General features: G+C 35.7%; 1 protein-coding gene across 2 annotated transcripts; it reads left to right on the top strand.

Moving 5' to 3' along the window:
- Positions 1-23,425: 23,425 nt before the first annotated feature.
- LOC136203738 (putative B3 domain-containing protein REM15) lies at positions 23,426-36,097 on the top strand. Of its 2 annotated transcripts, none has more exons than XM_065994958.1 (19): positions 23,426-23,633; positions 23,720-24,020; positions 25,347-25,453; positions 26,015-26,249; positions 26,683-26,807; positions 26,883-26,919; positions 27,228-27,352; positions 27,438-27,678; positions 28,943-29,067; positions 29,144-29,177; positions 29,496-29,620; positions 29,706-29,946; positions 32,469-32,575; positions 32,648-32,684; positions 32,766-32,887; positions 32,977-33,196; positions 34,424-34,533; positions 34,617-34,857; positions 35,740-36,097. In XM_065994958.1, exons 1-19 carry the CDS (start codon positions 23,565-23,567, stop codon positions 35,847-35,849), a joined length of 2,712 nt encoding a protein of 903 aa, XP_065851030.1. In that variant the 5' UTR covers positions 23,426-23,564; the 3' UTR covers positions 35,850-36,097. The 2 variants fall into 2 exon arrangements, with proteins under 2 accessions (XP_065851030.1, XP_065851031.1); XM_065994959.1 differs by having other exon boundaries at positions 23,427-23,633; positions 32,505-32,575.
- Positions 36,098-72,089: the final 35,992 nt, after the last annotated feature.

Consider the following 72,089-nt stretch of genomic DNA (forward strand, 5'->3'; position numbering starts at 1 on the left):
GAGTTGATCCATACCATGGGTGAAAACAGCACTCGGTTTCTCCCTGGAAACCAGACAACTCAGATATTACCTGAGGGGCTGTCCATTACTAGGCCTCCCCTATTCTTCGGGTCAAACTATACCTTTTGGAAGAATAGGATGAAGAACTTCATTCAAGCTACAAACATGAGTGCCTGGCTATCTATAGTCCAAGGCCCGTTTGTACCTGTGAAAGTTGTTGCTGGCCAGTCAGTTGTTAAAGCTGAGGTTGAATGGACAGAGGATGCTCTCAAGAAGCTTCAAAACCCTGCTTCGGCTATCAATATGCTTCACTGTGCGCTCGATGTTGCAGAATATAACAAAATCTCAGGTTGTGAGTCGGCACAAGAGATCTGGAAGAAGCTGGAAGTCACCTACGAGGGAACAAACAAAGTAAAAGAATCCAAGGTGAATCAGCAGATGAGACTGTACGAGCTGTTCGAGATGAACAATGATGAGGGCATTTCAGACATGAACGCAAGGTTCACCAACATCATTAATGAGCTCAAGAGACTTGGGAAAATCTTCACTGAGGAAGAACAAGTCAAAAAGATACTCAGGAGTCTTCCAAAAGACTGGCAAGCAAAGAAGACAACAGTTGAGGAAGCTCAGGATTTAACCACCTACAAATATGACGAACTCATCGGTTCATTGCTGACCCATGAGATATCCATGAAAAACTTTGAGGTGAAGGAAAAATCTGATGACAAGAAGCAGAAGTCACTTGTTATGAAGGCTGACTCCACTGACGGGAGTTCAACTGATGATGAGGAGATGGCCATGTTCACAAGAAAGATGAAGAGGCTGTTCAGGAAGAACGACAAATATTCTAAAAAGCCTTACAAAAAGTTTGATAAGTATAAGGCTGACTCAAGCGACAGCAAACACAGAAAGGACAGCTCAAAGCCCATTACATGCTTTGAGTGCCATCAAGATGGCCATATTAAGTCAAACTGCCCCACACTGAGGAAAGACAAGAAAAGTGGGAAGAAGGCAATGGTGGCTACTTGGAGTGACAGTGATGAATCTTCATCAACAGAAACTGAGGCCACCGAGTCAACGAAGATATGCTTTATGGCTGACGAACTTGCTGAGCCATGCATTTCTGAGCATGCTGACCAATCTGATGAGTCAGATAATGAAGAGCAATCTAATGAGGTAATCTCACTCTCTCAACTCAGAAATGAAATGGGTAACGCCCTGAGTGATCTCTATACACTTGTTAAAAAGTGTAACAGGAAGATTAAAGCACTCAGCCGGCGCTGTGATGAAGTAGAAGAGGTCAAACTGAGTGACCTCAGATATCTTCTTCAGGACAACTCAGTTTTGCATGAAAATATGAAAACCATTCATGAGTCTGTCTCTGAAGTCCAGTCAGTTTCAAAGAAACTGAGGAAGGATGTCACAACCATTCAGACCCAATTAAAGGTTCCAAACAAAAACAATTTTCCGCTGAGAACTCAGTATCAAGGTACACAGTACCAAGGTACTCAGCAGAGACGAAATCCCCAGCGAAGAGTCCAATGTGACTTTTGTGGAAAGTTAGGACACACTACTAAAGTGTGTTGGCACGCTCAGCACTGGGGTGCTGACAAGTCAGTAAAAAATCCTAAACAGAAGGTCAGTTGTGACTTCTGTGGAAAGAATGGCCATACTGTCCATGTATATCGCCATAAAATAAAATATGATGCTATACCTGTTGCACCTAACAAGTCAGGACCCAAAAAGAATTGGGTACCTAAAAGTAACTAGATACAATGCAGGTAAGCCTGAGATGTGCCGAGAAGTCAAAGATGTGGTATATTGACAGCGCATGCTCAAGGCATATGACGGGTGATGAAACTCAGTTCATCACGTTTGAACGTAAATGAGGAGGGAGTGTAAGTTTTGGAGATAACAAGAAGGGTAAGATAGTAGGCTCAGGAATCATCGGAGGTAACCCTACTATTGAATCTGTCTTCCTAGTCAGCGGACTCAAATATAACTTACTCAGCGTAGCTCAGCTATGTGACAATGGGAGAAAAGTTATATTTGATGCTACTGGATGTAAAATATACGAGGGTAAAACTAATGAGTTAATTTTAACTGCCCCTCGGATAGATAATGTCTTTATGCTAGACTTAGAGAAAAAGTTTTCAAAAACTGTGTGCTTAGTAACAAAGGAAGAAAATTCCTGGCTATGGCACAGGAGACTTGGTCATGTAAGCATGGACCTCCTGGCCAAATTAGCAAGAAAGCAATTGGTTGAGGGACTACCTGAACTTAAATTTCAAAAAGACCAACTATGCCACGCTTGCCAAGCTGGAAAACAAACCAAACAATCTTTTCATAGTAAAAACATTGTCTCAACTAAACGTCCGTTAGAGTTACTACACTTGGATCTCTTTGGTCCAGTCCAGCCGCTGAGTTTGGGTGGAAGAAGATTTTCCTTGGTCATTGTAGATGATTTCTCTCGGTATACGTGGGTTATCTTGCTGACCAGCAAGGATGAGACCTTTGAGACATTTTCAAATTTGGTTAGAAAAATTGAAAATGAAAAAGACCTAAAATTAGCTCATATCCGTAGTGATAACGGTGGAGAATTCAAAAATCAAAAGTTTGTTGAATTCTGTGAAGCCAGCGGCATTGACCACAATTTTTCTGCTCCTAGAACACCTCAGCAAAATGGGGTTGTAGAAAGGAAGAACAGAACAGTGGTTGAAATAGCCAGGACAATGCTGGATGAGCATAGGCTTCCAAAGTATTTTTGGGGAGAAGCTGTTAACACAGCATGCTATATTCTAAATAGGGCTCTAGTCAGACCTATACTTAAGAAAACCCCTTATGAACTTTGGAAAGGACGAAAGCCCAACATTGGATACTTTCGCGCCTTTGGCTGTAGATGTTTTATTTTAAATACCAAAGATAGCTTAGCCAAATTTGATTCAGAAGCTGATGAGGCTATCTTTCTAGGCTACTCAACAAACAGCAAAGCATACAGAGTTTTTAATAAGAGAACCCAAGTATTAGAAGAATCTATACATGTGCAATTCGATGAAACTGACCCTGCAGGAAGATACCAGCCGCTGATAGAAGATGAACCAAACTCAGCAACTGCTGATCAAGGACCAGCTACTGAGTCCTTCACAAAATGGCTGACCAAGAGTAAGAGTGAACCTAAAATTACTTTCACTGACCAATCTACTTCTGCGGAGAATGTTGAAACACGAGTAGAACAAGACATGAATCTACCCAAGGAGATAAGTGTCCCAAGAGGGCATTCAGAAAATGCAATTCTTGACTCAGCTGGAAATACGCTGATGATAAGGAATCAACTAAGGAAGTATCTCGGCAACGTAGCTTTCGTCTCAGTTCAGGAGCCGAAGAACTTTGCCGAAGCTGAGCATGACGAATTCTGGATGAATGCCATGCAAGAGGAACTCGACCAATTCAGGAGGAATAATGTATGGGAGCTAGTGCCACATCCAAGAAGCCAAAAGACCATTGGAACAAGATGGGTCTTCAGGAACAAGCTGGATGAACAAGGAAACGTAGTCAGAAACAAGGCAAGACTTGTAGCTCAGGGCTACAGTCAGCAAGAAGGTATTGACTATGGTGAGACCTTTGCCCCAGTGGCAAGACTAGAAGCAATTAGGATTTTATGTGCATATGCATCTTATATGAATTTTAAACTGTTTCAAATGGATGTTAAAAGTGCATTTCTTAATGGAGTAATAAACGAGGAGGTCTATGTCAATCAGCCTCCAGGGTTTGAGGATTCTAAGTTCCCAAACCACGTTTACAAACTCAAAAAGGCTCTGTATGGTCTCAAGCAAGCACCACGTGCTTGGTATGAGAGGCTGACCAACTTCTTACTGACTAGAAATTATATCAGAGCTCAAGCTGATACAACCTTATTCATTAAGAGAAAGGGTAAAGATACCCTGCTGGCACAAATATATGTAGATGACATCATATTTGGTGCTACTAATGAATCTATGTGCAAGGAATTTAGCAAGAAAATGCAGACTGAATTCGAAATGTCAATGATGGGAGAACTCAACTTCTTCCTTGGACTTCAAATTAAACAAGGAAAGAATTGCATATTCATCAGTCAAGCTTAATATGCCAAGGAGATATTGAAGAAATATGAACTAGAACATTGTAAGCCAATATCCACTCCTATGGGCACTGACACTGTCCTCTGTGCTGATGAGAATGGTAAGTCAGTAGACAGCAAGTTGTACCGAGGTATGATTGGCTCTTTACTTTACTTAACAGCAAGTAGGCCGGACATTCAGTTCTCAGTATGTTATTGTGCTAGATATCAGGCTAACCCTAAGGAATCCCATTACATAGCTGTAAAAAGGATCCTTAGATATTTGCAAAGCTCAGTAAATGCAGGTTTGTGGTATCCAAATACTCATGACTTTACACTCATTGGATACACTGACGCTGACTATGGACGGGACAAGCTCGAAAGAAAAAGCACCTCTGGAGGATGCCATTTCCTAAGAAGCTGTCTTGTATCTTGGTTCAGCAAGAAGCAGGCGTCAGTAGCCCTGTCCACAACTGAAGCTGAGTACATTGCTGCTGGAAGCTGTGTTGCTCAAGTGCTATGGATTAAGCAACAGCTTGAAGATTATGGTGTTCAAACAAAGACAATTGAAGTTAAATGCGACAACAAAAGTGCAATTGACCTCTCAAAGAACCCAATCCAGCACAGCAGGATGAAGCATGTCAGCATAAGACATCACTTCATCAGAGATCATGTACTCAAGGAAGAAATCAAGCTGACTTATGTACCAACCGATGAGCAGCTCGCTGATATCTTTACAAAGCCTCTAGCACGGGAGCAATTCAGCATACTGAGAGAAGCCATTGGTATGTTTAATCCACTGTCTTAAATTCCTAAGTAAAAATGTGATATGATGCATGCTGAATGAATGTTAACATGCTGAGTGTTTTAAAGAGTATCTGTCAAAATCACATGCCCAGAAATAAATGCACACTCTGTGAGTTATCTCATGCCGAGTAACTAACCTCTATAACTATCCGTTGAACAAAACTGACTACTCAGAATATGAAACGTTTATAACAACAAACGCTGAGTAAAAGTAATCATTAGCATTTAATGCCACCACACGCGTAATGACACCTGTACTGCGCATGCGCCGAATACGTCTTAAAGTGTCATAAATGTTAGATTTTCTGCCGATTGGACAACCCAAGGGCAAAACCGACCAAAATTCAAATGGAAATCCAAGTTAAAAATCTATAAATAGTGGATATTAACCCACTACCTTCTCTTCATGCGCACTGAACTTTAGAAAGCTTCAGAATTTTCCTTAAGCACTTAAGAGCTTCAGAACTTCAAAAATGTCCTTAAACAAAAGTACCTTCTCTCCAACCCTCAAATCCACCGATCAGGCTGGTCCTTCAACTAGCATGGTAAGAAGGATGATCAAGGTACATTCTTGGGCCAAGAATCAAGAAGTACTAAGGAGTCGATACTTTCACTCTGGTTTCATCTCTTCTGAGAAACCATTCTGTGAATGGATCAAAAAGAACAAATGGAAAGGTCTCTTCTCTCTTTCCGGACAAACCTATCCCACGATAGTGAGAGAGTTCTACTCCAACCTGCACGTTGATGCAGATGACTCTGACTACTTAGAGACCACAGTTAAAGGTCAAAAGATAGTGATAACTCCTGAATATCTAGCAACACTGCTAGATATACCAAATACAGGGATCCAGTTCAGGACAACAAAGGAGCCAATACCAAAAGCCATCATAGAAAAGATGAAGGGGTTCTGTAAACCCAGAGACTACAAAGGAGAAGTACCCAGCACCTGCATGGGCAAAAATCAGAAGATGGTCCACTTCATGCTGACCAACTTCATCTTTCCTAAACTCAGCTCAACCTCATCCGCCTCCAACTTTGAACAATGCTTCATCTGGCACATGCTGACCAGCACTCCATTCAATCTTCCTGTCTTTTTGGTCGGAGCTTTTCAACGAAGTGGACGGCAGCTCCGTTTGGGTTCTCTCATCACAAAGATAATACAGGACAAGAATATAGAGACTGTAGGTGAAATAAGTTCATCAGGAAATGTTATCACTGCAGGTCTGCTGAATGGACTATCACATAGTCAACCCCTGAAAGGATATGACGGAAATGGAAGCATTGAGAAGGAGGATATTATGGCTGAGATTGAGCAACCCATTGGAGAAATGGAAAATCTAACAGATCTGGATGATGCTATAGCTAATGTTATGGCTGAAACTGCTCAATCTGATGAGGGTACAGAACCAACATATGAACCTCAAACTGAGTATATTTCTACTGTGCCATCTGAGATTGCTCAAACTGAGAAGAAGAAGAAAAAGGGAACCTGCTCGAAGGATATTCGTACTGTCCTAAGAAAGGTAAGGCTAATGGAAAGAAACAAGAAGAAAGCTGATCAGGACCTAGCTGAGTCAGCTCAGAAGAAAATGAGAACAGAAGAAGAAACTGTTCTTGAGCCCCACATTACACAAGAGGGTTCTCCACAAAAACAAGCCTCTGTTCCTCAAAGTGAGAAACAAGCCAAAACCCCTACTAGTCCAAAAGAGGCTCAAATCCCACCTCCAACTCAATACCAGAGCAACTCAGCACCTGAAGTCAACACACCCCATAGTCCTGATGCTACTCAAGGCACTCAGTGCGAGCCCACTCCTACCAAATTTGCACACCTAGGTGCTACTGAATCAGGACGGCGTGTCATTGCCTCAGTTAACACTATGCTTCAAGAACAAATTCATTCTCCACCAAACTATAACCAGTCCACTCACGATCAGTCCTCTCATCCATCTGTAACTCACCAAATTCTGCGTGAAATTCATGACTTGATCAACCACTTCTCTTCGATTCAGACGCAGCAACCAACCCAAGCTCAAATGACCAAAATGACCGAACTCATGTTGACTATGGTCAATCACATGAACTCTTTGGAGGGTCAAATTCGTATGCTGCAAGAACTCACCAAGTCCACTGCCCCATCCGTCAATTTGCCTACTGCTGCTGGCAAAACGGGGGAGAAAAGTGGCAATTCAGGAGAAGGAACTCAACGTTAGACGTTAGAAGTTAGGGAAGAAGTTAGGAAGGTATTTAGAAGTAGTTAAGAATTCCTTATGTGTCTGTTCTTATTTTTCTTTGAAAGCAATTAAATATGCCTAACTTCTTTTGGTTACTTATCCTGGTTATATATCCTACATGCTAAGTATTATCTGAATGCATGCTGCGTATAAAAATTAATGTTTGAACTTGTCTAATATAAACCATTGAACAAATAAATTACTCAGCGCTATGCTCTGTCACTATACATTACTTCCGCTGAATACTCAGTAAAATAGAATATGACCCATAAGCTGACCTATACCTGAAAACTGATCTTAGACTTATTCAATTAAACCTTAGAATGTTTAGAATAAAACTAAGTCAGTAGCTCAGCCCTGACGGGGGAGTTCACTTAATCAAAAAGGTCAACTATCATGGGGGAGCTCAATACTGAGTTCCTTGCCGATTAGTTTTGCCAACATCAAAATGGGGGAGTTTGTTGAAACACCATTCCACAGGATTTTGATTTGACAAAATTAATTAAGTGAAATTAAATATTCTACAACACACTAAGTTTAAATGCTTTGATTTATTGTTACTAATGTGTTTGTTCAATGTTGAGTTTATAATTGTTATAAGACATAAAGATCATAAGGCCCAAGCCCTATATGGAAGTCAAAGCCCAAGTCAAACAAGCCCAAGATCACTCAGCCCACGTATTTCAAAACGCTGACGTTGAGTATTGAAACGGAGCTCACCAATGATGGATCGAGAAGATCCACGTAGACAACTTCGGTATGAAGCTGCTGAGCTGTCTCGACAAAACGTACAAGACAGCCGCTGACCACAAAGCAACTTCCAGACCAAGTATTTCCTCTGTTGGTAAAGAACAGAAGACGCAGGAAGCTGTCTGTTTGACATTACCCGATTTGGAGGAACATACTGCCACACTGACCGAAGAACAGAAGATGCTGGAATCTGATTGGCTAAGAGAACTGCTGAACAGACTGAGTGAAAGCGACATGAAGCCGTTTCCCTCCAACAGTTATTTCGAAATTCGAAATAACCAGAAGCTCTCACAGCTCTCTATAAATAGAGCATTCAGAATCCACATTCAACAGAGAACTTTGAGCAAAAGCCGTTACGCTGACCAAACGTGTACAAAAAGTTCTCCATCAAAAGCAAAGCAAATTCTTACACCACAAGCTTATTCATTTGTGTAAAAGTCTAGAGTGATTGATCCTCAATCATCTAAGGTGTTCTAGCAATTGTTGTTTAGGACAAATCTTAATCATTTCTAGGAATAGAAAGGAGAGGCTGAGTACTCAGTTTTAAGTACTCAGCGGAGAGATTAGGATTGAGTAGAAGTATAGAGGAAGGTACTCTTGTCATACTCAATTGCTGATATTGTAAAAGGTTTGAGGCTCTACCTTTAAAGAGCTCAGTAGAGGATTTGAAATCTCGGAAGTGTTCCAGGGACAGGACGTAGGCTTGGAAGAAGCCGAACCTGGATAAATCTGCTGAGTGAAGTATTTCTAAACCTTAACTCCTTATTTATATTGCTTGCTTAAAACAAACTAAAACTGACCAAGTAAAAGAGGTCAAGCTGAGTTGTGCGCTGTCAACGAATTAGTTCAGGAATAGACTCCAAGTGCTATTTCCTGACCTAAGCAACGAAACTGACCTAGTCACTAGTTGACTAAGCCAGTGTCTTGTCGATTGATCAGCGCCGCTATCATATAATCTTTTCTTAAGAAAAAGAAATTTGCCCGAATTTATTAAAAAGGTCAAATAGTTCCTAACCCCCCCCCCCCCCTTGGAACTATATTTGCAACCTTACAAGGGACCAACAATTTTACCCATTCACAACTCATCGAATGTTCTATTTACCTCCTTAACTCCATAAAAGTGGTATTTCTCACCCCTTATGATCCTATTTACGCCATTAACTCCATACAAGTGGTATTTCTTACCCCTTTATAGTGCAAAATTAATAGGACTTATTTAAATGAGTTTGAAAATATATTTTTTTAATATCAACTTTTTATTTTGTTAAACAAGTTAAAGACATTATATGTAGGGATAAGGTACCAAAATAGGTATATGGTTTTTGGGGAAGTATCAATTTAGGTTCCACGTACAAAATAACACCAATATAGGTTTAACGTTTAAAAAACGTATCAATTTAGGCATCGATAGCGGATTGTAAGGGGTGAGAAATACCACTTTTATGGAGTTAAGAGGGTAAATAGGACATTCTATAAGTTGGGGGGCTAAATGGACAAGTTGAGGGGGTGAGAAATACCACTTTTATGGAATTAAAGGGGTAAATAGGACATTCGATGAGTTGAGGGAGTAAAATGATCAATTTGAACAAGTTAAAGGGGCTGTGGAAACATTAGGGCTTAAAAAAAAAAGAAAAAGGTCACACTTCATTTTTATCCATGAATGTTTGAATATGTTCATCACTAAACTTCAAACATAAAGGGGATTCAATTTTACATTTTTTTAATATTATGATAATTAAATTTTAAATAACGTCTCAAAATGACCGTTAACGGTATTAAAATAAAAAAAATCTGATAACTAATGATATTTTAAGAAACTTTAATTCTTAAAAAATTATATTTTAAAATCATTTAGGTGTGGTTTGGTTAAGAGAGAATTATTAGAGAGAGAAAGCTCTATAAAATGTCATTTTGGAAAATAAAAAATATAGTTTCATGGTAAATATCGTTCTAAACAACTTTAATTTTGTACATTTTCGGATGTTGACTGTTATTTTTAGACATTCAATGTTTACATTTTAAAGTTTAGTGGCAATATAAAAAACTAAGTAAAGTTCAGTGGTCATGGGTGTAATTTACCCAAATTATACAAATAGGCAAATTTAAACCTTATATCATTTTTATATATTATACTCACAGAATTTGAATTAATATGTATTACTTTATTATAGGGTAATTTACATCAAGGACCAATGAACTTTGTCCATTTTCATGGTATGACTCAATACGTAATATAAAAAACATTGAACTCTATATTTTGTTATATGTGTGACTACTATTACCGTTGACCTACATTTTTTTTTATTTGACTTTTTCTTCAATAAGTTAACTATTGAGAGAGAAAGAGATGAAGATGTGAAAGAAGAAGGGATGGAGAGGTAGACCTGTCCATGGGTTGGGCTGGAGCGGGTTCGGGTCGGGCCTATCGAGTTTTTAGGTAAAATGCTCAGTCCAAATCCAGCCCGGTCCACTATTACTTTAGGCGGGTTCAGACTTAAAAATCAAATCAAAAGCTCAACCTATATAAACCCACCTAAATATATAAATAAAAAATATTAATTATAAAAAATAAATATTAAATATATAAATATATACATTTATTAATTAATATTAATATGAGGGCAGGTCTGGACCGACCCGTGTTATTTTTATTAATCCCAAGCCCGCCCAAAAAATAGGCGGGCTTTAGAGGGCCTAGGCCGGGCCGGACTGGACCTATGAACATTTTTTATTATCTAAACCCGGTCCAAAAGACACAAGCCTGGACGGATACTCGGGCCCGTGAACAGGTCTATAGAGGTAAAATAGAGAGAGATAAACATGTGGAATGACATATATGTATAACATGTGGAATGCATTTGTGAATGACATATATGACATGTGGAATGCATGATAAGATATGTATGTCTAAGGCTTAATACATTATTTTCCCCTAAACTTGTTCAAAAAGCTTGATTGGATCCCTGGACTTTCAAAGTGTTTCGATAGTTCCCTCAATTTGTATAAAATGTTCAGTTAGCCCCATGAACTTGCGTAAAATGTAATCAATTGATCACTCGATCATAAAAAAGTAAGTTAAATGCGGAAGATGTATTCCACGCATAATGTTATTACATAATTCAAAAATAGATTAAAAATAAAGTTATTGCTTACTCACCTATACAACTTGTCTTCTCTCATATTAGCACCGTATATCCCGATTTTGGTCGTTTTACTTTTTTTAAAACTCATGTAATGCATCTTCCGCATTTAACTTAACTTTTTGCAACCGAGTGATCAATTGATTACATTTTGCGCAAGTTCAATGGGCTAACTGAATATTTTATGCAAATTGAAGGGGCTATCAGGATATTTTGAAAATTCAGTGTGTATTAAGCCTATGTCTAATGATATAAGGTGAAATAAGATGATATAATGCATCTAGTATATGCCATACTGTATGTATATATGGTACACACGTGTGCATGAAATGATATAGTGTTATATACGTATTTTTGGGATTTTCAATAACTTTAATCTGAATTAAATGAGTGTTTTAAATGTGGAAAAAATATAAAATATAGAAAACCAATTTTTCCAAGATCACCCTGGTAGATTTAAGGTTAAAAATATATTTTCCGCTCTTCACGGGATGAGATACAATTTTATTGATAGCTTGAACTTTATAGGCACGAGATCAGGAGGTGGAAGTCGAGCTCCCTCTACTTTCACACTTACAGAATGAGGATTGCGTTAAACTTGTTAAGAGCGAAACAATATCATCCGTAACTAATTAATCTACTCCAAGACGAAATTGCAAAGGGTGGCGGCTCCAATTCTAGTCTTCAGTGTTCTCGATGTGTTCCTGATTGAGTATGTAAGCTTAAGAGAAAATAGAATGCATAGTCGTTTTATATCCGTAACCTAGTTTATTTTCTCTTAACCTTATATACTAACCTAGTTAGTTAACATTTAATTAATTAAAAAAAAGGGAAAAGTACAAAAATAAACCTTGTGGTTACACCCATTTTCGAACAACACCCATGTGTTTTAAAAGTTTGCAAAGTGGTATCATGTACTTCATTCCGTTAGCAAACGCATACCAAATTGACTAACGGTGTTAAAAGTCAAAGGAAAAAGAGTTAATTTGGTCCTTATATTTATTTATTTTGTAAATTAATCCCCTTTATTATCTAATTATCACAAATAAACCCCAAAATAAAAAATAAAAACCAAAAATACCATTTTCTCCATCTCTATTTATTTTTTTATTTTTCTCATTCTTTCTCTCTCTTCTCTCTCCTCATTGTTAATTACTCCCTCCAAATCAATTGAATTAGACTTTACACACAAATTACTCCATTAAACTAATCTTATTCCCGGTTTAATCAAAATTAAGTTAAGTTCACTCAAACCTGCACTATAATCAATTAAAATCAACTAATTCCTCTCTAATCACACTAATTAACAACTAATTACTAATTACCTTCATCTTTGGCGAAGCATAGACGAGAAAAAGAGCCACATAAACATATTCAACAAGGATTCCAAAACCATTAACAGTAGCAACAAGATAAGTTCCAGGTTTAATTATTCCATAATATGTCCATAAAGCTGCATTTAGCAATGTGCAAACATATGGAAGACTTTCAAATTCTTCCGTCGATCTGTTTTCTACTATTCTCCAAAATGTATTTCTACAATTAATTAGTGTAAATCAATCGAAATTAGTGTTAATTAAACAAATTAAACTGAGAGATTTCGATTAGATTATATTAGATTAGATGAGATTAGAGAGGCTTATACAGGAGCGAGAAACATGAGAACTGAGATTACATTTCCTGCAAGTTCGATAAAAATGGAAATTAATAAGAAATATTGAATCAGTGTTAGTGTATAAATAGGAAAAACAAAGAGGAGATTATGTTATGGGTCCCGCCTATATTTAAAGTCCATTTATTATTAATTTTGGCTTCTTTGAGAAGCTATATTAATGTGTATTTATTGGAATGAGTTGTATTCATTTAATATAAGTGAAGGAAGAAGAAAAGACACACACAAAAGAGATTTTCGGATTTGGCATTTCTCTCTTTAGGTCAGTTCACGTTTTTATCGATTTCCGGAGATTGAACCGTCGGATCGTCACGATTTTTGGACAGGAGCTTCTAGACATATTGTTCCTTGTTCTCACCGTTGGGATTATCGTTCGGAGGTCGGGAAGGTCTGTTCGGAGTTGGGGCAGATTGTAGATTGATTTCTTCTCTTTCTTGGTATTTGTCCACTTCTTGAAATCTCTTATTGTTTCATGATTGTTGGTGGGTTATAAACCTTTTTGTAAGACTTTGTTGGGTTTGTTTTGTCCTCAATTTTATCATAATAAGAGAAGTAGGGTGGACTCCTCAAAGGTCCCGTGGTTTTTACTCTTCACACCAAAGAGGTTTTCCACGTATAAATCTTGTGTGTTGATTGTGGTTTTGGATTTCCATTCTTGTGGTTATAGTTGCTATTTTGATTTGGACTTGGGATGTGTTTTGGTTGATTGTTTGTTAGATTGATCCTTGTGGTGTTGTTATTGGTATTCCGCGTATTTGATTGTTGTTATTGGTAACCCGTCTTTTGGGTCCTTCAATTGGTATCAGAGCAAGGTTAATTTTGAAGTTAGCTATGGAGTCTAATAGCAGTAATAGTTCCATAGTTAAATTGACATCAACCAATTATTCTATATGGAGACCTATGATGGAAGATTTGTTATTTTGCAAAGATTTGTATGACCCAATTGATGCAGAAACCAAATAGGATGGTAGTTTGTCCAAACCAGTCAAACCAGAAACATTGGAAAATAGAGAATGGGAAAAGTTGAAAAGAAAGACTTTGGGGACTATCAGACAATGGGTTGATATTAGCATTTTCAACTATGTTTCTCAAGAGTCTGACCCATATGATTTGTGGAAGAAATTAGAAGGTCTTTATGAAAGAAAGACTGCTCATAATAAGGCTTCTTTGATTAAGAGGCTTGCTAATTTGAAGTTGAAAAGTGGGAAGTCAGTTTCTGAGCATCTTAGTGATTTTCAAGATATAATCAACAAACTTACCATTATGAAGATTATTCTTGATGATGAGTTACAGGCTTTATTTCTATTGAGTTCATTGCCAGATAGTTGGGAAACTCTTGTTGTGACTATTAGTAACTCTGCTCCGGATGGTGTACTTTCTTTGGATGTGATTAAAGAGAGTATGTTTAATGAAGAGATAAGAAGAAAGGAGATGGGAGTTGATAATTCACAAGCTCTTGTTGTTGAGAACAGAGGTAGAGGCAAGAGTAGAGGTCCAAAGAGGCGTGGTAACTCAAGAGGTATGTCTAAGTCCAGAGATGGGAAAGAGCCTATGGTATGTCATCACTGCAACAAACCGGGTCACATAAAGAAATATTGCTACCGTTGGAAAAGAGAACAAGGCAAGAAGCAAGATTCTCAGAAGGAGGGAGATGATAAAAATACTGCAGCTGTCACTTCTAAAAGTGATGATGGTGTTTCTTTGATTTGTGCAACTAGTGAGTGTCATCATGTTGATGGTTCAGGCACAGAGTGGCTTGTTGATACAGGAGCTTCCTATCATTGTGTTCCTAGAAGGGAATACTTCTTGAACTACAAAGCAGGAGATTTTGGTAGTGTCAAGATGGGAAATCAGAGTTCGGCAAGCATTGTTGGCATGGGTGATATTCGGGTGAAGACAAGTGTTGGATGCATGCTTATATTGAAGAATGTGCGTCATATTCCCGATCTACGCCTTAACTTATTGTCTGCAAATGTTCTTGATCAAGAAGGATTCAGACATACCTTTGGAGATGGCAAATGGAGATTGTCCAAGGGTTCATTGACAGTTGCTCGAGGTGATTTGTGTTGTTCTTTGTATAAAACATACTTGAATGTATGTTCTGGTGAGCTAAATGCAGTTGAAAAAAGAACTCTCCTAATTTGTGGCATAGAAGATTGGGACACATGACAGATAAAGGGTTAAAACTTTTGGCAGGTAAATCTCTTATTCCTGTTGATAAATCTGTTTCTTTTGACCCTTGTGATTATTGCTTAGCAGGAAAGCAACATAGAGCTTCCTTTTCTAAGAAGTCTACAAAGAAGGAAGGAAAGTTGGAGTTGATACACTCCGATGTCTGTGGTCCTTTAGAGGTGGAGTCTCTTGGTGGCAGTAAATATTTTCTCACTTTTATTGATGATGCTACTCGGAGAACTTGGGTTTACATGTTGAAGACAAAGAGTGAAGTGTTTGAAAAACTTTCAAGAAGTTTCACGTCATGGTAGAAAGGGAGACAGAAAGAAAATTGAAGTGTCTTCGATCTGACAATGGTGGTGAGTACACTTCTAAAGAATTTGAGAATTATTGCTCACACCATGGAATTAGACATGTAAAAACTGTGCCTGGCACCCCTCAACACAATGGTGTAGCAGAGAGAATGAACAGAACAATTGTGGAGAAAGTGAGATGTATGCTTAGAATGTCCAATCTTCCAAAGACATTTTGGGCTGAAGCTGTTAATACTTCAATGTACTTGATCAATCGTTCACCATCAATTCCTCTTGGCCTTGAGATACCCGAGAGAGTATGGAAGGGTAGAGATCCTACTTATTCACATTTGAGAGTCTTTGGATGCAAGACATACATGCATGTGCCGAAAGAACAGAGATCAAAGCTTGATTCCAAGACTAATCCTTGTGTATTTGTTGGCTATGGTGATGAGGAGTATGGTTTTAGACTCTATGATCCAGAGAAGAAGAAGGTAGTGAGAAGCAGAGATGTAGTATTCTTTGAGCACGAGATGGGCTCAGAACTTCTAAGTACAATGTACAATTCTACTCCTACGTTGTCTTTTGATACTACTGATGTGTCTTCTGTTTCTATTCCTATATCTGTTGAGCAGCCAACAAATGAGAATGTTGAAGCAACACTTGATGGTGTTGATGAGGTACAACCAAATGAAGATGGTGATGCATCAGAATTTGATAATGATGGTGGTGGTGTAGCAGAATTTGATGATGTTCCACATGATGATCAGAATGATATAGAGGATGTTCATGAGCAGGGGGAGCAGCCAGCTCCTTTGGTGGAAGAAGCACCGGTTCGAAGGTCAACTAGAGAAAGAAAACCTTCTACAAAATATCCAAGCTCAGAGTTTGTTCTTGTCACTGATGAGGGGGAGCCAGAGAACTTTGAAGAAGTGTTGTCTAGTAAAGACAAAAATCTTTGGCTTGATGCTATGAAGGAAGAGATGGATTCCTTGAAAAAGAATGAGACATATGTGCTTGTGAAGCCTCCTAAAGGTAAGAAGGTCTTGAAAAACAGATGGGTTTTCAAGAACAAGAAAGATGGTGACAAGATAGTGAAGCGCAAAGCCAGATTGGTGGTAAAGGGTTGCAATCAGAAGAAAGGCATTGATTTTGATGAGATCTTCTCTCCTGTTGTCAAGATGACATCTATAAGAACTATTTTAGGTTTAACTGCAAGTCTTCATTTGGAGTTGGAGCAGCTTGATGTGAAAACTGCTTTCTTACATGGTGATTTGCATGAGGAGATATATATGGAGCAACTTGAAGGGTTTGAAGAGAAGGGAAAAGAAAAGCTTGTTTGCAAGTTGAAGAAGAGTCTTTATGGGCTCAAACAGGCACCAAGGCAATGGTATCGGAAGTTTGATTCTTTTATGACAAAAAATGGTTATAATAGAACTTCAGTAGATCCTTGTGTGTATTTTAGAAATTTCCCTGAAGGTAACTTCATTATCCTTCTTTTATATGTGGATGATATGTTGATAGTTGGACAAGATGCAGAGATGATTTCCAACTTGAAGAAGGATTTGTCCAAGTCATTTGACATGAAAGACTTGGGTCCAGCTAAGCAGATCTTAGGCATGGAGATAGTTCGTGATAGAAAAGCTGGAAAGTTGTGGCTATCACAAGAAAAGTATATTGAACGTGTGCTTGAAAGGTTTAATATGAAGAATGCCAAGCCTGTTAATACACCTTTAGCAGCTCACTTCAAGTTAAGTAATAGAGCTTGTCCTAAGTCAGATGAAGAAAAAACGAGTATGTCTTCTGTTCCTTATTCATCTGCTGTTGGTTCTTTGATGTATGCTATGGTTTGTACTAGACCAGATATCGCACAGGCTGTTGGTTTGGTGAGTAGATACTTATCCAATCCGGGTAAGGTTCATTGGGAAGCTGTTAAGTGGATTTTCAGATATTTGCGTGGTACTTCCAAATTGAGTTTGTGTTATGGAGGTGGAAAACCGATTCTTGAGGGATATACAGATGCAGACATGGCTGGTGATCCTGATAATAGAAAGTCTACCTCAGGTTATGTGTTTACATTTTCAGGGGGAGCCATTTCATGGCAATCCAAGCTACAAAAGTGTGTAGCATTGTCTACTACTGAGGCAGAGTATATAGCAGCTGTGGAAGCATGTAAAGAGATGATTTGGTTGAAGAGGTTCCTTCAAGAGTTGGGTTTGAAGCAATGTGAGTATGTGACATTCTGTGACAGTCAGAGTGCTATGGACTTGAGCAAGAATGTCATGTATCATGCTCGTACCAAGCACATTGATATCAGATATCATTGGTTGCGGAATGTGATTGAAGAGAAAGAATTGCTGTTAAAGAAAGTCCACACAGATAAAAATGCAGCAGACATGTTAACCAAGGTGGTTCCTGGAAGCAAGCTTGAGCTTTGTAATAAGCTTTCCGGGATGAGATTCAAACGTTGAAGAATTTGAGTTTTTCTTCTCTCCGTGATGGGCTGGAGGGGGAGATTGTTATGGGTTCCGCCCATATTTAAAGTCCATTTATTATTAATTTTGGCTTCTTTGAGAAGCTATATTAATGTGTATTTATTGGAATGAGTTGTATTCATTTAATATAAGTGAAGGAAGAAGAAAAGACACACTCAAAAGAGATTTTCGGATTTGACCTTTCTCTCTTTAGGTCAGTTCACGTTTTTGTCGATTCCCGGAGATTGAACCGTCGGATCGTCACGATTTTTGGACAGGAGCTTCTAGACATATTGTTCCTTATTCTCACCGTTGGGATTATCGTTCGGCAGTCGGGAAGGTCTGTTCGGAGTTGGGGCAGATTGTAGATTGATTTCTTCTCTTTCTTGGTATTTGTCTACTTCTTGAAATCTCTTATTGTTTCATGATTGTTGGTGGGTTATAAACCTTTTTGTAAGACTTTGTTGGGTTTGTTTTGTCCTCAATTTTATCATAATAAGAGAAGTAGGGTGGACTCCTCAAAGGTCCCGTGGTTTTTACTCTTCACACCGAAGAGGTTTTCCACGTATAAATCTTGTGTGTTGATTGTGGTTTTGGATTTCCATTCTTGTGGTTATAGTTGCTATTTTGATTTGGACTTGGGATGTGTTTTGGTTGATTGTTTGTTAGATTGATCCTTGTGGTGTTGTTATTGGTATTCCGCGTATTTGATTGTTGTTATTGGTAACCCGTCTTTTGGGTCCTTCATATTAGATTAGATTACCTAAGACTCCGACGTAGAAACTTAAGGCAGCCATTAATTGAAAAGGAAGAAGTTGGATTTTAATTTTGTTCAGTCAAAGAAACGCTCCATTTATTGGGTGGATGATGATCTTCTACTTGAATTTCAAGCAGTCTGCAACTTGCCATTTTGCAGAATTGAGTCTTAGTGGTGTCTTAGTGGTGGTGGGAAGTTTGGGAGTGTAAAGGGTTATATAGTTTGGAAAAATGAAAGATTGCTTTAGTAAAGCAACTTAACTTAATTTTGATTAAATCGGGAATAAGATTAGTTAAATGGAGTAATTGTGTGTAAAGTCTAATTCAATTGATTTTGGAGGGAGTAATTAACAATGAGGAGAGAGAGAAGAGAGAGAAAGAATGAGAAAAATAAAAAAATAAATAGAGATGGAGAAGATGATCTTTTTTGGTTTTTATTTTTTTATTTTGGGGTTTATTTGTGATAATTAGATAATAAATGGGGTTAATTTATAAAATAAATAAATATAAGGATCAAATTAACTCTTTTTCCTTTGACTTTTAACACCGTTAGTCAATTTGGTATGTGTTTGCTAACGGAATGAAGTACATGGTACCACTTTGCAAACTTTTAAACCACATATGTGTTGTTCGAAAATGGGTGTAACCACAAGGTTTATTTTTGTACTTTTCCCAAAAAAAATCCTATTTTGAGAGTGGTATTCAACTAACACATAGAGGATTAAATTAGTTTCCAACTCAATTTAACACTCTCCCTAATTTCTCAAATTAATTAAACTCTTTAATTTAGTTAATTGCGTAGATTCTATATATATATAAAATCAAGGTGGACCCGGGGACTGAAGTTTTTCGAATCTTGGACTGGCTCCCTGCTGACCAGGAGTAAATTAAACCAATGACTATTGGAATTTACCCATTTTAACATTGTGGTCAATAAATTTCAATTCTTTTTTTTATATAATTAGAGATGGAGGCCGGGAAGGACAAAACCAAACCGGGCCCAAATAAAGAAAACAATAAAATAAAAAGTTATACAAGCAACCAGAAAACAGAAGATTAAATAAACCTATACTGAAGGAGGCCTACAATGTCATATGGCACAAAAATTACACAAAACTGAGGGACAATGACCCACCATACTAAATGATCAGCAGTGAGACAATGACGAGTAAGAGCGTCAGCGACTCGGTTACCTTCCCTGTAAATGTGTGAGACCGTGACAAGCATCTGCGAAAAGAGGTGAAGACATGCCAACCAGTCATGACGGATTTCCCAGGAAACAACAGTAGATTTTGACTTAAACAGCTCCACAACAAAGGTTGAATCAAATTCCAACCAAAGTTTGTGCCAACCTCTATCCCAGGCCTGATTAATCGTAAAAATGGCTGCACGCAGTTCAACAAGAAACGCAAAAGAGGAGGAGATCGGAAAAGAGAACATACCAAGAGGAAAACCTCTACAGTTTTGAAAAATACCCCCACTTCCTGCAGCTTCCGGAGCACCAGTAACCGACCCGTTAGTATTTACTTTAATCCAGTTAAAGGAGGGTGCTTTCCAACGAACCATGATAACAGATGGTGCACGAGGGGGGCGCCAAGGTAACAATAACTGATCCAAAATATGACGATCTACCGTAGAGGTGCCAGAGGCTCCAATATAAACTAAATCTACTTATCTGATAAAGATCTAGAGTTTTTGGAGCACTAAAGAGATATTAGGAGTCACACCGTTGAAAATAGCATCATTCCCAGTATACCAAATAAGCCAAATAGCAGAAATAATCGCTGATGTCCATAAGGCGCTTGTCCGAGGTCTGAAATTATGTTCCATTGCTTTGGAGACTAATCACAACAAAGAATGTTGATAATGAACTCGACAACTAAAAAAGTTTGAAATTGCCTTCCAAATGGTGATTGCAAATTGACAATCTAACATGATATGAAATAAAGTGTTTGAAGCATTTAAGCAAATAGGGCAGCGAGAGACCATCGTGATGCCACGAGCATGCAGATGACCCTGTGTAGGCAGACAATCGAAAAAGTCTCGCCAACATATCAATGAACGGGAAGGAGGAAGAAAATGCTTCCAGATACAGTTATGCCAATCCACAATAGCATGAGGCAATGAGAGCGAGAGATAAAAAGTTTTAACTGTGAATTTCCCGCTTGAGCAGCCAGTACAATAAGGAACATATTCCTCATGAGACTCGATTTTAATATCCTTGATGTCATCCAGTAGAGCGGAATCCGAGAAAGGAAGGTGAGCCCAATTCGAGTTGATGAAAAAACGCGAAACAGGAACGTCCGCTAGAGCCACATCATTTTCAGGGAGATGAAGATGTTGCGCTATTGAAGGACGAATCCAGTCCCCATACCAAAAACGCAAAGCTGACTGTGAACCGAGCCACCAAGAAGTGCAATCTTTCACCGAAGACTAAATGTGTCGAACAGAACTCCAGATTGAAGAGTAAATTGATGAAATTCGAGGGATGGAAGAGGGTAAAAGGAAATGTTTTTTAAAGATATTAATGGGGAAATCCAATTTTGTAATGAGATCCCACACAATTTTACCAAGCATGGCTTGATTAAGAACGCTGCAATTTTTTATCCCAAGACCTCCTTCAATTTTAGGCCTACAACAAATTTTCCAAGGGACCGTAATAAGTTTCCTAGTATCAGGATTATCCGTCCAAATGAAGTTGCACATAGCTCTGTTTAATTTTGAGAGAAGATCGGCAGGCCATCTGTAAATAGCAAAATAATGCAAAAATGAACTAGTAATCACAGAATTGACGAGCATAATTCGACCTCCCATCGAGAGCAGTTTCACTTTCCAAGCAGTAAATTTAGAAAGTAGCCGATCAGTAATTGGCTTAAGTAACCTACTCCTCGGAGAACCAGCGAAAAGAGGGACTCCAAGGTAATTGATAGGTAAGGATCTGACCTTAACCCCAAGAATGTTGGCAAGAATTCCACTCCTACGCATACTGATTTTATCGCTGAAACTAACTTCAGACTTGGACCAATTAACTAATTGTCCCGAAATGTCCCCCATAGACTTGGACCAATTTGTAAGTACAAAAGAAGGAACAAAATAACTTATCGGAATGTAAACGCTGTGTCGTGGACAAAACCACTGCGTTGATAGGCTTTTAACTTGTTAAGAAATAGTAAAAAAGGTTTAAAATATTTAATGGCCAAATAAAAATCGTGCCCAGTCGGGACGGGCGGGCGTCACGCAAACGAGCGAGCGCGCACGTGTGGTTTATTTTGTAAGACCCACTAAACACAATTTAATAACTCATTTGGCCCAACCCAATATAAACCCTTCAACCAACTCATAAGTTTTCCATGTGGGATACTTAAAGTCACAAAACAAAAAGCAAGGGCTAAATAGCCATTTTACCAAAATCTCCAACACAATTAACTAACGGTATGACCACTCAACTTTAACTAACTTCTCAAAATGACCGTTAACGACCACAAAATGAATATATTCAAGAATTAAAGTTGTTCAGAATGATATTTACCATGAAACCATATTTTTTTTATTTTCCAATACCACTTTTTTTGGCATTTCTCTCTCTAAAAATTCAATCTCTTTCATAACAAACAACACCAAAATGGTCTCAAAACGAAAATGTTCAAGAATTAAAGTTTTTTAGAATATTATTAACTCTTCAATTTTTTTATTTTGAAGCCGTCAACGGTTATTTTGATGCGTTGAGTGGCCACCGGTATTAAAAGGTGTAAAGTTCAGAGCGCCGTATCATTAAAAATTGAAATTCAGTAGTCAAAATATTAAAATGAGTAAAGTTCAGAGACCATGGACGTAATTTACCCCTGGCTAGGGTTAAAATTTCGAATACCACCGTATATTTGTAATCAAACATTTTATAGAGACTTATTTTTAATTATAGCACTATTTACAGGAAAAATCCAATATAAAAGTTAGGGTAATTAATTTATTAGTCCTTATATTTTGACAAAACACACTGTTTAGTCCCTGTATTTTCAAAAACATACGGTAAGGTCTCTAACCTTTTTCTCGATGAACTGTTTAGTCCCTAAATTTTTTCTCGGTAAACTGTTCAGTCCCTACCGTTAGACTCTCATGAAGATTCTGTTAGTTAATTTGGATTAGCAGAAGAAACATCTTTCGTTATCACTGAAATAGTTGACAGTAAACATGAATTGAGAATATGGAGGAAATTAAACTCACCATTGAGAGTAAGATGATTTCCACCTTCAATTCTAACAGGAAGAGTAAGCGAGAGAGATTTGAGTAGATTTCTACTTTCAATTCAAACAAGAAGAATGAACATGAGTGATTCGATTATGGGTTAGGGATTCAATCATTTCTCCATTTTTTTGTGAGCGCGAGTTGCGAGAGAAAGACATAGAGATGTGAATTGCTTTTGACTGATAAATAGTAAAGAGTAATTTAGTCATTTCCGAATTCATAAACGGTAAAAAATCTAACAAACAGATGGAATGACTAAACAGTTCACTGAGAAAAAGGTTAGGGACCTTACCGTGTGTTTTTAAAAATACAGGGACTAATCAGTGTGTTTTGTCAAAATATAAGGACTAATAAATTAATTACCCTAAAATTTAAGGATAAGTTATCAAAATAGGTCTAAGGTTTTTAGGAAAGTATCAATTTAGGCTCTATGTATAAAATAACACTAATACAGACTTAATGTTTAAAAAAGATTTCCAATTTAGGTCTTGATAGCAAAACTTGACACATCATTCATATTACTCCGTTAAGATCTTTCAATTGTACATTGAGAGAGAAGCCCGAATTTAATGGATTAATATGAATGACGTACACATTTCGTTATCGAACCTAAATTGATACTTTTTTTTTAAATATTAAACCTATACTAGTGTTATTTTATACGTGGAATCTAAATTGATACTTCTCCACAAATATTAGACCTGTTTGACTGACTTTAAAAAGTATACCCTGCAAATTAAGGCCCAATCAGTTTCTTAGGCCAACTGAATGGCTACTAATGTACTAAAAGTTCAAAGTTAATAACTTTGTGAAACAGAGCCAGCATGCTCCTGCTTCTTTCCAACATGTTCTCTGCAGAGTTTGGTTCATAAATAAAGATCAAACCAACATAAATTCAGTTGAACACATTTTAGATTTTACAAGCACAATAATGTCTACAACTCTTCTCACTAAACCACACTTCTTCAAGCCACTCCTTCCTGGTTTTCAGGATGACTTTGTAAGCCACTCTTTCTGCTTCTGTGATTTTTTTTTTTGCTTGAAGATAGATTGTAATTTTTGATTTTGAATTTTGAATTTTTGCAGTTAATTCCAGCTGCCTACTCCAAGTACTTGAAAGAACAGAACTGTGAGACAGCTATGCTGGGAAGCCGACAAGGGGGGAAGCTTTGGCCTGTGAAGATCAATTGCAGACGATTTGAAGATGGCTGGAAACAGTTTGTGGAAGATCACGGCTTGCAAATTGGGGATTTTTTGGTTTTCAGACATGAAGGAGATCTGGTTTTTTATGTTCTGGTTTTTGACCGTACTTCTTGTGAGAAGGAATATCCTTCCTTTACTGCTACAGAAGATCATGAACAGAATCTTCCAAGAGATTCTATCAGTGGTAAAGTTCGTTCTCTGTTCTTCTGGGGTTTGTTGTTCTTTATTTTCCAACTCTGCGTTTCTTCCCCAATTTGAGATTAATTTCATATTGCATGCAAGAAGTAATTGATTTCTTTAATTTAAGTGCATTTCCCAATTTCTAATTGTAATTGATCATCTAGGTCTAATTCTTATGTTCCAGCCCTACATTTTATGATTAATTTCATATTGCATGCATAGATCATGTTTAATTTAAGTTCATTTCCCAATTCCTTACTGTAATTGATCATTTAGGTCTAATTCTTATTTTCCAAACCTACATTTCCCCTCATTTCAAGATTAATTTCATTTTTTGACATGTAACTATCAGTTCCAAATCCATATGTTTGGTTTGACCTTTTTGAAGCTTGTGCTCTTGGGATATGCATATGTTTAAGCTTCGGTTAATGGGGTTTTATGGGATTTCAGAGTTAGGGACTTTGTAAAAGATGAAATTTTCTTATTGTTGTACCAACTTCTTGGTTACTAATGAATTATGTAGTCTTCTTTGTGCGTAGTAGACGTATTCAAAATTAGTCAAACCACACAAATCTCTTGTTCTTGTAATTGCATGTCTAATACTACTTCAATAAAAAATTGATCCGATTCCGAACACATAGTATGATATCTTGGAAACACTGAAAATTGGGAGATGAATTAACCTTGGGATCATATATCTTTAAGGACTGTATGGAAGTTGGGATTAATGCTTAGTTGATGTATAAAATAAGGGGTTATTGAATGCAATTGGACAAGAATAGGGGTCATTTTGAACCTTTGAATGGGGTATTTGATTTTTTGGACCAAGTACAAGGGGGCAACAAATGTATAAGTAAGAGTTGTTTGCTCATTTATTTGCATTGGCTGTTTTGGAGCTTGTGCTCTTGGGATATGCATATGTTTATGCTTCGTTTAATCGGGTTTTATGAGATTTCAGAGTTAGGGACTTTGGTAAAATATGAGATTTTCTTATTGTTGAACCAATTTCTCGATTACTAATGAATTATGTGGTCTTCTTCGTGCGTAAACCTATTCAAAATTAGTTAAACCACATAAATCTCTTGTTCTTGTAATTGCATGTCTAATACTATTACAATCAACAATCTATCCGATTCCTAACACATATTATGATAGGTTCCCCAAATATGCATTTGGAACTTGGCCAGAAAAGCATGTTTATGTTTTTGAAACACTGAAAATACTGAATTAACCTTGGAGATCATATATCTTTAAGTACTTTTTGGAAGTTGGGATTAATGCTTAGTTGTTGTATAGAATGTTGTCTGATGATTATGTTTCTGTAATGTAGGGAAGAAAGTGAAAACTAGTTTAGAGGAAAAAGCTAGCTCCTCTGTTCTCGAATATCCTTATTCTGTAATTCAACTCACACCGAACAGCATCAAGAAATCTAGATTGGTAACTATTCAACTGAGTTACTTGCACCATTGGTTACTCTTTTATGGTTATTTTAAAACGGTTACTCGACTTTAATTTGTCTCAATAAAATCATCAAACTTTGAATTTTGTTTCAATAAATTCACTCCGGCGACTTCAAGAGCAAAGAGACACCGGAAATATGACGTGACTTCCATGTTAGCAGTAGTAAGCTTTCACCGAAATGACACGTAGCTGCCATCTAGCTGACCGAAACGACATGTGGCTACCACCTAGTTGACACATTTCGGTCAGGTAGTTGGCAACCACATGTCGTTTTGGTTTGGGGTGAAAGTCGACTATTGCTAATGTGGCAGCCACATCACATTTCCGGTGTCTTTTTGCTCTTGAAGTTGCCGGAGTGACTTTATTGAGACAAAATACAAAGTTGAATGATTTTATTGACACAAATTGAAGTTGAGTTACCATTTTGAAACAACCATGAAAGTTCGACCAACGGTTCATTTAACCCCTATTCATTACTTAATATATCTGCATTACATAATTTTCTTTTCAAACCCTGTAACTTTTGTCTTGAATCAGAAAATTCCCCATAAATTTGCAAGGGAACACGGTCTATATGACCGATTATGTTCGATGATTCTTAAGGATGAAGAAGGGAACTGTTGGCCTGCACTATTGTACAAAAGTTCAAATGGTAAAACTTATATTGCTGGTGGTTGGACTTCCTACATTGCTGCTCATAAGCTTAAGGCAGGAGATTCATTGATAGTTGAGCTTACTACAAATGGGAAAATACCCGTTCTGAAAATGCGAAGTAAGTTTTCCTCCTCAAAGATGAACCCCGAAAAACGTTTCATTCAATGATTAAGGCTTTGCTCAACTTTCAGTCTGCTTGGTTCAACTATTAGATTTTTAGCTTATTGATTAGTAGTGTTTGTTAATCTATAATGAAGTGTTGTACGAAATAAAAGTATTATACGAAATACACGCTAAAGAAGAAATGTATTTTGTGCAATAAGAAAAATAATTTTATCAAAAATCAAATAAAGACAAAAAGTTTTTCGTGAAAAACTCTAAAAATGAGCTTTTAAAAGCTAACAATCGTTGTTTTATAAACCTCACCAAACACGGTATGTTCAGCGAATTGGAGTAAAAAGCTAAAAACAGCTCCAAAAAGCGGAAACAAAACACCACTTTGTGTTGTGTTATGTACTTACAAGTTGCTTTTGATCAATGATGTCATGAAGGACTGCAAGAACACCCAGAAGTTAAGCAGGAAGTCATGGATGAGAATAATGCAGAAGCTGATACTTCGTCACCCGGACATCTTCATGCTACTACTGAGGCTTCTAACCTTGGAAAATCTCAGCTGGTGAGTACCAATCCAATATAATAATTTGGTTATTTTGCTTGTGGACGACGGATTCATATGCAAAATTAATTGCAGCAAATTCCTGAAGGAGCAGCAAAAAAATCTGGCTGCTGTAAGTTCATTTCTTTCCTAGTATTCAATATTGGAAAAAGGCATATTAAGCTACTGATCAATTCAATTTTGACTGATTAAGCCCCTGATTTTTTAAATGATATGTTAAGTCCTTGATCAATAATTTTTTAACAAATTTGGAACTTCTCTAGAAAACGATATTGATGTTTTTGAAACACTGAAAATTCCGAGATGAATTAGCGATAGAGATCATATAATTTAAGGACTGATTGGGAGACCCAATCAGTTGGGATTAATGCTTAGTTGTTGTATAAAATGTTGTGTTAAGATTATATTTCTGTAATGCAGCAAAGAAATTGGAAACAAAGAAGAACACGAAAACTAGAAAAGAAGCAAAAGTTAGCTCCTCTGTTCTTGAACATCCTAATTGTGTAATTAAGCTCACACCAGGCGACGTCAAGAAATCTAGATTGGTAACTAATCCGTACTTGGTCTTGGGAAATTTATCTGCATTACAGAATTTTCTTTGCAAAGCACCTAATTTTTGTGTTGAATCAGTATATTCCATGGAGCTTTACAAGAGAACTTGATCTACGCCGTCGAAATTATTTGGTGATTCTTAAGGATGAAGAGGAAAATTGTTGGCCTGCAAGACTTTCATACAGAAGTGCAGGTAGAAAGTTTTTTGTTGCAGGTGGTTGGGGTTCCTTCCAGAGTGCTCATAAACTTAAGGCAGAAGATTCATTGATTATTCAGTGGGGTGCCTTTCATGGGAAGACGCCTGTTATGAAAATTTACAGTAAGTTTTCCTCCTCAAGTATGAAACGGAACAAAGTTCGAGTCAAATCAATAATGGCTTAATACATCAGGGCTCCATATTGCCTAAACTGAAATTGGAGATATCTCATTAGCCATTTGAATTTGCTTAAAGTGACATGATTAACCCCTAAGTCCTACGTGGCAAGAGTGGATTTGGTCAAGTTGAAGTGCGTATCACTTAAGCAAGTTCCGGGGCTAGTGAGACATCTCCAAAGTTTAGAGGGACAATCAAATTATTTGGTCAAGTATAGGGGGCACCTGATGAATTTTCTTTAACTGTCCAATTCTATATGATTATGGCTGCCCCAAATATGTGCCTAATTAAATAAACAGCCCCTCAAAGTTGGCCATAAATGCCGATTGTCCCCTGTCATGAAACCAATTGAACTAAAAGCTCGAGCTTATAGTTAAAGGTCCACTTCATATTAATACTGGACACACCTCCACACGCGAATGCCCACTAGGCTTGAAGCGTGCACAACACATGCCCATATTACCCTGTCCTGCAATTAAATTAACAAATAGGGCTGCTAGGAATCGAACCCTAGACCACTTGGTCAAGTTGGCTCTGATACCATGTCATGAAACCAATTGAACTACTCAAGCTTATAGTTAAAGGTCCATTTCATATTAATAGCTGACATCCCCCAACTTTAACACCGACCGATTAACTCCTTAAACTTGTTTAAACTGATACATTGACCCTCTGAACTTGCATTATTGCTTATAGTGACCTATTGGTCCATGAACTTCCTTAAAGTGATACATGTTTCAATTTGTACAAATCTCCATTTGCTCTGACATGTAGGACTTAGGGGAGTGTTACTTATGTCACCCTAAGGAACTAATAGGTCGTTTTGAAAGTAGGAAGGATTATTAAGACCCCTCTCATGCATAGAGGGGTTGAAAGAAATAAGGTTGTGAAAGTTTGGACCCTAAACCACAAAGAAGATTCTCAAGCTAAACTTTAAGGGATTAAAAACCCCAAATTTTGAGTGAAGAACCCTAATTCTCAAGCTAAACTTGAAGGAATTGAAGAATCCCCAAATCTTAGGATTAAAACCCCTAACTCTAAAAATGAGCTTTTAAAAGCTAACAAATGTTGTTTTATAAACCTAACCAAACACAGTATGTTCAGCGATTTGGCGTAAAAAGCTAAAAACAGCTCCAACAAGCGGAAACAAACACCCCTTTGTGTTGTGTTATGTACTTACAAGTTGCTTTTGATCAATGATGTCATGAAGGACTGCAAGAACTCCCAGAAGTTAAGCAGGAAATCATGGATCAGAATAATGCAGAAGCTGATTCTTCGTCACCCGGACATCTTCATGCTACTACTGAGGCTTCCAACCTTGAAAAATCTCAGCTGGTGAGTGCCAATCCAATATAATAATTTGGTTATTGCTTACAGACGACCGATCATTCATATGCGAAATCAATTGCAGCAAATTCCTGAAGGAGCAAAACAATCTGGCTGCTGTAAGTTCATTTTTTTCCTAGTACTATGCATGTTTGAGTTGAATTGAATATTGGAAAAAAGCATATTTACCGACCAATTCAATTTTTACGCCCCTGATCTTTTCAATGTATATATTAACCCTTTGATCAATAATTTTTTAACACATTTGAAACTTTTCTAGAAAACGCTATTGTTGTTTTTGAAACACTGAAAAATCCGAGATGAATTAACGATAGAGATCATATATTTTAAGGACTGATTGGAAGACCCAACCAGTTGGGATTAATGCTTAGTTGTTGTATAAAAGGTTGTGTTAAGATTATATTTCTGTAATGCAGTGAACAAATTGGAAACAAAGAAGAAAGTGAAAACTAGATTAGAAGCAAAAGCTAGCTCCTCTGTTCTTGAACATCCTAATCGTGTAGTTAAGCTCACACCAGGCAGCATCAAGAAATCTAGATTGGTAACTAATCCGTACTTGTGCTTGGGAAATTTATCTGCATTACAGAATTTTCTTTTCAAAGCACCTAATTTTTGTGTTGAATCAGCCTATTCCCCTGAACTTTGCAAGAGAACTCGATCTACGCCTTCAATCTTACTCGGTGATTCTTAAGGATGAAGAGGAAAATTGTTGGCCTGCAAAACTTTTATACAGAAGTACAGATAGAAAGTTTTTTGTTGCAGGTGGCTGGGGTGCCTTCCAGAGTGCTCATAAGCTTAAGGCAGGAGATTCATTGATTATTCAGCGGGGTGCCTTTCATGGGAAGACGCCTGTTATGAAAATTTACAGTAAGTTTTCCTCCTCAAATATGAAACGGAATAAAGTTCGACTCAAATCAATAATGGCTTAATACATCAGGGCTCCATGTACTTGCCTAAACTGAAATTGGAGATATCTCATTAGCCATTTGATATGAATTTGCTTAAAGTGACATGATTAACCCCTATGTCCTATGTGGCAAGAGTAGATTTGGTCAATTTGAAGTGCATATCACTTTAAGCAAGTTCCGGGGCTAATGAGACATCTCCAAAGTTTAGAGGGACAATCAGATTATTTGGTCAAGTATAGGGGGCACCTGATGAATTTTCTTTAACTGTCACTGCCCAATTCCATGTGATTATTGCTGCCCCAAATATGTGCGTAATTAAATACACAGTCCCTCAAAGTTAGCCATAAATGCCGATTGTCCCCCAACTTTAAAAATGACCGATTAACTCCTTAAACTTGTTTAAAGTGATCTGCAGGCCCTCTTAACTTGCATAATTGCTTATAGTGATCTATTGGTCCATCAACTTCCTTGAAGTCATACATGTTTCAATTTGTACAAATCTCCATTTGCTCTATCACGTAGGACTTAGGGGGTGTTAATTATGCGACCTTAAGGAGCTAATCAGTCGTTTTGAAAGTAGGAAGGACCATTAAGACTTCTCTGATGCATAGAGGGGTTGAGAGAAATAAGGTTGCGAAGGTTTTGACCCTAAACCACAAAGAAGATTCTTAAGCTAAACTTGAAGGGATTAAACCCCCCACCCCCCCCCCCCCCCCCCCCCCCCCCCCCCCAATTTTGGGTGAAGAACCTGTCATGGAACCGTTTTAACTAAAAGCTCAAGCTGATAATTAAAGCCCAAACATAGATCTTATATGAATCTCTGACACAGACTCTAATACTCAAGCTAAATTTGAAGGAATTGAAGAATCCCCAAATCATAGGCATGAACCCCAACTCTCAAAGAAATAATCTGAAAATTGATTAATGATATGATAATTTTTTTTTACAACTTAGAATTAGATGAATTTATACCCCTTTAACCCCAAAGGGTAAATTACCTCAAAGAAAGGGGGTTAAAACGCCCATAATTACAGCAAAAACGAATTAAAAATGACCCCCCACCGCAGATGACTCGCTGAGTCAAGTGGAGTTAGAGGGACTGCCTCCAACTCTTCATGTGACTCGGCGACTCAAGCAGGTGACTCGCTGAGTCACCTGCTTCTTCTCCTCCCCGGATACCTCTTGACCCCTCCAACGCTCGTTTCGTGTCCCTTTTGATTTGGTTGCTCCACCTGGTCCATCTTGTTCTTCTCTGTCAAGGAAATTCCCTCATCATTTTCTGGACAAGTTTGAAGGGGTCGTACATCTTTAAGGACTGATTGGAAGTTGGGATTAATGCTTAGTTGTTGTATAAAATGTTGTCTCATGATTATGTTTCTCTGATTAGAAGCAAAAGCTAGCGCCTCTGTTCTTCAACATCCTTCTTGTGTAATTAAGCTCACACGAGAATGCTTCAAGTCAGCTAGAGTAGTAAGTACTCAATGCTTGTGCTCAGGGGGATATGCATTGCAAAATTCTCTTTTCAAACCCCGTAATTTTTGTGTCGTGGCAGTATATTCCCCAAAAAATTTCCAGCAAAACTATTGTTCAGCAGTTCAAATGGTAAAACTTTTGTTACAGGTGGTTGGACTTCCTTCCGCCTTGCTTATAAGCTTAAGACTGGAAATTCCGTGATTGTTGAGCTTCCTAGAAATGGGATGATACCTGTTCTGGAAATGCAAAGTAAGTTGGAAAGAACTAGAATTCGAAATGATTGATCGTAGAAATCACGATGAAGGAGGCCAAATCTGTCTCTGGTGATGAACGGTTTCATCTTCAATTCTCCCAAAAGTCTTTCCAAATGGGTATTTCGCCTTAAGGTTTCAATGAATGGAATGAAATTTATTCTTGTTTTGGGAATTTATTGTTGGTGTGAACACATGGAAGGAAAAGATGAAAAATGGAATGGAAGAGAAGATACATGTTTCCTCTGCAAATCAGGCCTTCCATGTTGCCCTTTAAGTTAGAAAATCGTCCGCGTAATTGGGGTAAATCGGTGTAGATTGCAATCGAGCAAGAACTTGATGAGTTGTTTGAAGAACTCGCCAAGTTGTTTATGCTGGAGTTCAGTGGGGGAAAATAGGTGAGAACTCGCCAGTTGCTGAAGCAATGGAGAACTCGAGAAGTTCTTGCTGTTTCAGCTACTCGTTTCCCGTGTCTGAAAATCTCTCCTCACTTGCTTTGTCTTCATGGATTTGACCCAAACTAGAAAACACCTGAAAACACCAAACCACGACGAAAACTCAACAAAAACTAAAATGTATCGAAATATGACACAAAACCAACAAAGTTAACATGAAATACAATAATACATGAAACTAGACTAGTATTAAATGCCAAACACGTATGATAATACGTTATCAATATATTTATATTTCTGTTATGTACTCAAATGCTGCTTTCAATTATTGATGTCATATGACGGACTGCAAAAACATCCAGAACTTAATCAGGAAGTCATGAATAAAAATAATGCAGAAGCTGATTCTTCGTCGCCTGGACATCTTCATGCTACTACCGTGGCTTCCAACCTTGAAAAATCTCAGCTGGTGAGTACCAACCCAGTATATTAGTTTGGTTAATGATCGTGGATGATCTTTCATATCCGAAATCAATTGCAGAAAGTGCCTGAAAAAGTAGCAAAAGAATCTGGCATGTGTAAGTTCATTTATTTGGTTGTATTATGCATGTTTGAATCGAATTGTATATTTGTTATCATAAATATGTTTGTTGATTCAGGGAGATCGCAAAAGAATAAGCAAACCGAGATTGCATCAGAAGCTAAAACTACTTCTGTAGTTCAACAACGCTTCTTGGTGGTGAAAATATATGATAGTCATCCTTGGTGTGCCTCTAGACTGGTTGTTACTTCCTGCTCTATGCTTTTGAAAAATTATGTTTGTGTTGTAATTCTTTTATCAAATCCTCTCTAATTCTTGTTTCCGAGCAGTACATAGGAAAATTCGCGAGGCTGCAGCTCGAAAACAATAAGCATTACAAGGTGATTCTTATAGACCGAGAGGGAAGATCTTGGCCAGCAAATTTAGATGGTCAGGCTTATATAACAGATGGTTGGAAGGAGTTCCGCATTGCTAATAACCTTAAGCCGGGGGATTCTTTTGTTTTCGAGTTCATCGAAAAGGGGAAAACGCCTATACTCAAAATGTGTGGTAAGTTAACCATGTTGTGAAATCCTTATGCTGCAAAATTGATGTGTTTGTAGCCTTTAACACTAACTGTTCTAAAAACCGGCCCTGACAGCCGATTAGTCGGGGATTTTTAGAACACTATTCAGATTTCTTGAAGTCCAGCGGTATAAATCGGTTTACAAATTACAGACGGTTCTTTTTAAAAAATTGGGTTTTGAAATTTATGTTAATTTTTTCTATTTTTAAACAAAATATTTAATAACCAAAAACTAAAAGAAAAGACTTAAAACCATCAAATGTTACTTTTAAATATATTAATGTGATTTCGCTGGCACATTTTGTTATTAATGTATTTTACTGACATTTTTATTTTTTAAAGACATTAATGTAACAAATCATAAAATATATATGTTTTTCTATCTTAAACATTGTTATATTATTACTTTGAGTAAATAATTAATTAGTCCTCTAATCCCATATTTTGAAAAACACATTATAAGGTTCCTATTCCTTGTCACGGTTAACCTTTTGGTCATTCTATATAAGGTTACATCTATTGATAATAAAATGAGGGAAAACCGACTAAGGTGGATTGACCATGTAAGACGAAGAGCGCTTGATGCGCCGGTTAGGAGGACTGAAGAGTGGCAAAGGGATGTAGTGGTGAGGGGTAGGGGTAGACCTAAGCAAACTTGGAGGAGGGTGATCGAGAGTGATATGAGTTTATTAGGGATTGAGGAGAATATGGTAGTGGATAGGACAGAGTGGAGGGAGAGAATTTGTGTCGCTGACACGACTTGATTGCACGGTTTCATATGATGGTTCATGTTAGCCGACCCCCGAATCATTTCGGGACTAAGGCTTTGTTGTTGTTGTATAACTGTTATATTCGGCATAAATAGGCAGATAGAAAATGAGTAACATGGACGGTCTTAAAAGCTAAGTTATGTTTGGTTAAAAATTTGAAAAAATAAAGAAAATGACCAAAGAGTTAACCGTGACAAATGATAAAAGACCTTGTAATGTGTTTTTCAAAATACGGGGACTAAACAATGTGTTATGTAAAAAGGTGGAGACTAATAAATTATGTATCCTATTATTTTTACATACATTTTAATGTTTATATAATAATTTATTTATTAAAAATTTTAAAAAATACAAAAATACAAATATAATTAATCATCGTGGGTCTTGTCCACCCGACTAGCGTCTAACGTTTTTTACAACCTTGTTAATACTACATTGCAGAGCTCAAAACAAACGAGAAGGCCGGAAAGAATGAGGAAACTGCTTCTTCATCGATCAAGAAGCCCTATGTCTATGTCCCGGTGAAATCTGACGTTAGAAACGGGCAAATTGTGAGTACTACTGACTAACCCAAATCATAAGAATTTCATCAATAATGCATTTATTTTTCATATCTTGAGATGAACATTTGCAGAGAATTCCATTAGATTTTGCATGGAACAATGGCCTTGCTACTAGCAAATGTTCAGAAATTACCATTAAGAATGAAATGGGAAATTCATGGACAGTGAAAACAGAGATGGATAAAAATTATGAAGTTTTTATTAGACATGGCTGGACTGAATTTGCTGAAGAAAATGGGATAAAAGAGGGAGATGTCTTCGTGTTAGAACTTGTGAAGGAAGAAGGGAAAACATTTTTGATGAATTATTATGGTAAATTTCTAAATCCTACTTACTAACTACGCAAAAAGCATCACGAGACCCCAACTTTCATTTTTTGGTTCATTAATCTTTTGATTTTTTATTTTTTATTACAAAAAAAAGTCAGCTTTGAACATAAAAATCGGTTAACATTGTGTTATTTAAACTGTAAAAAAATATAATTTCAAATACATATGAAATGAATAATGAATTTTTAACTAAATTAGGGATAAAAAATAAATGGTCAGGTTTAATGTGTTCAAATAAAAGTTCAAGAGTTTAATGAACCAAAAAATGAACATCAGGGATCTTATGATGCTTTTTACATGCTAACTATGTGAATTGCGCTTTACTAATATAATAGCTTTTTTTTTTTACTGTTGACCAAATCAAAATGATTGATGACGATTTAAAAATAGAAAAGTCTGAGAATCATAGATGTAACAATCACATTTTATTGTAATCACCATTTTCTAGTTTTTAATTACCATTTTAGAGTTTTCTTTCTCTAAACAATTGTTTTCGCTCTCCTAATCGAGCAAACCCAAATGACCTCAAAACCAAAAAGTTCAAGAATTATAGTTTAGAATATTATTTTTATCACTCTAGAATGGAGGGTTAGCTGCTATTAGAGTGGTCTTCTTGCTTAACGGTGAACGGGGTTGTAATGTTAATAAAATGTAAAGTTCAGGGGTATAATACTTGATTTTAAAGTTCTGGAGTCATAATGAAAGTAAAAACAAAGTTCATGATCCATCAGTGTAATTTAACCCAAAATTATGAGTTATAATAATTTCGTTCCATTTCTGATAGTTGGAAAATTACGGGTGTAATCTATCCAAGTTTTAAGGCTTTACAAGCAACCTAACTATATGTTTTTCTTTGTTGTGGAAGCTCCAAAACAAGTAATGTCCAATAATGAGAGTGCGGTCAATAGTAAGGAAGCGACTCTTGCGGCCCCTCCACCTGGGTTCAATGTTCCGTCATTATTGGGGTTTTTATAAGTGGAGTAATATACGAGCTCACTTGAAGTCTCTATGTGGCCTTGAGGTTTTCCTTATTAATGTAATTTCTTTTTGTAGTTTGTATTAATGTAATTTTTTATTTGTTTGAAACTAATGTAATTTGGTTGATTAAAAGTCAAAGGAAAAGTACATCATTGATGAAAGAAAGAGGAGTAATCACCCAAAAATGATGGTTAGATATGGATAAATTGATCTTAATCGAAAACATTAGTAGTAAAATTTTATCACTTGGTTCCGGTAAATTTGTATTTTTCGATATAGGCAAATTAGGACCTTATCTTATTATATAGTACGTACTCCTTTGGGTTTATATATTGTTGTGCGGAATTAACGAAAGATAAATAAGTAAATAATCGAAAACACAGATTTACGTGGTTCACCAACGTTGTGTTGTCTAGTCCATGGGCATAAGGAGAATAGTATTTATTAGGAGGCAGAAAAACAAATTACATGATTAGGTTTACATAATGAGGTATTTATAATACACAAGCTAACCTAATCCTACTTGGAACCCATGATCCTAATCCAAATAGGAACTCATGATCCCACAATGTCCCCACGATTCCGAATCCAAGTAGAAAGCCGAAACACAATACTACTCCGAATAGGAAACAAGATATACTGATTCAAGACATTATGATAAATCTCCACCTTGACTTGAATCGTCTTGAAAACATAACAGATGCACCTATGACAGTGCCAGATGAACAGATTTCTCCCTATGCCTCAGAGTTGCCTACATGCAACTAGTAATCTCTGATGTTTAGCAAGTCCAAACAGTGTTGAAACTTGCTCTGTGGAACGGGCTTGGTAAACATGTTAGCAGGATTGTCGGCAGTGCCAACCTTCTTCACCTTTACCCTCTTCTCAGTTCTTAGAAAATGATACCTCACATCTACATGCTTTGTCTTCTTATGATGAACCTGATCCTTAGCTAAACAGACTGCACTCAAACTGTCACAATACACTGTAGCCTGATCATGATGTAGACCAACATCACTAACCAGTCCTTTAAGCCAAATCCCCTCCTTAGCAGCTTCAGTTAGTGCCATATACACTGCTTTCGTAGTAGAGAAAGTCACTGTAGGCTGCAAAGTAGCTTTCCAACTGACAACTGAACCGTCAAGAGTGAAAACATAACCAGTCATAGATCTTCTACTGTCAATATCTCCAGCATAATCAGAGTCTGAAAAACCTGTCATCAAACACTCTGTATCACCTCCATAAATGAGACCAATGTCAGATGTACTTTTTAGGTACCTAAAAATCCTCTTCACAGCTTGCCAATGCTCCTTGCCTGGTTCACCCATAAACCTACTAACAACACTAACAGACTGTGCAAGATCAGGTCTAGTGCAGACCATTGCAACATCAAGCTTCCTACTACACTAGCATAGGGAACTCGAGACATGTACTCCTTCTTTTCAGCAGACTTAGGTGCAAAAACAATAGACAGACGTGCACTTGCAGCACTAAGAGTATCAATGGGCTTTGCGGTAGACATGCTAAATCTTGACAAAATCTTCTGAATATAGCCCTTCTGTGACAGAAAAAGCTTCATTTTGCTTCTGTCCCTGTAAATCTCTATTCCTAGAATTTTCCGAGCTGCACCCAAATCCTTCATCTCGAACTCTACATCGAGAAGACCCTTCAACTTCTGAATGTCGTGCTTCTTCCTTGCAGCTATCAACATGTCATTTACATACAACACCAGATAGATAAAAGACTCATCTTCCAGTTTATTGTAATAGACACAACAATCATATAGGCTCCTGGTGTAGCTCAGCTGCATCATGTAGCTGTCAAACCTCTTATACCACTGCCTGGGAGACTGCTTAAGTCCATACAAGGATTTCTTCAACTTGCAAACATAATTCTCCTTTCCAGGAATCTGGAAACCATCTGATTGGGTCATGCATATCTCTTCCTCCAAATCTCCATACAGAAAGGCTGTCTTTACATCAAGTTGCTCAAGCTCTAAATCCTGATGTGTAACTATAGCTAGCAACACTCTAATAGAGGTGTGTCTGACTACTGGTGAGAATATCTCATTATAATCCACTCCCTCTCTCTGATTGAAGCCGCTAGCAACAACTCTAGCCTTATACTTGACTCCCTCTGCAGGTGATATCCCTTCCTTCATCTTGAGAACCCACTTGCAAGTTATAATATTTTTCCCTAGAGGTGGTGTGACTAAATCCCATGTATGATTCTTGTGAAGGGACTCCATCTCATCTCCCATAGCAGCAAGCCATTTCTCAGAATCGGTGCCTGAAACAGCTTCTTTGTAAGTTGATGGTTCACGAGTTTCCACCTCTTCAGCAACCTGTAGTGCATAGCCCACCATGTCCTCAAAACCATACCTCTTAGGTGGCCTAACTCCAACCCTCCTTGGTCGATCTTGAGCTAAGCTACGATGTGTAGCTTTAGATGGTTGAGAAACTGATGGTGTATATTCTAGTAGCTCTATTTCTGCTTCTAACTCTTGTTCCTTCAAGCCACTCTCACTCTGTATGACCTGAAGCTGTCTGTTTCTGTTGTAGTTGTAGGCTTCACAATGGGTCTAAGCACAGATTTTTTGTCAAAGACTACATTTCTGCTCAGAATGACCTTTTTCTCTGATGGAGACCAGATCCTGAAGCCTTTAACTCCATCTCCATAGCATACGAACACTCCCTTCTTGCCTCTTGGCTCTATCTTACCCTCAGTAACATGATAGTAAACTATGCACCCAAAAGCTTTCAAATTTGAGTAATCAACAACCTTTCCTGACCATATTTTTGTAGGCGTCTTGAGCTGTATGCCGGTGTGTGGTCCGCGGTTAATCGGATAACATGATGTGTTCACTACTTCAGCCCAAAATCTTTTATCTAACCCAACGTTAGAGAGCATGCACCTTGCCCTCTCCAGTAATGTCTGGTTTATTTATTCAGCTACACCATTCTGTTGCGGTGTATTCCTGACTGTGTGATGCCGAGCAATCCCTTCATCCTTACAGAACCGATCAAACTCAGAGCAGAATTCCAGACCATTATCAGTTTGCAGCCTCTTTATCTTCTTTCCTGTTTGGTTTTCCACTGCTTGAAATTCTTGAAAGCTTCCCTTTTATGCTTCATCATGATGATCCAAGTCATCCTTGAATAATCATCAATCAGAGACACAAAATATCTGTGACCTCCCAAAGACTCAACTCGAGATGGACCTCAACAATCAGAGTGGATGTAATCAAGTGTGCCTTTTGTTATGTGAAAAGCTTTGGGAAACTTGCTGCGATGTAGTTTTCCAAAGACACAGTGTTCACAAAACTCCAGACTCTTAATTTTATGACCACCAAGAAGATCATCCTTTGATAGAATCTGCATCCCTCTTTTGCCCATATGACCAAGTCTCATATGCCATAGCTTTGTCATATTTTCCTGGTCAATCTCTGACGATGCAGCATTAGCTGAACCTGTAACAGTGGAACCTTGCAGGAAATATAAAGTACCATGCTTCATACCTTTCAGAATCACATTAGAACCTTTACAAACATGCAGAACTCCATCTTTTCTTGACCAGCTGAGACCCCTACTATCTAGCAGACTCAGAGATATCAGATTCTTCGTCATTAATGGAACATGCCTGACTTCGTTCAACATGCAGAACTTACCATCATATGTCCTCAACTTGATCGAGCCTATTCCAACTGCCTTGCAGACATGACTACTAGCCATTGAAAATGCTACCTCCATCTACCTGCCTATAAGTTGAAAACCACTCTCTCCTTGGACAAATATGATAAGATGCTCCAGAATTAAGAACCCACACATCAGAGTGATGAGTGTGTCCATCAGCAACTAGAGCAATATCATTTTCAGAGCTGGTGTCGCCATCTGCTACACCAGCAGAACTTGGTTGATTTTCTGATTTCTTCTTCTTATTTGGACAATTAGTTTTCCAATATCCTTTCTCCTTACAGTAATTAGAAGTGTTGTCTGGCTTGGGACCCTTTGAGAACGACTTCTTAGATTCTTCTTTCCACCGTTTCCCTTTCCCTTACTGTCGTTGGCACAAAGTCCAGAGGCATGATTATCTGTACATGTATTGTTCACCTTATGGCGCAACTCCCTGTTATGAAGAGATGACCTAACTTTTTCTAGAGTCACAAAGTCTTTACCAATAATAAATGATTGAACAAAATTCTCATATGAAAGCGGTAAAGACACCAACAGAATCAAAGCAACATCTTCATCTTCAATTTTCACATCAATATTACCTAATTCTAATAATAATGTGTTTAATTGATCTAAATGATCCATGGGTTGTGTACTATTATATATAATATATGAATATTAAGTTTAATTTATTTGCTTAGTTACGCCCGTGATAAGGGTGGTCTCGATCGTAACTTTATATGCATTTTATTTTGTGTTTGCTTAAGAGGTACCGACCATGCCATGGGTGGACGCAATCGTTACTTTAAACTTTAACACGCTTAATTTTTACTTAAATATTAACGTTCCTTCCATACCTCGATTGTGATAAGGGTGGTCGCAACCGTGGCCAAAAGTAAACGGTATTTAATTATTTCTTCCCTTTCATACCTCGATTGTGATAAGGTTGGTCTCAATCGTGGCCAAAAGTTAAGAATACGATTAATTGATTAATTAATTATAAATTGTAACTTGGGAAAAAGAAAAATAGCACATTCATCCTATATTGACTTAAAATTCAACATGTATTATGACTAAAGTTTCCTTAAAAACTTCAATTGGTGTTAATGTAAGACAAAATCAAACCGAGCTAAAAATTGTTAGTTCAATCTAATGCCTATAAACCTAATTGAAAATTTAAAATAAGATTTATTGTATCATGAATTTCATGATAAAAAATAGAGATTGAAATAAAGAATTTATTACTTAAATACATTCACTCGAGACAATTTTTACTTAAAATTGTATCGAAGATTTGTGAAAATTTTTGAAAAATATTACCCGTATAGAAATATTATATTTCTATCGATAATGATAACCTAAAAATAATCATATCCTAAAAATTTAACTTATGATTAATTTATAAACATATGAAAAATGAATTGTGTTGCAGTATATGTTGCATTTGCATAAAATATATGTTGCATGTGCATAAAATATATGTTGCATTTGTTCGTTATTCTTATTCCTTGCAACAAAATTATTCGTTGCATTTATTCGTACTAAAATAAAACGATATATGCAATATCTCCTCCCACACTTAACTTGGACCATGTCCTCATTGGTGCAAAAATTGATAAAACACGAAAAATATGTACGAAAATAAATAATACGAAATAAGATATAGATATATGAAATTAAAGCATCCAACATAAGATATTAAAATTGAAAATTGTACCAAACTGAAAAAGTAAAGCAACATAAGAGATAAATTTAATTGAGAAAAGATAAGATAAAACCTATTCTTGTGAAGGTGAATCCGGTGGAGACGGTGTGGTCACGACGCCTCGATGATGGAAAAATGATAATAACCGGCGTCGGGTGACGTGTGTTCGCTCCTTAAAGGATGTATATGTGCATCCACCGTGGTAATTCTTTAACTCATCTTTGGAATGCTTGTAACAATATCATCAACATGCCGTTGTGCTTGGGCTTCAACATGCCCCTCCTTTGCATCCTCGTCATTTTCATGATGCATATTGTCATCCCCACCTAAATGGTTTTGCTCATTACCATCCTCTTTGAATACCATTACCATGTGAACTGGAAGTATCAAAATCGAACTTGCAAAACTAACCAATAAGAGCTAACCACTAAATGATTGTGTAAAAGTTGTGGCATAATCCAACATCGGAAAATAATGAGGAGTAAGTGATTGAAAATGACTCCATGATACCCGTAGCATCCAAAACAATGCCCGTAATCGAAGTACGCATAGTAACATGCTTATGTGTTGAAACTGGAAACAGGGACCTAATTGTCAAAAAGTAGTCCAAAGCTATCTACCACTAAAACCGTGAAGATGTAATCCAAAATGAATAAATAAATCCTGACCTCAAATCCTGTACCTTTTTAACATGCCCAAAAAGAAAAGAGGATAAAAATATATTGAAATAGAAATTACTATTGTCCTTGATAAGCTTGCTAAAAGTGTACTTGGAATTAAATTCATCTAAACTAGGCAAATATGTCCAAACGGGTTTGGTTGGAAAATTGATGGCTTAACAATAAAATGATATATGATATCCAAACTAAATACGCATCTCGTAATCCCCAACTTCATAAATTTAAACCGAATTCCTAAATGTAATCCTCTCATTCCTTTTTAGCATGGGAAAAAGGAACCAAAAAGTCAATAATTGCGTTATGTTCATAAAAGTGCTTGTACCGCTGCCCGTCCTAATCTGAAATGATGCTGAATGGAGGTAGAGGAAACCGGATGAGTAACCGTCTTATGTTTAGGCAAGATATAAAAATAGAGGAGTAGGTTATGGAGTTTGTGTATGGAGTTTGTTAGGTTTGTGTAAGGGATAGGTATATATAGGTATGAATATAGGTGTTTAGGAGTTAGTGAAGGAATAGGAAAAAGTTGCAAAATTGGATAAATTTGTGCCTACAGGTCGTGTGTCGTGACCGAGATTCATGACTCTCGATCGCTGAAATACGCGAACAAAACTCCGTTTGGTGCAACTTTTGGGTAAATATGTCCTATAAATGAAAACATGTATACCTGAAACTTAAAAACACAAATGAAAACATTAAATTCAAGGTAAACCAAAGGTTTATCCTTAGGAAATTGGTGGAATGAAACAAGAAATGCTTTAAACAGAGTTATTGTATAATCAATGTTCATTAATGCATACGAGTAAGCATTTCATCATATTAAAGTTTAGGTATTTGCAATGTATGTGAAATAATCAAATTTGACACAGATGTATTCAAACATGATATACAGATTTATGTCAAAAGATATATTGTTTCATTTTGATAAGTGCATATTGATATATGTTAAATAATTTAAGCATGGTTAACATAAATGAATAAAAAACTAAAAAATAAACTTGATGATTTAATTTAAAATGAAAATTCACTATCATGTTCAATAGTTAATAATGATTATAACTTTTTAGCATTTAAGATATATATGTACAGATTCATTTGCTAAAAGCATATAAATTTTAACAGACATAAACCAGAACATAAGATTAAAGTATTTTATTGCATAACACATATTTACATAAATGAATATTAACATATGTACAAGAAAGATTAAAAACGATCCTATATACAAAAACAAACAAATGAAAATTAAACAAATCAAATTATTAATCACTTATCCATATTAAATCTGAAACATTGAAACTTATGCAGATGAATGAAATGATGTACAGAGTCATTTTAACATCACATACGCATTCATGTTTGAAGGTTATACTGATTTATTTAATACAGATTCATTCTAATATAATTAACATATACTAATAAAAAATAACCAATGTATCAAATTTGATTCTGCTATCAATATTGAAAAACATATGTACAGAAACACTTCTGAAATGAATTTGTTCAATAGTTATTAATGATTAAAATTTATGAGCATGTAATATATATGAAAATTCAGATGTTCAGAAACAGTTCTGAAATGAATATAGATTCATTAAAAATAACTACAGATGCATGTTAAAAATTATACTGTTTCATTTACACTTAAATTCGGATATATTCATATAACTTGCATGGTTAACGTATTATTTAAGCAATAAATAATCAAAGAATCAAACTTGATCAGTTTATTAAAAATGAAAAACACATATACATAATAACACAAAGAACATACATATGTAAAAATGAAAACAAATCTATGTACAAACTATACACTCAATGTAAAATCAAACAGAACAAAACAACTTAAACTAAATTCTCATCCCTTTAAATTGGGATACGCATAGCCCGAATAACGATCAATCTTTGCTTGCACAAAGATCTGTCTTTCTTCCGCAGAAGGAAATCCTGGGCCAACTCTAAAAATACTCTTCAGAAGGCCTTCATCTTGGTTATAAATGGGAAATGGTGCACTGTAGCATTCTGATAAAATCAGGATGCTCGTTGTGTGCAGCAGTAATCTTCTTGGAAGATTTATGCTTGGAAATCATGCTTTTGAGAAAAGGAAAAAGTCTCTGCAACTTTTTGAAAGGTTTGAATAATTTAGAAGAAATCAGAATAGTCTGATAGAGATGAAAAGAAATGGAAAGTAAAAGAGTTCTGATCCTCTCTAATTATTTATAATTAATCCAGGACAAATCAATGTGTCTGTTGGAATTAAAAAGGTGTAAATTCATACCATTTGAACATGAAGGGTCTTAATTTTTCAAAATTTTCAGCAATGGTGCATGAACTAAAAAAGAAATAAGAGATACAGGTCTGATATATGCCCGTGTCGCGATCGAGAATTCAGGAGCCGTGGTCGCGACACGCTAAATTTTTTTTAAAATTTTTTTTTGTTTCGCTGAAGTTACCGAGAATTACAAATTCTCGGCCGAGAATTTCGATTCTCGGTAAGTTCAGAAAATTTGTTTTTTCTTCCTTCCCCTTGAAATTTTGAAATCCTGAATTCTCAACTGAGAATTCACATTCTCAGTAAGTTCAAAAATTTATAAGGCAGAGAAATTAAAATTCTCAACTGAGAATTCATATTCTCACTAACTTCAGAAATGTTTAAAAGGTATTTGAGAGAAAATCTCAGTTGAGAATTAAAATTCTCAGTAAGTTCAGAATGTCCTACAATGCTGAAAAATCAAAAATCTCAGTTGAGATTTAAAATTCTCAGTAAGTGCAGAAATTTTATATACCTTTAAAACAAGAATCTTAGTTGAGATTTATTAATTTCTTTAACTTCAGAATTTTATAAAACATCAAACAAAATTCACTGTAGAGATTTTAATAATCTCCATGCAAACATAAACTTAAATTTTATGTAACTTTTAATTCAATTGAGATTTTTTTAAAAAAAAAATCTAAAGACACTTTCCTCATCAATTACAAATATTTAAAATACATAACATATCTTCAATATCTTCTGATGATCAAAAAGTTCTTATGTCTATTCTAACTATTATTTTCTAACTAAAGACTAATGTATAAACTAAACTAAAATGAAATGTAAGAATTAAAAATATGAAAAACTACAAACTAAAAAAAATGTGACAATCCTTAAGAATTCTCAAGGAGAATCAAAATCATGGACAAAATCAACTACCTAAACCGGTTTTAAATAATGGTCTTGTCCATTTAACTTACCTGAGAATAATTTCAATTGGGAATTAAAAAGTAGAACTGCATCCCAAACTTTGAAATTATTATTATATTTTTGTTTTGTTTTTTTAGCATTTTTTTAAGCGCTTTCTTTTTTAGCGTTTTCTCAATTTAAGGATCCAGTGATTTCGGTTAAATGCCCGAACTTCTAGTTCTGGTCTCGAACAAAAACTACGTACATTAACTGAAACTTTCAAAACTATGGTAAAAGTATACAATTCCTTCCTGGCGGATAAGGTAATTTCTTCCTACTTCTGATATATCTGTCTGATAAGATGTAGGAGTTTAAGGTAGTGATAAAAAGGAAATTATTTGGGTTTAGTGTAGGAATTGAATAAATTTCTTAACAAAGAGATATGATGTTTTGGTGAAGGGTTAAGTTTATAGAAAAAAGATAAAGGTTTTGGAAGAGATTATTCGAATTTCCCTTCGATAATGTATTTGCATGCTGAATTTCTTTCCTGTAGACTCCTTCTTTGAATTTCATTGATGATCAAATCTCTAGTTTATCTGTGAAAAAACTTGGATTTTTTTATCTGCAAACATCTAATTGCAAACGTTAAATAAAAACGAGGATTTAGTCCTAGCGACCATCCTCAATAAATAAATAAAACTATAAAAATAAATAAATAGATATATAAACCAAGGTTCGAAATAAAACACGAAAAACATAAATTTTTGTTAAAAATTTGGCGTTCCCCGGCAACGGCGCCAAAAACTTGTTGAGCGATTTCCACAAGTGCACGGTTTCGCTTGTAGTAATAAAAAGATATCGATCCCACAGAGAACGCTTTTTAACGAAAGCTTATATTAATTCAGTTTAAATACGACTTAAGGTTTATTAAATAGATAAACGTTATTTGAAATTGGATTTGGTTTTGAAATTGCTAGAAATAGAATTAGATTATAGTATAATGAATGTTTAGAAATCAATTTTCTGCTTTAAAAGTGAATTTGCAAGACAGGAACGTTTAGAGCTTTTTAGAAAAGTAAACAAATATGTTCGTTTGCATTAAGCAAAGAAAACAACTTTAAACTTTGTATAAATTATAACGATGAAATAAATGACGGAACCTCTAATTTGTAGGCTTTGAACTGTAGTCAATCTTCCTACGGTCGGGTAAGATCGCTACCTTAACCAAATTAAAACTCTACCGAGATAGAAATTTGTCTAAGTTGTTCAATAAATTTTTCTTGTAAAGATTTTGAATTTAACTACGTTTTAATGAAAACACCAACATCCACTTCGAATTCTTTACCAAAGTGCTGCATAAAAATCTATCGAATAGAACAGACTTTATTAGATGAAATATAAATTGATACAAGTTTACAGAGAACAAGGAGCATGAAAACATTCGACGGCGTGCAAGTGAACGGGTTGATCAATCCTTTCCTTGGGGTTCGTTAGAGTTTGTCAGGTTCAGGGGCGGATTCTCTACTCAATCTTCTCGCTGTAACTTCGTAATAGTGACCGGTCAGCCTACTACCAAAATGAAAACTAAATTTGAACGATGTCTAAACGCTACTGTGTTTGTTATTATTGAATAAACAATGTGTGTACATCATATTGCTTTGAACAGAAATGAAATCTAAACTCTGACTCTTTTCTGAGTTAGAGTTTCTGTATAAACTCTGCACTAATCTTAAAATCTAACTCTCTCATTATTACATATTTTCTCTCCATCAACTCTTTATTTATAGATGTTGAAGGGTTGTGATTGAAGTGATGTGTCCTTTGTGAAGAGTCGTATCCGTTGTGAAGAGTCGTGTCCGTTGTGAAGAGTCGTTTCTATCCACTCGAACAGACGCGTTTCTTGGATTTTAAACATGTGTTTGTTGTGCTACAAAGGCTGCTGATCTTACTGAGAATGGCAATTCTCAGCCGAGAATGGGGAACTAATTTTGGTCTTTGAAACGAAAGGAAGGAGGTGACTGGCGAAGCGTGTCGCGACCGAGAATGCAAGATCCGCGGTCGCGGCACGAAGCTTTTCCGGGCCTTCGTCTTTTATCCTCGTCCTTGATTTGGCGTTTTTGATCTTCGTCGTCTTTGAATCCTTGTGTAGGGTTTTTCTTCTGTTTTTGAGCTCTTTTCGTTCCTATTTGGATTTTACCAAATATTTAGGTACCTTGCAAGAAAGAAACATATTCAAAAGTAAAAGTACTCTAAATAGATATAAATAGCACAAATTCGTAATAAAACTAATGTAAATATTAATGATATTTTAGGTGTATTTTGGGCTTAACATGTACCTTCCTGCATTCGCAGGGCAAACAAACGTTGTTTCAGAAGAAGTTTGTTTGTTAGAGATTTCGTCATGTATAAGCTCTCTAACTTCATCCACAGACTAGCAATAGTCTCTTCGTTTGAGACCTCAGTGATGAGTCATCTGCGAGGCACAACATAATTATTGAATGTGTCTTTTCTTCCAGAATCGCCATCTCAGTAGTGACCTCTCCCGTTGTCTTCTTCAACAACGTCCACAGACCTTGTTGTTTTAACAAAGCCCACATTTTAATCTGCCATAGACTGAAACTATTTCTCCCAGTAAACTTTTCGATTTTCACATTCATAGCAGACATCTTTCTCTCTAAAAAACAAAACACCGATCGGAAACCAAAAGCTCTGATACCAGTTTGTTGTACGGAATTAACAAAAGATAAATAAGTAAATAATCGAAAACACAGATTTACGTGGTTCACCAACGTTGTATTGGCTAGTCCACGGGCAGAAGGAGAATAGTATTTATTAGGAGGCAGAAAAAGAGATCACATGATTAGGTTTACATAATGGGGTATTTACAATACCTAATCCAACTAGGAACCCATGATCCTAATCCAACTAGCAACCCGTGATCCTAATCCAACTAGGAACTCATGATCCCACAATGTCCACACGATTCCGAATCCAAGTAGAAAACCGAAACACAATACTACTCCGAATAGGAAACAGGATATATTGACTCAAGACATTACGATATATATATATATATATATATGGGGTTGTTTTCAATGGTGAGCACTAAATTATCTCCATGGGTGGTGAGTGATTAATATCCATTGGATCAAGATCTAATGGTCCATAATTTAAGTTGGCATTTAATGTTAAAATGTGTTTTACCTGATGACATGTCAGTTGTAACTTGGAATATTGTGCTTTGAAAAACGTTTTCTCTTTCCTCAAGATATAACCAACTTCCAAGAAATAAATTTTTTTCCCGGATGTTTTTATTTTACATAAGAAGACGTCTTTTTTTAAGTAATTTTGTATCCGTCTAATCAATTTATATGCATTAAATCTTAATAAATGATTATTCATTGGGAACACGAAAAGTTTGACATTGAGAATTTACAACATGATTTATGATAACCAAATACAACATTAATGATGTTCTAATTAATGGTGTTGTCCCCCTATTTATTACCTTAGAATTGTAAGCTCAATTTATAAATTTCTAGAATTTTAAGCTCAATTTGTAAATCCTTAATTTTTTATTTTATTTTTTAAGCATTCATTTATGACAATAATAAATGTCAAATGTCATCCATTTAGATGTCGTATTAAATACTACTCCCTTCATGCAATTTATTTATATCCTCACACAAACGGAATGTAATGTAACATAAGGGTAAATTACACCAATAGTACCTGAACTTTACCTATTTTACACTTTGGTACCTAGATTACGTTTTGTCTTAAAAATACACCCGAAGTAATGATGACCAGACAATTTAGTAAATTTTATCGGTAAATGACTGGTCAATGCAAGTTTGTCTAAGTAAATTACATAAATGGTACCTGAACCTTTTCTAATTCATATTTTGGTACCTGGATTTTTTTGTCCTAAAAATATAACTCAAGTGAAGATGACCAGATAATTTAGTACATCTGATCGGTTAGTGATCAATTAACGAGAGGTTGACCATTTTGAATTAAAAATTAGGACTTACAATACACTCAATTAACATAAAATAATAATACTATAATATATATGTAGAGCTAAAGGGTAGTATTGTATATGTTAATTGAGTGTATGATGGATCTAAATTTCTAATTAAAATGGTCAAACTCACATTGAATGGTCAAATATACTAAATTATCGATTCATCTTTACTTGAGGTGTATTTTTTGGACAAAATAAAATTTAGGTACCAAAGTGTGAATTGGGGTAAATTTTAGGTACCATTAGTGTAATTAACTCATCAAACCCGCATTGACCGGTTATTGACCGGTAAAATGTACTAAATATGTCCGGTCATCGTTAGTTCAGGTATATTTTTGGGACAAAATGTAATCTAGGTACCAAAGTATAAATTAGGGTAAAGTTCAGGTACTATTGGTGTAATTTACTCCATAACGTAAATATCACTGAATAGAAAACTTTACGGAACTCAAACATCACTGAACAGAAACATTACTGAACTGAAACATTACTGAACTGAAACATTACTGAACTGATATATTAGTCAAGTGAAATATTACTGAACTGAAATATTATTGAACTGAAATATTACTGAATTGAAACATCATTAAACTGAAATGTTACTAAACTGTAACATCACTACTAAACTGAATATCACTCAACCGAAACATCACTGAACTGAAATATGACTGAACTGAAATATTACTGAACTCAAACATCATTGAACTGAAATATTACTGAACTAAAACATTACTAAACTAAAACATTACTGAACTGAAATATTATTGAAATCAAACATCACTAAACTAAAATATTACTGAACTGAAACATCACTCAACTGAAACATCACTCAACTGAAACATCACTCAACTGAAATATTGCAGAACTGAAACATCACTGAACTGAAACATTACTGAACTCAAACATTACTGAATTGAAACATTACTGAATTGAAACATCACTGAATTGAAACATCACTTAACTCAAACATTTCTGAATCAAAATATTACTTAACTGAAACATTATTAAACTGAAACATCAGTCAACAGAAATATTACTGAACTGAAACATCACTAAACTAAAACACCACAGAACTAAAACATTACTGAAATAAAACATTACTAAACTGAAACATTACTGAAAAATTACTAAACTGAAACATGACTCAACCGAAATATTACTGAACTGAAACATCATTGAACTGAATCATCACTGAATTGAAATATTACTAAACTTAAATATTACTCAACTGAAACATTACTGAATTGAAACATCACTGAATTGAAACATCACTGAACTGAAACATTACTGAACTAAAACATTATTAAACTGCAATATTCCTGAACTGAAACATCATTGAACTGAAAGATTACTCAACTGAAATATCATTGAACTGAAATATTACTAAACTGAAATATCACTGGATTGAAACATTACTGAACTCAAACATTACTAAACTGAAACATTATTGAAATGAAATACCACTGAACTAAAACATTACTGAACTGAAACATTACTGAACTAAAACATTATTAAACTGAATCATTACTAAACTGAATCATCACTCAACTGAAACATTACTAATCTAAAACATCACTCAACTGGAACATTGTTGAACTGAAATATTACTGAACTGAAACATTAATGAAATCAAACATCACTAAGCTCAAACATGACTGAATTGAAACATTACTAAACTGAAACATTATTGAACTAAAACATCACTAAACTAAAATATTGTTGAATTGAAACATCACTGAACTGAAATATTACTGAACTGAAACATCACTAAACTGAAACATTACAAAATTGAAACTTCACTCAAGTGAAATATTACTAAACTGAAATATCTCTAAACTGAAATATTACTGAATTGAAACATCTCTGAACTAAAACATCATTGAACTGTGATATTACTAGACTAAATATCACTCAACCGAAACATCATTAAACTGAAACATTACTGAACTCAAACATCACTGAACTGAAACATTACTGAACTAAAACATCACTATACTGAAACATTACTAAAATGAAATATTACTGAACTCAAACATCACCCAACTAAAATATCACTGAACTGAAACATCATTCAACTGGAACATCACTCAATTGAAATATTACAGAACTGAAACATCACAGAAGTGAAACACTACTGAACTCAAACATTACTAAACTGAAATATTACTGAATTGAAACATCACTGAACTGAAACTTCACTTAACTGAAACATTACTGAATCGAAACATTACTAAACTGAAACATTACTGAACTGAAATATCAGTCAACTGAAATATTACTGAACTCAAACATCACTCAACTGAAACATTACTAAACTGAAACATTACCAAATTGAAATTTCACTCAAGTGAAATATTACTGAACTGAAATATTATTGATCTGAAATATTACTGAACTGAAACATCACTGATTTTAAATATTACTAAACTGAAACATCACTGAACTGAAATATTACTAAACTGAATATCAGTCAACCAAAACATCACTGAACTAAAACATTACCGAGACATTACTAAACTGAAACATTACTAAACTGAAACATTACTGAACTGAAATATCACTGAACTGAAATATTACTAAACTAAAATATTACTCAACTGAAATATTACTGAACTGAAACATCATTGAATTGAAACATCACTGAACTGAAACATTACTGAACTGAAACATCACTGAACTGAAATATTCCTGAACTGAAACATCACTAACCTGAAATATCACTGAACTGAAAAAATTACTCAACTGAAAATATCATTGAACTGAAATATTACTAAACTGAAATATCACTGAATTGAAATATTACTAAACTCGAACATTACTAAACTGAAACAATATTGAAATGAAACACCGCTAAACTCAAACATTACTGAACTCAAACATTACTAAACTGAAACATTACTGAACTGAATCATCACTCAACTAAAACATTACTGAACTGAAACATCACTTAACTAAAATATTGTTGAACTGGAGCAATACTGAACAAAAAAATTAATGAACTCAAACATCACTAAGCTTAAACATGACTGAATTGAAACATTACTGAACTAAAACATTATTGAACTAAAACATCACTAAACTAAAATATTGTTGAACTAAAACAATACTCAACTGAAATATCACTGAACTGAAATATTACTGAACCGAAACATCAATAAACTAAAACATTACTAAACTGAATCATTACCGAACTCAAACATTACTGAACTAAAACATCACTGAAATTAAACGTAACGTAACGTAACGTAACGTAACGTAACGTAACGTAACGTAACGTAACGTAACGTAACGTAATGGTGATAGAATAAAATGGTGGTGATAAAGAATTGCGGCGATGGTGATAGAATAAAATGGTGGTGATAAAGAATTGAAATATCACTGAACTGAAATATTACTGAACTGAAAGATTACTCAACTAAAACATCATTGAACTGAACTGAAATACCACTGAATTGAAACAGTACTGAACTCCAACATTACTAAACTGAAACATTATTGAAATGAAACACCACTGAACTCAAACATTACTGAACTCAAACATTACTAAACTGAAACATTACTGAACTGAATCATCACTCAACTAAAACATTATTGAACTGAAATATCACTCAACTGAAACATTGTTGAACTGAAACATTACTGAACTGAAAAATTAATGAACTCAAACATTACTAAGCTCAAACATGATTGAATTGAAAAATCACTGAACTAAAACATTATTAAACTAAAACATCACTAAACTAAAGTATTGCTGAACTGAAACATCACTCAACTGAAACATCACTGAACTGAAATATTACTGAACTGAAACATCAATAAACTGAAACATTACTGAACTCATACACCACTGAAGTGAAACATTATTGAACTAAAACATCATTGAACTGAAACATTACTAAACTGAATCATTACTGAACTCAAACATTACTGAACTAAAATATCACTGAACTTAAACGTAACGTAACGTAAATTATATCTAAAAATAGAAAACTTACATAAGTTCAAAGGTTTTACATGAAAGTAACATTTTTCGTGGAAGTTAGTGATTTTGTTTTTGTAAAATAACTACTTACAAAAAGTAACACAACTTAATGTGACGTAATGTAATATAACTTAATATGACGTAATGTAACGTAACGCAAGTTAACTTAACTTAACATGACGTAACGTAATAAATATAAGCTCAATTTTATATCCTTAAAATTATAAACTGAATTTTTTTTAATGATTTTTGAATCTTATTTTTTCTATTTTAATAATTGGGTTGATTACAGATAACTCATTATTTTGTTAAAAATATACATACGTCTCACAAAACTGAGATTAATTCTTTAAATGTCAGACTTCTAAACATAATAAATATGTCAAGGAATCCACATATTCCTTAAAATTTAGGTGGAATTATTTGTTAATATCATTCCATAAATAGAAAGATTTTTCCAATTAAAATATGGGTAAATAATTATAAAGTCCCTGAGTTTTTACTTAATACACTAGTTAGTCCCTCTGTTTTTAGAAATAATTATATAGTCCCTCAGTTTTTAGTTTCATCAACTCCTTAGTCCTTATGTTTGAGTCAATGGTCAAACTATACCAAATAAATTTCAAAATACCAAAATTACCCTTTATTCTATATTTTAATAATAAAACATCTATTTTTCCTATTTTATGTTTTTTTCTCCTTTTTTCCTACATAGTCTCTACAATATTTTTTTTTCCTGCATAATCTCTACAACATTGAATAATTAATTTATTAAATTTTATATAATTATAGAAATTTAATTTAGTAGCCTAAATTTTATTGACTAAAAAAATGAATGAAAAATATTTCAAAAATTATCAGAATAAGAGCAAAACTGTATAAATTGTAAAAAGTAATCTTTATTTATCTCTAATAAATTTTATAAATGAAAAAAATGATTTTTTGAAAATTTTATTAATATTCGATGCTAGTTTAAATATATTATATTAAAAAATAAAAATTTAAGAGAATAAAAATACATTTTTTAATGATTAGTATATACAATTACATAAATTTCGGTATATATATACTTCATAAACTTTATTAAAACTATTTCGATTAAATTTGAAATTAAAAAATAAGTTTTTTTATGTAAATAACTAGGGGCAATTTGGACTTTCATCTACAAAAACACATGGAAGGACTAAAGAGTTGATTAAAATAAAACTTAAGGACCTTATAATAATAGGATGGACCTACTAGTATGTTAAGTAAAAACATAAGGACTTTATAATTATTTACTCTTAAAATATTCCTTCTAAAATAATACTAACCGGAATATCTTCACTTTAAAAAAAATCTTTTAAAAAAACCATTCCATTAAAAAAACATAATCTTTTCCATAATCATTTTTTCCTAATTAATTATGGTTTGTATTGATTTTCCAGGTTCATAAAAAAAATTCAATAAAGCCATCATAATTGGATGAATTGCCCTATTCTTGTATTTTGGGAATAGATGATACACACTCTTGTCCTTTATTAAACTCAAAAGAGAAAGATGCATACAAAAAATGGAATCATAAATGATACAGGCTAATGAAAAAATTTGCAGACCTCTAAAAAAACACCGACTTAAGAGTAAAAGAAGTTGTAAGAGGGAGAAAAATTAAAAGAAGTGGTAAGAAGGAGAAAAGAAAAAATGATATTCGAGAATTTAAATGAATCCTAATTAATTATCTAAATCTGGACAATCATTTATTATAGAGAAATATGTTTTTAAGTAATCTGTTAATCTCTTAGTAACCTGCTATAGCAGGTCATTTATTCAGAATATAATAGTCTCCATGATGGAGACTCACCATTGAGAACTCTTCTATATATATATATAATTATTAATTTATTTTTTATATGATAATTTGTATTATTAATGCATTTCATGTTTACCTTATTTATGGTAAAAGAGGGGTTTAATGTTAATGTAAACAATGCTAATTATATAATTAATAAGAAAGAGAATTTTGATAGAGAAAGTGAAGTTTTAGGGGAGGATTATGAAGAGTAAATTAGTTATTTTGATAATTTAATTAGTATTATATTGGTCTTGGTGAAAAATATTAAACCATAAAAAGGTCAGTTTTGAATATAAAACTCGGTTAACAGTATTATTAATTTCCCATGTATTCGAAATTTGTATTTTTCCATAATTTGAAAATAGTTTTCGATATGTGTAATGTGACTATAAGCAAAGTATAAGAACCTTAATGCAAACTATAAAAGATATAATTTTAAACACGGATGAAATGAATAATGCGTTTTTACCTCAAATATTTGTGCCTAGTAAAACGCTGAACGTTAAATACTGAGTTAAGTGTCTTGAGTACTGAGTTCAGGAATAGACTTTAATGCTATCTCCTGACTCAACGTCAGAAGCAGGCTTAGTCCCAAATTAACTAACTCTGCCTCTAACTTCACTCAGCACTGCTGTGCTAAGAACCACTAAATGAAAAACCTTAAGTCAAGAGAAAAAGTCAGTCTTAAGAGAAAAATTTTAAATAGTTCCTTAATCCCCTTGAAACTAATTCTCACATATTCAAAGGGACCAACATGGATGGGAACTGCTTTCCCATAGTATATGTATTGTTTGAAAAAGTCCTTCAGACTCAAGCTTGTGTAGCCAGCGATCGAAAAAATCTTCTTCAATGCAGAATAGGATTGGGGAAAGAGGATAGAATATTGAGAATTCAATCGCGGAATTGTATGTAGAATCCAACCTTATTGCTTGTTTGGCATTTTATAAAAGTTTGGTTAATTATAAAATCGGAACCACGAGAAATTCGAGCGGCAAGTGAGAAAATCGCCATATCTGTTCTTCAATGGAAGAGATGAAGATATTTCTTTATTTGACATTTTGTCCAATAGTTCTTATTTTTCTTTCTTTTATTTTGTGTATGTGTTTTTATATAGCTTTTTTATTTTTTTTCCAGAAAACGCATCAGTGGGTGGAGTTTGTTTTTTTTTTATATAACATCATGTCTAATGCTGTTATTTATTTCTTTCCATAATATCTGTGACTTTTTAAACTTTAAATGTTGGTTGTATTTGATTTTATATTTTTAAAGTGAGAAATTAATAAAAAGGAGAGAGAAGAGAGAGAAAGAAGAAAAAAATGAAGAAATTAGGGAGAGACAGAGAAGAAGGTACATTTGATTTTTATTTTTTATTTTGGAGTTTGTTTGTAATAATTAAATAATAAGGGGGTTAATTTTATAAAATAAATAAATATAAGGATCAAATTAACTCTTTCCCTTTTGACTTTTAACACCGTTAGTCAATTTGATATATGTTTGCTAACGGAATGAAGTACATGGTACCATTTTGCAAACTTTTAAACTACATGAGTGTTGTTCGAAAACAGATGTAACCACAAAGTTTATTTTTGTACTTTTCCTTTAATTAATTTGTTAGCAAAATTAGTCAGTATATTTTTATATTTGAAATTTATGTTTTGAATTATATTTGATTTATGGTTAAAGATTATGAAATCTTTTTTTATTGCGAATTCAAAATAGAAGGGGTTTGAGTTTAATTTTAGTTGAGGAAATTGTTGAAGAAGGATTCCTAAAATCTTCCCAAATATTGATGTTTAACCAATCAGCAAAGTTTGTAAGCTTTGTCAACATGTCATGTCAAGTCGGCCTTTGGAAGAGATGTCATGCAGTTAGCCTCAACACGGTGTGTTAAACACTGCAAGACGTTGTGCCCAATACCAACACTTAAATACCGAAAACCTACATTTATCAGTAACAACAAACACCAATGGTAACAAAGTAACTATACTAATTCGAAAGGAGGTATTGTTTGCAAAGTGGATGTTGATGTTTTTCACGAAGAAGGATATTGTTCTTTTGATTCCTTATTTGAAACCATCTCAAGATTTCACGTCTTTCATATGTGTAATGTGACAATAAGAAAAATTAATTTTTTTTATTTATTTTAAATTATAAAAAATATAATTTCAAACACTTATGAAATAAATGTCGACTTTTAATTGAATTAGATGTTCACAACTAACTAATTTGGTAAGCGATCTTCCCAAATATTGATGTTTAACTAATCAACATAGTCTTCAAGCTTTGTCAACACGTCGCGTTAAGTCAGCCTTTGGAGGAGATGTCATGCAGTTAGCCTCAACACGACCTATTAAACACTGCAACACGTCGTGCCCAATACCAACACTTTAATACCGAAAACCTACATTTATTAGTAACAACAAACACCAATAGTAACAAAGTAATTATACTGAATCGAAAGGAGGTATTGTTTGCAACGTGGATGTTGATGTTTTTCAGGAAGAAGGATATTGTTCTTTCGGTTCCTTGTTCGAAACCATCTCAGGATTTACGTCTTTTATATGTGTAATGTAACAATAAGAAAATTTATTATTTATTATTTTAAAATGTAAAAAATATAATTTCAGACACATATGAAAAATGATTAGAAATTTAATGTGTTTAAATAAAATAATAAGAGGTTAATCAACCACAAATGAAAAATCACAAACTGGACAGATTCAATGTTGATAACGACCCTGTTTGGAAATTAGCTGTTAGCTGTTAGCTGATTACATTAGCTGTTAGCTGATTACATTAGCTGATTTGACTAGCTGTTTGTGTAGATCTGTTTGGTAAAAATTAGCTGATTGATAATAACGGTTTGTGCAAAAAGACGAATAAGGGCATTAATTTTGGTGCAGGAAAAAAGGAAGAGTATTTATTGGGGTTAAAAAAGTCCATTAATTTTAATATCCCAAAACGCTAATTGAAAAAGCTCCTAAAATGAGCTTTTTCAAAATTAGCGTTTTCATCCCAAAACGCTCTTCCAAACCTCTCTCCACCAAACACTTCAATAAGCGGTTTCAGTGGTCAAACCGCTAAAGTTGGTAAAAAACGCTCTTTTTATCCCAAAACGCTCTTTGCCAAACATGGTCAACTACTATGATTGCTTAGAAGCAACATTGTCATAATTACATCAGATATTAACTAGATTTATAGTTAGATCATGAATTATTTGATTCAACCAAGTAATTCAGATGAGTAAGAAGAGACGACTTACCAAATAAATAAACAATATATATAAAATAAAATAAAAATTATTTTTATAAATCATAAATTATAATAACCAAAGAAGCACGTTAGTCTCAATGCCTAAACATAAAGAACTATAATAAATAGGGAGCCAAAGGAATGCTTATACTTCTTTTCATTTCCTTTAAGGTGTTTAAATATGTTTTCAATGTATATAGCATTGACTGGCGAGTCTAAAAAGTAAGAAGTATTATGAGATGGTAGAGAGTGGACTGAGTTAAAAATGAAAGAAATCCAAACCATATCAAAATTCATGAAAATGATTTTTACTTTTTAAATGTTTTTTTTATTAATTTTAAAAAATAAAATAAAAATTGGGTCATCCTGGGTCCGAGTTGGACTACTAGGTCTCACATTGACCTCCGATTCTTATTGGATTGTTAAAGATTTTCAAACCCAACAAGACTCAGACAGGAGACTTGACCGGGTCCAGGCCTGACGGGTCCCGTTAGGGTCTGACAACTTTTATTAGGAGAGGAGTTGTCATCATCTTTGGTTTGTGTTTTGAATTTGTTTAAATCCAAATCTAGGACCGTCCGATGGGAGATTCGACAAGATTGAATTGCATATTTTTTGTGTCTCAAATGTATTTTATTATCTCTCACGTTTACCGTAAAAGTAATCATGCCGCAGATTTCTTGACGATCTTTGCTTTAATTGCGGGGGAGTTCACTTGGTGGATTATCCTCTTACGTTCTTTATGAATTTAGTTTTAAATTTGTCTAAGTCTAGCAAATTTTAGGGTTTGTTAGTTTTACATAGCCCAAGTTGTATTTGACATTTTATTCCTTATTTGATTTAATAATATCTAGACCGGGTGTCAACTTAGTTTGGATGCTCAGTCTCCTTTTTTTCATGATAACCTCCATCTTTTACTTAAAAAAATTAATTTTACTTCTGAAGTCTAAAATAGTATAATTTTACTCCTAACATTGATATATGTTGGGTCAATTGCAAACATTATTAACGAAACTTTCTCCTCACTCATGATTCTTGTTACTGCTGCACAATGTGTCATCTTATCACTTATCTGTAACAAATCATAAACATGTATACACTACACGTGAAAATTAATTGAAATATTATCCCGTATTTTGCAAGTATTGAAAAAAGTCCAAATATTTCGTTGTGCTTAGATTTTCTGATGTGGGTTACTCGATTGAAGCAATAAAGGTTTAGATAGAGCTATCAACAAACCTATCTCCAAATCTATCTAGAAATTACAAAAATGCAAACAAGAACCAATTAATATGCAACTAGTGTAGTTGATGAGAATAAAATATCTGTATTTTCTTAACAAAATCTGAAATTGACTCAAGTTTTATAGAAATAAGAAGGACAATTCTATCAATATCAATAGTTGTTACTGAAAAGTTCCAAAATTGAGCTTTCAATGAAAAGCTAAAATGCTACGTTTTCTATCAAAAAAAGCTAAAACATGATGTTGTATAACTCTAACTAAACACCACATTTACTACAATTTGGAGTGAAACGCTAAACACTGTTTCGAAAAGCTAAAACAAACACCCCTGAACTAACCCAAGTCATAAGAATTTCATTAATAACTATTGGTAAAATGTAGGGTAAATAATTATAAGGTTCCTGTGTTTTTACCTAATACATTCGTCAGTCCCTATGTTTTTACAAATAATTATATAGTCCCTCAGTTTTTATTTTTGTCAACTCTTTAATCATTATGTTTGAGTCAATAGTCAAACTATACTAACGAAATTTTAAAATACCAGAATTACCCTTTAATCTATGTTTTAATAATAAACATATTATATTTTTTCTATTTTATGTTTTTTTCTTTTTTTTTTCTACATAATCTATCCTATACTAAGTAATTAATTTATTAAGTTTTATATAATCTTAGAACTTTAATTTAGTAACATAAAATTTATTGACTAAAAAAATAAAAGAAAAATATTTCAAACAATATTAAAATAGAAGCAAAGCTGTACAAAATTAGAAAAAGTAATCTTTATTTATCTCTAATAAATTTTATGAATCAACAAATAGAATCTAATCTTTTAAGTCATCGAAAATTCATAATAATATTAATGTTAGTATTAAAATATTATATTAAAAAATAAAAAATAAAAATTTAAGAGAATAAATAATATATATTTTTTTTGTTGATTAGTATACACAAGTATATATTAATTTTGGTGTATATATTTCAAAAGCATCACTAAAACTATTTAGATTAAATTTGAAACTAAAAGATAAGTTTTTTTTATGTATATAACTAGGGCAATTTTGTACTCTCATCTAAAAAACAAATGGAAAGACTAAAGAGTTGATTAAAACAAAACTTAAGAAACTTATAAGGGTTAAGGTGCAAAAATACCCCTAACGTTTTGGACCATGAGCAATTTTACCCTTAACGTCTAAAATGGTGCAATTTTACCCCTAAGTTGGAAGCCAGGAGCAATTTTACCCCTAACATTGATAAATTTGGTCAATTTCAGACACTATTATAAAACACGGATATTTTTTTCATTATTCTGAACCAATTGCATAATAATTCGTTCTAAAAAAAGAATTTCATGTTTTTTATAATTTAATAATAGAATTTGAGATTAATATTTATAAATTCGATGAATTTTTTAAATTTTTTTTGTCTAATCCGTACAAAAAGACAGTATATTTTTTGATTTTTATTATTTTTTTCACATCCCAACGAATGTTTGTGATTTGTTACTGATAAAATGACACACGTATGAAGTGTAGATAACAAGATTCATGACCGAGAATACAGTTTGATGAATTATTTCTCAAATTGACCTAATTTATTAATGTTAGGGGTAAAATTGCTCTTGGCTTCCAACGTTAGAGATAAAATTGCACCATTTTAGACGTTAGGGGTAAAATTGCTCCTGGTCCAAAATGTTAAGGCTATTTTTGCACCTTAACCCAACTTATAATAATATAATGGACTTACTAGTTTGTTTTGTAAAAACATGAGGACTTTATAATTGTTTACCCTAAAATGTATTATATGTAATTGAAGTTTGAGGTCCATTTTATGCCATTGTTCAATAAAATCATTTCGACTAATATGTGTACAAAAACTCATTTGAACGTTGGCGAGGCACGAAAGACACGATAAGATACCGAAATGATTTCAAGGTTTTTGGAGAATATTCAATATATCCCTCACGTATAAAACAATACAATTTCACTTCCAATGTTTGTCAAATGATACAATTAAGGCCATCACTAACAGCAATTGACACATCATGACCTTTTGTCAATTTGTAATGGTGAAAGATGAAAGTGATATTTGAGTTGAAATATATGGCTGTTAGGTGCAGAGGGGTTAACAACACAATCATCTGATGTGTATTTTGTTAATAAGGGCTTTAATTATACAATTTCACAAATATTAGGACTGAAATTGTGTTGTTTTGCACTTCGGGATAAATATGGGTTTTTTTTTGCTAAAAATATAAGACTATTTTGGTACCTTAGATCCATAAAAGACTAGATGATTATATGCCAACTAAACCTTATACAAGGCGTGCCTACGTAGGTGTCACGTGGCATGTTGTATAAGAAATTTTATTCAAATATTGAAGCGTAAAATTAATTTCTGGATCATAGTTGAATTTCTTATTATTGTTTCGGATTACAGTAGAATTTTTCATTGTATGGATCTTGAATTGTTTCAATTCTGTCCAAAAACCTACAACATTCATTTATTCTTCTAAACGAGGACATTCCTTAATCTCCGATTTCGACGATTCTTATTCTGTTGGACTCCTTTCAATGTTCCATACTTTTTTTTTTGTGTTTGACGACCTATGGCTAAAAATGTCTCCATAAAGATGATTGTCCAATTTCATCCTAAAAATTCACCTAATCACAAGTTCATTAGACCTCCAAATTGAGCCCGAAAAAGTATATTATGACACTTTTAGTGACGCGACTCACTAAGATATCCCAAAATTCATTTTTTAAAGCATCCCACGGTTCAATTTGGTTCTAAGGAAAAATTGACTTTTGAATGGGAATGATTGACTTTGACTTCTTAATGGGTGATTGTTTCTGTCATCCATTTTCTATCGTATTTTCCAAACATTCTTCAAAGGTTTTCATCACATATTCCAACTCCAATGTCAATGTCCGACACACCTTTTACATGCACCTTACTTTTTTGCAACCGAGTGATTAATGTACTACATATTAAGCAAGTCGTGGGGGCCATATGGACATTAAGAAAGTTGAAGGGGCTATCGGGATATTTGAAAAGCTCAGAGAGCCAATCAAAGCTTTTTCGACAAATTCAGGGTCAAATGATAGATGCATTAAGCCTTGAAAAAAAATAAAGAAAACCGTTTAGCTTAAACTTGACTCAAAAAATTGATTTGTTCTTGTTGGCCCAAAATAAATAAATTTTATTATATATATATATAATGCTTATTTGTCAATTTTAGGATATAGTTTTCATTGTATCTAGAAAATAATAATGAGAAAATAAAAATAATAAATACATTCGTAAATTCATCCCAAATACGCGAGGCGTACATCTTCATACGCGGGGCGTACTCCGCGCATCCAAAGGCGTTTCAAGATCAGGAGGACGCTTACGCGGGGCGTGCATTTCCATACGCAGGGCGTATACCACGCATCCGAAGACGTTCCACTTCAGAGACTCGTTTACGCGGGACGTACCCTTCCATACGCCACGCGTAAACGTCATCGACAGAACGCGCAAGCTTTAGAAGCCCTGATACGCAGGGCGTAACCGACATTACGCGGGGCGTATCCTCTCTTCCGGCAGCAGTTGGAAGCAGTCAACAGCAGTTAGTGGGAGTTGAAGAAGTTAAGTTAGTTGGTGATGTGGCAAGTTAGTGGGAGAGAATTTCAAGGGGTAGTTGGTGAATAATTACCAAAATGCCACTGAATAATTACCAAAATGCCACTCCAAAATACTATAAATAGACCCCCTCCCCTTCATAAAAAAATACACTCAACACACGCAAAAACCCCTTCCTAAGGTCCTTTCCAATGCTCTCTAGTTCTTAGTTTTAAGTTCTTAGTTCTTAAGTTCTTTTGCTCTTAGTTCTTCAAGTTCTTCCTTTTGTTCTTCATTTTTCCTTAGCTTCAATTCCTTCTTTAGCTCTCCTTTAGCCTTAATTCAAGTTCCAATAGCCTCTTTCCAAGTTTTTCAATTCAATTTAGCATTCCCAAGCCTTTAATTTGTTCAATCCTTAGCTAGAATTCTATTTTCAAATCAGTTTTCTAGATTCGTCCAACTATTTTCAAAGCCCGATTTCGTCCGTTTAAATTCATTTTTTGCTTTCGATCCCTTCAACAAAGTTGTTCCTGACATCTTGAATTTCAATCTAGTATATTTATTTTCCCAATTCCGTACTCAGAAACTATATTTACAAGCCAATCTTTACAGCCCAAATCGTTTTAGATATTCTGTTTCCAGATTTTTCCAGATTCGACCAGTTATTTTCAACTCTCAATTTCGTCTATTTAGAGTCTGTTTTAGCCTTCGATCTCTTATAGAAGTTTGTTCCTGACCTCCCGAAGTTAAATTTAGCCTATTTACTCGTCCAATTCCGTGTTCTTAAGCACACAAACGAGCCCACCAAAATTAAAGATTAAATCTGCCCCATTTGCCTACCACACGTTTAGTCATTGCCAAGAGCACATACCGTACGGGCCCGACCGGCTGCAGCTCTCCGAGGACCTCGCACCAACACCAAAATTCAACATCAATCCGAGATAGCTATTGTGGCTCCGAGTTTGTTGTTGAATTTCAATTTATTTTATCGCATTTCAATTCTTTGTATTGATTTGTTTATTCTAATTCAATTGATTACCTATATGTTTAATATAGAGATTTCTCAATTGTAATTCATTTCATTTTAATGCTTACTTTGAACTCATGTATTCAAACACTCATTCATATCAATAAATACCATTTTTCCCAAAATCTCGTGTCAATTTCGCACTTTAATTTCCTTTATTTTTCCATCTTCAATTTATACGCTTAGCTTAAATAAAAATAATTTATCTCGCAAAGTTTCTATAACGGCGCGAGAGACCCAAGATGGACTTTTTCAATCCTTGCGTCCCTCGCCAATCGCTTCGATCTAGAATTCATGTTTTCGGCGCACAATTTCACAAACGTAACCGCTTTTCATAATTGAGAAATAATTTCTCTGGCACACCCGCACCCTAACCACATGTGACAAGGTTGAAATTAGCATATTTCGAAAATATCGCTACCAATTTTTGGCACGCCCAGTGGGACGTTTGTTTTTTTTAGGCTACCAAAAATTGTGTTTAGGACTTAAAATCTTTTTACACCATTTATTTATTTTTGAAACCTCGTATCTCATTTTTTCGCCCCACTTCCACTTTACCATTTATTAGCTAACGCTAACAATTTTTGGCACGCCCAGTGGGACGTTTGTTTTTTTTTAGCTACCAAAAATTGTGTCTGTACTCGTTTTTTACGTTCTTAATCTTTTCCACACTCATTATCCCACTTTACTTTACCAAAATTTATTAGCTAACGCTAACACTTTTTGGCACGCCCAGTAGGACCTATGTTTTAGGCTTTTGTCAAAAATTCCAATACCTTTTTTTCTAACACGTCCACATTTTTCAGTTAGTTTTTAAACCACTTGTTTTTCATGCTTTGCTTTAATTCCATTAATAAGTGTTTATTTATTTCTTGTTCTTTCTTTTTTCAAACACTAGATTTACTAACTTAATTTCATCATTTTCACCTATAAGTACTCACGGAGGATGCCTCCTAGGAAGAACACCGGGAAAGATCCAATTCCATCGGACTTCGAAGAGAGTCAAAATCAAAACCAAGACCGAAACAATGAGCCCGGAATGCCCGAAGGCTTTGTGGCCGAGACTGTGAGCCATAGTCGCAATACAAACCAACAACCACCTCAAGGCCCGCCCATATTCGACTTGGCACCATTTATAGCAAATATGGAGAAGCAAATCAACCAATTTCTACATGGGTTTTCACAAACCATGAGAGAGAATAATGAGGCTATATATAGCGCAATGCAAGCTAACAACGAGGCCATGTTCAAAGCCAACAACGAGGCGATAAACAATTCTAACAAGGTTCCGGATCTCGAGGAGAGGATTGTCGATTTAACCGGAGAAATCGGCAAAATCCCAGAAAAATATGCCGAACTTTTCTCACAAAAGTCAAGATCCCAAGGACCGGTAGGCAATGGAAAAGGAACGCCGATCTCAGGTGCCGGTGAGAGATATACCCCTCCACCGATTCGAGAAGAAAACCTCAGGTTCAATGAGCGCGGCGATAGGGTCAGCCCAGAACCCGTTCAAGTCCCACCACCTCAACAACAATTTAGGTCTTATACTGGACCTATTAACCATGCTAAACATTACGAGGAGAGCCATGCTCGTAATGCGGGGGGCAATGGGAGAGGAAGCAACTTTCACCCACAACGAACGACACACACACGCGTGGAACCTACCAACAACGTAGGAAAGGCCCAACGTATAAAGAACATCGTCCAAGAAATTTATGGGCCAGCCGTGAGGGAGGTGTACCGACCCGAATTCCAAAAACCATATCCACGGCAGTATGATCAACTATACCCCTTACCTCACAATTTTAGAGTCCCTGATTTTACTTTATTTTCAGGAGAAGAAGGGCAATCCACCGTAGAGCATGTGGCACGCTTCACCTTTCAGTGCAGTGGTTTGAGCATGGACATGAACTTTGACATGTTGCGCTTGCGACTTTTCCCAGGATCACTAACGGGACCAGCGTTTTCTTGGTATGCCACCTTGCCCTCAGGCTCCATTCATGGATGGGAACAAATGGAAAGACTTTTCCATAACCAATTTTATCGAACGGAGCCCGAGGTTTGTGTTGCAGAGCTGTCCCAAATGACGCAACGACATGGGGAACCGTTTGAAAATTTTATCAACCGATTCAAAAAGATGCGACATCGTTGTCGAATCAATATTCCCGAGGTCGAGTTCGTAAAGATTGCTCAATGTGGATTAGAATTCGAAAACCGGAAGAAATTTCAGGGAATCGATTTTCGCGACTACTATGAATTGGTGGCCAAAGTTTCAGAGTATAAGGAACTAATGAGAGAAGATCATCGACGCAAGAAGACCTCGATGGGAAGCTATCAAGGGGATGTACAAACACATGAGGTAGCTATCGCCGACTTAACAAACACCGAATCTCGAATTTGTCCCGTGTTGTTAAAAAATTCCAAAACCCCTGAGGTAGTCAAAAGGGTTCCAACCACCCAATATACTTTTGATGTCTCAAAGACGGAAGAGATCTTCGATTACTTGCTAAAAGAGCGGTTCATCATATTGCCTCCTAGACATGTGATCCCATACAAAGACTAAATACGCGGACGAGATTACTGTAAGTATCACGATAACTAGAGCCATAACACTCAAGCTTGTTTTGGTTTTAGAAATGCCGTGCAGGACAGGATTAACCGCGGGATACTCCAATTCCCGGAAAAGAAGGAAAGCATGTTGATCGATGAGGACCCATTCCTGATAGCCAACATGATCAATGCCACTTCACTAGTGTGGGGGCAAAGGAAAGCAACATCACGACCTGAGGACTTGACAGATATGGGTACCAAAAGCGACGCCATCTAAGTTGGAGGAGAGCTCAAGGCAATCGCAGAATACAAAGAAAAGAGACGTGCAACAACGACGACCACGTTTCGTGACACCTATGTCACCCATCGATCAATGGCAATTGAATAGCCACAAGAAGTTCCCAAGGCCTCTCTCCAAAAATGCGAAAAGAAAATTAAGGAAAAGAGAGGCAGAAAAGAGGAATGATCGAAAGGAATCATCCAGCGTTAACTCTAATGACGTGAAAGGAGGAGGAAAAAACCAAGAGAAAAACCTCCAGATCCGGGTTGGAGATTTCATCATACGGATAGGTTGTGCAGCTACCTCTTTAATCTTACCTTCGGACTTTAGAGGTGAAGACACCAAGGAAGAAGTCTCCAAACTCGAGCACAAGGAGCAAGAAGACACATTACCAAATGCATCTGGTGAAGAGGGCATGAAGAGGGTTTACTTTGACAAGCCCACTCCAAGGATGACTCGCCATATTAAACCTCTATACGTCAAGGCTCATGTAGATGGAAAACTGATCTCCAGAGTGCTCATCGACAATGGATCAGCCGTTAACATCATGCCTATGAAGATGGTCCTAGCTTTAGGAAAATCGGAGGAAGATATAATCTCGTCAGAGGTGTCAGTTTCATCCTTCACGGGAGAAATCGCAAAGACTTACGGCGTCCTACCTTTGGAGCTCACTATTGGCTCTCACACCGCCATGGCTGCCTTCTTCGTGGTAAATTCAACTGCGAGCTATCAGGCGCTCTTGGGGAGAGATTGGATTCACTCCAACTCATGCATCCTTTCATCATTGCACCAACTCCTTCTATTTTGGAAGGGAGACGATGTGGAAATTGTTCGGGCAAATGAGAAGCCGTTCGAAACTTACTCCGATGTGGTCGAAGCAGACTCTACGAGGAATCTGTTGGCCCAATCCGAATTGGGGCCAATCACAAAGAGCAATCATGTGGCGAAGAGATTAAGAATATCTTAAAACCAACGGCAATCGTGCCTCACCGAAGGCCATTCCGTAATGAACCGATAATCGAAGAAATTCCATGATTAAGACAAAATCGGGAAAAGAAGCGGTAGCTTCAGCCGCTTTATCAAAACTGAATGCACAACAACTAGCGGAGAAAACTGTACCAAGAAAACGACATGAGGGTCTCAGAAGTTGAAACCCCCAAAGGAATAACAGAACTGAATCCTCGTGGAGAGGAAATCCAATTACAAGATCTGAAAAGGGCAAACCCAAAGTTAGAAGATGAAGGTTCCATGGCAGTCGATCCTTTGGACGAAGTGAATCTAGGAACGGAAGAGGAACCTCGGGTCATATTTGTCAGTAGCTTACTACGCCCAACGTTAAAAGAAGCCATTATCAGTTTGCTTCAGGAGTTCAAAGACTGTTTCGCCTGGAATTATGATGAAATGCCCGGGTTGAGCAAGGACGTAGTGGAACATAGATTGCCAATCAAACCGGAGTTCAAACCCTTCAAGCAACCAACAAGGAGAATGAGCAAATAGGTTGAAAGCAAGGTGAAGGAAGAGATAGAAAAGCTTTTCAAAGCTAAGTTCATCAGACCAGCAAAGTACGCTGTATGGCTATCTAACGTCGTGCCTGTAGTGAAAAAGAATGGTAAACTACGCGTATGCATAGATTTTCGCGATCTAAATTTAGCCACGCCAAAAGACATCTATGTGATGCCTATAGCCGATATGTTAGTAGATGCTGTATCTAAAAATGAATTGATATCTCTGTGTGATTGCTATGCGGGATATAACCAAATCCCCATTGCCGAAGAAGACATTGCAAAAATGACATTTCGATGCCCAGGGTCAATCGGCACGTTCGAATGGGTCGTCATGCCATTCGGTTTAAAGAATGCCGGCGCCACATACCAAAGAGCGATGAATGCCATTTTTCACGATTTGCTTGCCACCTCTATGGAAGTATACGTGGACGACATCGTTATCAAGTCCAAGCGAGAAATGGAACATGTCGGCCATTTGAGGAAAAGCTTCGAACGAATGCGAAAGTATAACCTAAAGCTCAATCCTCTAAAGTGCGCCTTCGGAGTCAAAGCGGGGAACTTCCTCGGATTCTTGGTCCATCAAAGAGGGATCGAGATCGACAACCATAAGGCGAAAGCAATCAAAGAAGCACAACCTCCGAAGAATAAAAAAGAGTTACAACGATTCTTGGGCCAAGTAAACTATTTAAGACGATTCATATCCAACTTGGCTGGGAAGTCCAGAGCATTCTCAAATCTGTTGAGACTCAAAGACGAAGAAAGCTTTAAGTGGGACGACAAGCATCAAGCGGCATTTGAAGAGATCAAAACTTACTTGAGTAATCCACCTGTTTTGATGCCTCCAAGAGAGGGCACTCCACTCAAGCTCTATATATCAGCAACCGACGAGTCAATTGGGTGTCTACTCACCCAAGATAATGCAAACCGCCATAAACAAGCCATCTACTACCTAAGCCGAACATTACTATCAGCAGAGACAAGATATAGTCCAGTTGAGAAAACGTGCTTAGCTCTTTACTTCGCTTGCACAAAGTTGAGACATTACTTGCTCAAAGCAAGAGTTTACGTAATCGCCAACACAGACTTGATCAAGTACATGCTAAACCAGCCTATCCTCTCAGGGAGAATAGGGAAATGGTCACTAGCACTGGCCGAGTTCACCTTGACATATCTCCCACAATCCTCAGTAAAGGGGAAAGCAATCGCAGATTTTGTAGCAGATCACCCAACCAGTTTCCAATATCCCGAAGAGGCAGAACTTCCAATCTACCTGATACATAAAGAGCCTTGGCAGTTAAAGTTCGATGGGTCGAGCACAGACAGCTCCAACGGAGCAGGAGTAATCATCACAACCCCACCCGGGACTAAGACGATATTAGCTGTAAACTTGGACTTCGAATGTACGAACAATCAAGCCGAGTATGAAGCTCTGATCATTGGTTTGGAAATCTTAATCGACCTAGGAGCAAAAGAGGTCAAGATTTTTGGAGATTCATAATTGGTCATCCGGCACCTAACAGGAGAATACAAATGCTCAAGTTTATCTCTGTTACCTTATTTCGCATTCGCAATCCAACTTCTGGAAATGTTTGACGAAGTCAGTTTGGAGCATATTCCAAGAAATGACAATTGGGAAGCTGACGAGTTAGCCCGAATCGCTTCTGGAATGAAGATCTCTAAAGAGACAGCATACAAAGTCGTCATCATCAGAAGACAGGGTCATTCTTCCGTGGCGGATAGAGGTGTCCAGTTCGAATCATTCGACATCGATATCAACTTAGCTCAGGATTGGAGGAAACCATTCATCGAGTACCTCAATGACCCATCCAAAAAAGTAAAATATTCACTAAGCATTCAATCTCGAAATTACATGTTAATGGCAGGTGATTTGTACCGTAAGAGCTACGACGGAATGCTACTTAAATGCCTCGGCTTCCCAAAAGCAATGGAGGTCATGAAGCAAGTCCATGAAGGCATATGCGGAGCTCCATATGCGAAGGCTTGCAAGAAGTGCCAATTGTATGGCCAAGTCCAACGGGTGCCCTCAGAAGAATTACACTCAGTTGTGAAACCATGCCCTTTTAGAGGATCGGCTATCGATCTAATTGGGAAAATATTTCCAGCTTCATCAAAAGGCCATTGTTTCATCATAGTTGCCACAGATTACTTTTCCAAGTGGGTAGAAGCAGCACCAATGAAGCAAGTCAGCCAAGCACAAGTAATCCAGTTCATTAAAGAGAACTTAATTCATAGATTCAGAATTCCAGAATCCATTACCACGGATCAAGGAACCATGTTCATAGGCGAAGATATGAATGAGTTCGTGGAAGAATACGGGATTAAATTGATTCATTCCACTCCATTTTATGCACAAGCGAATGGTCAAGCTGAGGCGTCCAATAAGATCCTGATCCAAATCTTGGAGAAGATGCTAGAAGACAATCCTAGGGAGTGGCATAAAGTTCTCTCAGAAACACTTTGGGCTATGTGAACGTCTAAGACACGAGCAACTGGAGTGAGTCCATTTTTCCTAACGTTTGGTCATGATGCAGTAATACCATTAGAAGTCATCGTGCCTTCATTACGAGTAATGCGTCAGAATGACTTGGAGCCGGACAATTATGTGCAAGCCATGACCATAGAACTAGAAGATTTGGACTACGAAAGGCAGAAAGCGCTCGATTGCATGATGATCCAAAAGAAGAAAGTGGAAGACGTGTACAACAAGAAAGTGAAAAAGAAAAGCTTTAGAGAAGGCGAGCTAGTATGGAAGCTAATTCTACCAATCGGGACGAAGGACCGTGAGATTAGGAAGTGGTCGCCCAACTGGAAAGGACCATTTCAAATCCATAAGGTGCTTCCCGGGAACGCGTATTGGTTGAAGAGCTTGGGCGGAGAACCACACAGGAGATACATTAACGGTAAATATTTGAAAAAATATTTTCAAAGTATGTGGGACGTAATTAATGTAGGAACCAACGAGAGCGTTTTGCACTACACGGAGCGTAGCTTATAACGCGCGGAGCAGCCAGCCCGCGAGATGTAGAAGAAGCTCAACTACGCGCGACGTACGCTAGAGACGCCACGTGTAAAACACATCAATAAGACGCTTCAGGATCAGGAGCACGAACACGCGGGGCGTGCATTCTCATACGCGGGGCGTGCCTTCCTACGCGAAACTTAACATCAGAGATGCCACGCGTAAGCTTTAGCAATAAGGCGCTCCAGGATCAGGAGCACCAACACGCGAAGCGTACACTTCCATACGCGGAGCGTATACCAAACACGCAGGGCGTAAACCAGACGTGCATAGAAGATGTACTCCAGGAACCTAACTACACGCGGCGTAAAACCAAAGACGCTACGCGTAGTCATCAGCGAGAAGGCGCTTCAGGTTCATGAGCACAAACACGCGGGGCGTATCCAGGTACACACAGGGCGTATGCGCTCTTTTTCTGGGCATTCACAATTTTTCAAAGCATTTGTATATTGTTTTTTGCAAGTGCTATAAATGTTCATCAATAAAAGAATAAGTGTTCCATGGCCACAAATAAAAAAAAATATAGATGAATTAGCAAATGTTCAGGCGGCAATCAGCTCATAGAGTAATGTCCAGTTGTGCTACATAAATAAATAAATGAAAGAATGAGCGTACAAACTCAAAACAAAGAGGAAAAGTACGGGCAACCCGTGAACGTAGCTCACGGAAACAAACAAAAAT

The sequence above is a fragment of the Euphorbia lathyris genome, chromosome 8 (assembly GCF_963576675.1).
Source record: "Euphorbia lathyris chromosome 8, ddEupLath1.1, whole genome shotgun sequence".
NCBI lineage: Eukaryota > Viridiplantae > Streptophyta > Magnoliopsida > Malpighiales > Euphorbiaceae > Euphorbia > Euphorbia lathyris.

Excerpts from the sequence above, each read along its gene's own strand:
- LOC136203738 (XM_065994958.1), top strand. The coding sequence starts at position 23,565 with ATGTCTACAACTCTTCTCACTAAACCACACTTCTTCAAGCCACTCCTT. Across the intron at positions 29,178-29,495 it reads AGCAAAACAATCTGGCTGCT|TGAACAAATTGGAAACAAAG; the intron begins GTAAGTTCATTT and ends TCTGTAATGCAG. Across the intron at positions 32,576-32,647 it reads ACCTTGAAAAATCTCAGCTG|AAAGTGCCTGAAAAAGTAGC; the intron begins GTGAGTACCAAC and ends AATCAATTGCAG.